The sequence below is a fragment of the Hemibagrus wyckioides genome, linkage group LG14 (assembly GCF_019097595.1).
Source record: "Hemibagrus wyckioides isolate EC202008001 linkage group LG14, SWU_Hwy_1.0, whole genome shotgun sequence".
In the NCBI taxonomy this organism is placed as follows: Eukaryota; Metazoa; Chordata; class Actinopteri; order Siluriformes; family Bagridae; genus Hemibagrus; species Hemibagrus wyckioides.
The window spans coordinates 17,963,873-18,035,961 of record NC_080723.1 but is presented as its reverse complement, the minus strand read 5'-3'; the positions used below and the strand labels follow the sequence as shown (position 1 = coordinate 18,035,961).

General features: G+C 38.0%; 3 protein-coding genes and 1 long non-coding RNA gene across 8 annotated transcripts in view; 3 read left to right on the top strand and 1 right to left on the bottom strand.

Annotated features, from left to right (window-relative positions):
• Window positions 1-14,247: 14,247 nt before the first annotated feature.
• Window positions 14,248-32,073, top strand: cpeb4a (cytoplasmic polyadenylation element binding protein 4a). Of its 5 annotated transcripts, none has more exons than XM_058408230.1 (11): window positions 14,249-14,835; window positions 15,354-16,538; window positions 19,727-19,817; window positions 23,944-23,994; window positions 24,104-24,127; window positions 24,293-24,469; window positions 25,101-25,190; window positions 25,781-25,899; window positions 26,670-26,784; window positions 28,243-28,424; window positions 29,567-32,073. In XM_058408230.1, exons 2-11 carry the CDS (start codon window positions 15,420-15,422, stop codon window positions 29,792-29,794), a joined length of 2,196 nt encoding a protein of 731 aa, XP_058264213.1. In that variant the 5' UTR covers window positions 14,249-14,835; window positions 15,354-15,419; the 3' UTR covers window positions 29,795-32,073. The 5 variants fall into 5 exon arrangements, with proteins under 5 accessions (XP_058264215.1, XP_058264213.1, XP_058264216.1 ...); XM_058408231.1 differs by lacking the exon at window positions 14,249-14,835 and adding an exon at window positions 14,864-15,194; XM_058408232.1 differs by lacking the exon at window positions 24,104-24,127 and having other exon boundaries at window positions 14,248-14,835.
• A 4,700-nt stretch (window positions 32,074-36,773) lies between these two features.
• LOC131364519 (uncharacterized) lies at window positions 36,774-41,127 on the top strand. The gene is made up of 4 exons (XR_009206492.1): window positions 36,774-38,604; window positions 39,841-39,882; window positions 40,641-40,684; window positions 40,851-41,127. It is a non-coding gene; the product is annotated as an uncharacterized LOC131364519 (long non-coding RNA).
• A 13,714-nt stretch (window positions 41,128-54,841) lies between these two features.
• msx2a (muscle segment homeobox 2a) lies at window positions 54,842-61,641 on the top strand. Its single transcript, XM_058407343.1, has 2 exons — window positions 54,842-55,359; window positions 56,305-61,641. Exons 1-2 carry the CDS (start codon window positions 55,086-55,088, stop codon window positions 56,739-56,741), a joined length of 711 nt encoding a protein of 236 aa, XP_058263326.1. The 5' UTR covers window positions 54,842-55,085; the 3' UTR covers window positions 56,742-61,641.
• A 10,433-nt stretch (window positions 61,642-72,074) lies between these two features.
• The window catches only part of drd1a (dopamine receptor D1a), a 5,660-nt gene continuing 5,645 nt past the window's right edge, over window positions 72,075-72,089 (bottom strand). The window contains exon 2 of the mRNA XM_058407504.1: window positions 72,075-72,089. This exon is cut by the window's right edge and continues 4,621 nt beyond it. The gene's annotated coding sequence lies outside the window, so the exon portion shown is untranslated.

Genomic DNA, 72,089 nt, shown 5'->3' with positions numbered 1-72,089 from the left:
CATGTCCGGGTCAACGGAAAACAAGAGTGTGGGGATTATGGTAACTTTTGTAGAAATATAAATGTATTTTTAGCAAGTTTTAATAAACTGGCCAAGGTGAGCTTGCTAATAATATTCTGTTTAGCATTTAGCAGATTGCAAGACTAGTTACTATAATGTTTCGCAAACAACTAGCAGTTCACTGAACCTGTACTTTTTTTTCAGGTTTTGGTGTAACCACAGTTTTAGAGAAGAAAAGCAAATGGGAAAAGAACATGTTTGGTTGGATCACCAACTTCTAAAAACAGCTAATGCAAGATTTGGGGTTTTCAAACAGCTAACTATCCCCAAAATTGACCTGTAGCTAATCTGTTATCTAGTACAGATTTTTTATCCAGCCCTCCAGCTGTCTGTTTTCTTAAAATAACATTTCCATTGCTACTACACTATACCTTTCACTGAATGTCATGCATCTTTCTTGTTACTATTTAATACTATATTTTTGTTTTAAATTTTAATTTTGTTAAAACCGCTAGCAACACTACAGACATACATATAGCAAAATGAGAAGTGTTCTTATCAAGAATGCAGACCTTAAATACATACAATTTTAATGTTTCTTTTAATGTGGTGTATACTTTTTATTACATACTGTACATTTTATCAGCACCAAATAATCTCTTGAAAGTGGGTTGAAAGTGGGTTTTTCCATGCCACTGTTGCCTCTAGCTTCACTCATTTAGGATAAATTGAAATAAATAAATAAAAATCATTTTATTATTATTATTTTTTATATATTTCTGTAAAGCTGACTTTTTAAGCAAATACAAATAAAATTGGGAAAAAATAGAAACTGAAAAAAGAATGTTAGTTTAACACCCAGAAACTGAATTTGAAGAAAATATCATAAATATCAAGTTGCCATTAAAGCAGTTATGCAGTACCACTGTATGTTATAATGTATGTAAGCTTGCATTTATCACACTGAGTGCAAAATCAGTTCATTCAGGGTTTTTTTTTTATTTATGCTTCCTCAACATGTTTACTGAGGAACATCTCCTCTGCTGTTTAAAAAGCTCACCCAGGCCTCAGAATAAGTCTTCTGTAGTGGTGGCTCAAGTGGTTAAAGCTCTGGGTTCTTGATCAAAGAATCAGGGTTCAAGTCCCAGCACCACCAAGCTCCACTGTTGGGCAATTGAGCAAGGCCCTTAACCCTCTCTGCTCCAGGGGCACTCTATCATAGCTGCCCCTGTGCTCTGACCTCAACTTCCTTAGCTGGGATATGCGAAGAAAAGATTCCATTGTGCTGTAATGTATGTATGGCGCTAATAAATGCTCCTTGCCCTCAGCTCTTCTTAAAGAACAAAACTACTATTTTAGAGTCCTCCTCATCTCAGTGAGCACAGAGTTGGTCTGCTAAACCTCAGAGAAAAGCTAAAAGCTGGCAAAACAGGATAAAAAATTAATCAGGAACATAAAGGATTCGTTTTGTTTAACTCAACTGACACATGTTGAGTAAGGCTTCATGTTTATTAATTGGATCCATTGTGAAAAGGCATCAAATGTAATCCATGTTTTGGCAGAAATGCATATCGACCAGACTAGATATTTAGTAATTAGGAGCTGGAATTTGTGTATATACAAAATGGATAAACATGATACACACATTGCACCAAGTTGGTATCTGTATTTTATGCCTTTATTTTAGTTTCATTTTGTAGCTTTGTTGACTTTTAGTGTTTTAAGGTTTGGTCCTCCTAAAGTTAAAAGAACAGGATACAGCACAGGTCAGCATGGAAATAGTGTTTACTTTAAAGGCCAACACTTGCAAAATGTTTTGAGAGTTTTGCATGTGTGTCCTGAGACAAAGACAGAATAATTTTCAACCACTGAGAATCAGATGATATGTTTATTCTGAAACAATGCTGGTCTGACAGATGGATTTTTTTCTTTCTTTCTTTGGAGTTTTTCTTTGGTCAGACTTCATTATGCGTATGTAATACAATACTGTGTTTTTATGTAAAAGTACTTATGCTAAATTTAAAAGCTACCTAAGTTGCCTAATAAAGCTACTTTCTTTACTAGAATATAATATAGAATAATTATAGAATATAATTATTAGTAGAATAATTAAACAAATCATGCGCTCTACTGTCTTCACTCACATCAGAGGTCTCTGCACCAAGTCACTTCGTATTTGCATAAAGTGAAATTTTTCTCAGCTTTGTCATATCTCTGGACACGCCCACATCTAGTCAACAAAGGTTGTTGTCGCTGATGTCACAGGAAACCGCCATCTCTCATTAAAAATAAATGATCTCTGGTTGCTTTGTCACAAGTAGAACACTGAAATTAGTGTGATGAGAATTTTAGTGAAACATGCAGGATAGATGATGTTTATTTTTTTTCAGAAAGCTATAAACACTGTGATACTGGGCCTGTATGTTTAACCAGCCCCTGTCTGTATATAGAGGAACCTAAAATGGACAGACATTGAACCTCATGCCTCTTGCCCAGGTGTAATCTGCAGGCTGGAAAGCAAAGCGGTGTTTCCGCTGAACTATTTCTGTCCCACACATTCCTCCCACCTGATAACACACATGCTACCAGCTGGCTTGAGCTGTCTCTTTTCCACAGACACTTTCTCTGGGTCTCACTTTGTGAGTGTGGTCTTGACCATGATCTGCTATTTTTAAACAATTGCAAACTTATTGTTTATTTAGAATTTTTTATATAGGTTATATTTATATATGCATATTAATATAGTGCAGTTTGGAAGGAATAAATGTGTTTCTATACCTCTAATGATCATATAATAATACCAATTTTAAAGATATACCACAAATATACTGCTCTTATCTTGTTTTAGGTTTATATGTACAGTATTCCAAGTTGGAAAATAGTTCCTTACCCAGCTGCAAAAGAGCTGCTCACCACTGTCCCTATTCTATAAAAGGCAAATTATGAGGCATGCATATAATTTTAATAGAGGCTTGGAGTCAGTTGGGGGAAGGGGAAGGCCTCTCTAGTTTCTATGTGATTGCAAATCACCACACAGGCAGCAGATGGCTCTAAAATTTACAAATTGCTCATTATAAATACATGAAGCTACATCCTACATCACCTAGAAGGCAATATAAGCTTCATTTGATAAGATGAAGTCCAGTGTCTCAAACTGCTTTTTTTTTAGCAAATGTTATATATCTAACCGCCTGGTGTGTTCATACTGAGAATTCACATTCAACTTTTATTGGTCAGATACACAATCATAGACAGTAGGACAGTGAAATGTTTTTTATGACTGTCTGTCTTATAAAAAAACAATGGAATTAAAATAAAAATAAAATGGACTTAGCTGTACACAATAAAACAAAACAAAACAAAACAAAACAAAACAAAACAAAACAAAACAAAACAAAACAAAACAAAACAAAACAAAATTAGCTGGACACAAAATAAAGTAACACAAAAATATCTATATAAAATAAATAAATAAATAAAATAAAATAAAATAAAATAAAATAAAATAAAATAAAATAAAATAAAATAAAATAAAATAAAATCAGCTGTACACAAAATAAAATAAAATAAAATAAAATAAAATAAAACAGAATTAGCTATAAAGAACCAAATATTTTAAAAAATAAATACAGCATATAAAAACAATACAATGACTGATGATACATGGTGATATGAACATACACTAGAACGACTGTTTCTAAATAAAGTGCATATGTGTGTAATATGTGTATATTAACAATAATTCATATGAAATATGAACAATTGTAGTAAACAGTAGTAAGATGATAGGCTTTATTTGCTGAGTAAATGAGGAGGAAAGCAATGGACAGACGCTTCAGCGTTAAGTTGTCTTATAGTGCAACAAAATCCACATTCAAATCCAAAATTAGAGTCAGAACAAAAGCAAAGGTCAAAAAGTAAGTCTTTGAAATTATGCGTATATGTTCTATAGAGTCTGTGATGAAGAAGTTTGTATTTTATGGGATGGAAACCTCTGCTATCACAAACAGTATTTCCAAAAACCAAACCAATATCACAGTCCCTCTTTCTGGTGTTTCCTCCCAAGCCAGGCCCTTAAACATATTTAAGCTAAAGAACCTGAATGTTGGTACCAAAATGGACTGTTTTCTGAATTTACAGACATGCTTGTCCATCTACAAAGACCAGTTTTGTGCAAATTTTATTGATTTCTGTCAGAAATTCAACAGCGTGTAATTTCAACAGCGTGTAAACACTGATGCTGCAGATTTCCATGCTCCTGGGTTCAATGACTTGACTCCTGATTGTGCAATGTTCTCCATTCTTAAAATCATGTTGGTTAGTTATTTGGTGACCCTAAATTAAATCTGGTTGTGAATGAGTGCATCATCATGGGGACTTCCATCTAGGTTCTTCCATTATGCCCAGTGTTATACACTCTGGACCCACCACCATCACCATCCTGACTAGGATAACACATCTTCTCATATCATTAACAGACTTTTCATGAGTTGAATGGCAGGAAAAAAAAACACAAAAATATCCAATGTTACAGGACTGCAGGATCAGGACTGGGAAACATGGCAGCAGCTGCTAGAGCGAAGTGTGAATGTGAAACATTTCATGTCTGATTTTCACCCTATGCATCTTTTTACTTTCCAAGTCATTTCACACAGTATAAACTGTGAAAGTAGGCCATGAGGAAAGCAGCCGTGAAGCAACGAAGATGGCAGTCTCAAGCGTGGGTGTGTAACCCAGAGTATGCACCAATCAATTTTCCTGTTCGACTAGTCACCAAGTACCAGCAGACTGCCATTACTCACTTTCTTTCATATCTTTTGACTCTAAGAAAATATAGCTTCTTGACAATTATTAATCAGGCAAGTAATTTATTTCTTTCATTTCTCTCTGATTCTCTGTGAATGAAAAGAAAGGACATGAACATTCTGAAATTCCAGGACAATTGTTGCTGATTATTTCTAAATTGTGGGCAAAAAAGTACAGGCAGTTATTCTGCAGGGTTGCTGGGCTTACTGGGAGGAATTTGGCAATCACAGAGGGCCTCAGAGTACTGCTCCAAATCACTAGGAGGCAGCTGAGGTGTTTCAAGCACCTGACAAGGATACCTCCTGGTTGGCTCTCAATAGAGCTGTATCCTAGAATGACCCACTCGCTGGAGACCCTGGGGCAGAAACAATTGGCTTAAGAACATCTGGTGAAACCCCAGGAGGAGTCAGAATTTGTGTCTGGGAATAGAGAAGCCTGGGCTGACCTTCTTAGCATGCATACACTGTGACACCACCAGGAAAAGCAGAAGCACTGCTTAGCAGACTTACTAAATGAATGAAGGAAATTGAAGGATGAATGAATATGATAGTTGAATCAATTTATGCAGAAAAGACGACTGTAAAGTTCAGGAAAAAAAGGAAATGTGTGGGAGCCATACAGAAATCTATGCCCCACACTAAAAATCGCTTGTTTGTTAAATATAAGTTTTTTAGGTTAAGAATATTCATTGTGTTATAGCTGACTTAATAAATGGTCAGTATTCTTGTTCTTGCTATTATAATTATTTTAAAATATCTAGGGAACTCACTGAAACACAGTATGATCAAAGAAGTTGAAACGAGTTGAAACATTGTGATCATAGAAAGTGTATCACATGTCTGAGATAAAATCCCCTGAAAAATGGTGGGTTTGTGCTGAACTCCTTGGGTGTGTCTTCATGCCTCCTGTGAGTCTGGATATAAATGTGCCCCAGCTGCTCAGAAATGCCACCATTGCAGAATATGGTGCTCAACAGCCATCATCCTCACTAGATACTGCTCTTGGGTGGGGGGAAAACACATAATGATGCCTAAAGGAATAAAAGAAAAGAAAACATGGAAGCTGCTTTTCCAAGCTGGAGAAACTTACTGATTGTGAAGATGATTAAGTTGACCAGAGTAAGATACTTTTCTCCTAAGCTTGCTTCTGTAGACTGTGGGAGGCTGAGCTTTGTGGACATGGCCATGGAACAAAGGATCAGAGCCCAAATACTAACCAATGCATCTTTAAGGCCATTAATATACACTATAATAGAATCCCTTACAGATTCATCACAGCTCAGATCCAATGATGTGCTGGAATATGATGTTACAAAGAGAGAAAGTATTAAAAGCATGTTAGGGAAATTGAAAGAACCTCTTGAACCTTGTTCAAAGAATGTTAAAAAGAAATTTTCAACTTATTTGAAAATTTATTCCTCCTAATTTTGCCTAACTTGGTCCTGTTGCCTTTCTGGTATATATGCATGTGGGTATATCTGTATTTGTGATTTTGTCTTGTGAGTTGCCATGCAAAGCCATGATCCATAGGTTACATTCGGTCACTCAAAAAACAATCCCTCTGCTGAAATTTGTACAGCAAGGATGGAAAGAAAACAAAAGAGAAAGAGATTGCAGTTATTGCAAATGAAACAGAAAGGAGTTGCGACAAAGTGGGGAGTCTGAAAGAGACAGATAAAAGCACATGCATGGAAGAAAGAGATATTAAATGTGTTTAGAGGTGTGGTTTGAGGCCTGAAATGAGCTTCTCGGTCTTTTGCTTTCCACACCCTCATTTTATCCATCGGTTTTGAAAGTAACAGTGTTGACATCCTGTGCAGAGCCAAACTGGCACTATGTAAGTGGGTCAGCTGAAGCCAGAGGGCACCAGCAAGAGACATGGCTTTGCTGTCTGTGTCTCAGAGCTACTGAGGGAGCATGGCCTCCACTGCATGACTCTTTCACAAGAGCCACACCAACATCTTTCATACCTTTTAGACTAAATGCTCCAAAATACAGAAAGTCAGAACTGGAGTGTTAGTAAATTGAACTCTTCAGCCTTGAAGGGCTCATCACACACCCACAATGCATGCACTGTATTCCACAGCCTACGTGCCTTGCCGGCTACTGTTTCTTTTAAGTTGTTGCCATGGAGAGACAAGATATCAAAGGCTAAATCTGAATTCCATGCAAAGAAGAAGTGCCTTTAGAACAGTTGAGATAAATACCGTAAATACAAGTTTGGGTGCTGGCAGTTTAGATTCTTTTCATCCTTAAAGATACTAAAATTTCTAGAGAAGATTTCATTTTCAAAGCCAGACACCACGTTTTACTCTACAGCAGCAATGTAAATGCTCGTTTCAGCCAACACTGAGTAATCTTGCAAGAACAAGAAAACACATCTGGAGACACTACTGAAAAAGTTTAACTTGAGGCTGTGGTAAAATGTAATGTTGTTAGCAACAAACAAAAATGTTGAATTTGCAAGTAAGTTCATTGCTATGTGAAGGTGGAGCTCAGTGTAAGCCAACGACAATACTGTAGCATAAATGCGCCATTAACTGACATGAATTCTTTTTACCAGAGGCAAAGAAATGGAATTTTCATCTATTTTGGTTGTGTCTATGTTCAGTACTGAATGTCTTTGTCATGTCTCACTCCACATTGGTGCTTAATGTGAAGCTCATATGAAAGTAGACACTCAGAGATTTAGGAATTTGATATTAGTATTTCTGTTTTTACCTAACCTGCTAGAGGCAATATATTTGTGCTATATGATATATTTTGTTTAATTTTTTATTTTCACACAAATATTTCTGTCTTCAAATGCTGATATTAATCCCATTTCTGCTCTCTGAGATGCCCCAAGTGCTTGCTCATAAGCATCTAAAATCTGAAGGCGTTATCTTCAACCACTAAAATCCTGTGTACAGTTTTTCCAACAGAGGAAAAAAAAAACTTCTCATACTGAAAGCCAACAGAGTCCTGACTCATTTTATATCAGACTTGAGGCAATAAAATAATTCACTTGTTTATACTGATTAAAAATGTCCCGATTTCCATTCCACCGGCTAAATGGAACACAGCGTACTGGTAAAAAGGTTGAAAAAGATATGTGGAGACATTAATGCATGAAGACAAAACAAGCATCTTTTGGCAATGCAAGAATGGTTCAGTTAAACATTTACCTATCTTGCTGGAAGGAGTTTATTGCTCCAGACATGAGAAGTGCACAGACTGGAAATTGGGGCAAGTTTTAGAGGTAAAACCTGTACTGCTGTTTGTGTTGCTATGTTTTTGAAAATCTGTCTGTGTTATAGATCATATCTGGCCTTGAAAGACTAATCCTTGAGTATAAGGTGTATCTAAACTCATCAGTGATGTAAGGCAGAACATGTCCTTGGTGTTGATTTATTTAATCTCCCCAATCTCACTATGTGATAAGCAGATTCAGCTCAAGTTTCCTCCATGCAACATTCCTCCCATGATTAATGAACATAACCTACTTTTTGCAGGCTGCATTTTGCTGACAACAATCAGCAACTGACTAAATATTGCAACGTGCCTAAAGTAGATTATTAGGAACATGCCCTGAGGTTCAAACTGACGTTATGCTGAGATCTTTATAATTATTGTAGCAAACAAACTGCATGTGATATCATTGAAATATAATTGGTTCCATTTTTCAAGCAGGATACAAATAGATTTATTCGCAAATAGTTCGTATGAGATCTTTTGAACTTGAAGTTTACGAAACTTTCATATCCTTATTGTGATCCTGAGTATCTGTAAATTTAGCCATAGGAAGACAAACAAATGCAATTGATTGACTTCAAATTCTAATAAGTTAATGCACTTTTATATATGTTTAAGAAGTTTAAAAAGTTTAAACACACTATATGGCCAAAGGTTTGACCTCTGACCATCACGTCCATGTGCATTTTTGAACATGCCACTCAAACAGTCCCTCTTTTCTGTTATAATACACTCCACTTTTCCTGGAAGTCTTTCCTCTAGATGTTGGAGCGTGGCTGTTCATTCAGCTACAAGAGCATTAGTGAGATCAGACACTGCTGTTGTGATGAGAGTGAGGAGGTCTGGGGTGTAGTTGGTGTTCCAGTTCATCCCAAAGGTGCTCAGTGGGGTTGAGTCAGGGCTCTGTGCTAGACACTCGAGTTCTTAAACTTAACACACCATGTCAACATAGAGCTTGCTTTGGGGCATTGTCATGCTGGAACGTGATCAGACATGGCTCCTTAGATTTTTTGTAATGCTACAGGATATTAAGAAATTCTATAAAATTGTGTCCACATACTTTTGGCCATACAGTGTATTTTTTAATGAGATAGCTGTCAGTCAAAATAACGTTTACTTCGACACCTGAGAAAGTATTTTTGCTGTTTAGTGATTTTAGCTGTGTGGGCGTAACCTTTTATGGAGTTTTGCAGGTGTTATCAAATGCAAATGCTTTGTTATGTGCTTTGTAAATGACATTCATCAATATACACACATGAGGATGAAATATGTGTATGAAGAGAAGATTTTCTCTTGAGAGAAATCTTGGAGAAATTAGCTTGGTTTGGTTTGGCATATCTAAACATTTACATACAAGTAAAAGATTGGTAACTGAGGTTCATTGCGCCCATGTTGTCTAAATTTCTATCTGATATATTTGTATCTGACATTTATTTGTATATTAAGTTTCTAGGATTAAATCTGCTTGCAGGCTTTTACCTTAACATAGGTTAAAAAATATATATAATGTGCAATACAATCATTATAGATTATAAATTATTATAATTCCTGCATGTCTACATCAACCTACTAGTAAAGGCAGACAAAGCCTTTACTATATAAAAAATGACAGGTAATATGACTAATGCACTGGTGACTAAGCCTGCACTGACAGTAATTAATGCATCCAAGGTCAGGAATGCGCTAGCTTGAAGCCTTATGCTAATTTGAGACTACAGCAATAGGATGCATTGTTTTTAGGACACAATAGCTACTCTTTGCGGCTATAAGACATGGTGTTGAAACCAGCTAGTTTAAAAAAGAAACACAGATGCTAGCTAGCTTTTTCTCCGTTATCACATCAGAGAAGCAAGCAAATGAAGTAACAAACTCTTGTCTCAGAAAGAAATAAGGATGCTGCAACCTTTCAAATGAGGTCTCAAATGAATGGGGATGGGAGAAGGACCTAGAGCGGTAACTTATTATTTATCAAAGGAAACAAGTAAAGACATAGGAAGCATAGGAATATTTATTTAATTGTTGAGCTGCCTCAGCACATCAGACATCTAATCTCACTGTGAGGCACAGAAAATCTGGAAATTTGTTTTAACACTACGTCTAAGGATGACACAAATCGGCCCTTATTAATCCATGTTGCATAGAAGCCAGTGAACAAAATGACACAAATGAATCGGTGCCTGATTTGTAAAACTCAAAACAAGCTGTGATTTGAGCGCCAATGAGAAATCAGTTACAGCTGTGTGGACGTTTTCTCATCCACTAGTACCTCATTTACATTTCAGAAGCATTCAACGCACCCCGGTTTACCCTCACGTATATCTAATTTACATTAAACACACCCTAGTTTATGAAGGGCTTGTGACTATAAAAGGAAATCATGTAGAAGGCTACAGCTATCCAATATTGAAAGAAATGAAGTGAATGGAGTGGCTTAAAGTGAGCTTGCTGCAAATAATTGCCACAGTAAAGGGCATAAAAAGCTGAATAGCATGAAAACTTGGGATAAAATACCTGTTAACACAAAAACAGAATTAAAATTAACTGTGTTTTGGTACAAGATTCCTGGTGTGTGCAAATGTTATTGGCTTTTATCTAATATTTTCTATTTTTTGTTATTATTTAATATTGAGGGGATTTTACTGTAATTGCAAATCAAGCATGTCACAGGTTGCTAAAATGTAATGCTTAAATACAATCATCGGTTTTTAATGAAACACTTCAGTCACAATCTGTCTCAATTCAATTCATGATTCTGGCTTCATGATTTCGATTCAATCCGATTCTTAAAATATTTTCAACAGAAAATGACTGAAAAGTGTAATTTTTTCTCTGAATCATAAACAATGTACATTTTTATAAGAAATAGAAGTAAAATTTGACTGAATAAGCAAAATATCTGACCCGGGAACCGAAAGAGCTCTGTAGCAGAAATAGAGCCCCAAAGTCGGGCCAAAGTGGATAATTTCTGCTCAATTTAACCGTGAAAAAGCAGGCTGTCCATGAACGAATGTGATTACATGACCAGCCTGCTCTCTATATATTTTAATTCTATGGGTTGGACACACTAGGACATCTGCTGTTCAATAAGTGCAAATGAATTAGATGCGTAAGTAATAGAATGCTGATTTCCAGAATGTGAATCTCACTTTTCCACAATGAGCATTGTCAAGATTTTGCATTGTGATGCATCACTTCAAGATGCATCATTACAGCTTTATTAAAACAGGGTATAAAATTCAAACAGAACTGCTGGCGTAATTGCATGCACTCAGATTCTACTTTGAAGAAAGCTCATGGCCTGTACTGGTACATCATCTGGTGAGCAGGTGAGCTGAGCTGAGCTAAGTGTGTCAGGTAGCTGTGAGCTGTGCATTGAGACTGATTTGTTCCTGTGGCTGCGCACACCTGTCTGTCTCTCGGCGGGGTGACCTTGTGCCTGGGATCTTGTGACACAGCTGCCGAAAGATGGTTATTCAGGGCCGGCCTGGTTTCTGGGAAACAGAGCAACGAACGATGCCAGTCATGCATGCACTTTAATTGGAGAGTGGATCGTATGGTGCCTCTGTGCTGTTTATGGCAGCTTCTGTTTGTCTTGTTGTTGTTAATGATACACTGGTGAGACAGAACCCAAAAAAAAAAAATCCTCCTAGGCCAACATATGTGTGGTATATTTATGCATGATTTGCAGCGCTGTATATAATCAGCATAAATCTGTCAAGAGCAGCAGAAGCCTTTCTGTGTAATCAAACTTCGCTTAATCACAACAACAAATAACAGATGAGCTGGTGTGTAGCGCAGGGTAACATGGGTATCAGCTTCCACCCTGGAAATCGTAATCTTCTGAAAGACAGTCGGCAAATAACTAAACAACACATCTTTTGATTTCACAAGCAGCCAAAAGGCCATGTTCTCTTATTTGAGTTTTCTCTAGGAAACTGTGTACTGTGACAGGACAGACAATTTTGTGCTTCGTCTGAGTCACCTATCGAGTGATACAACCATTTTTAAACTAATGCTGCCGAGAAACAGTGCGATTTTGATCTGGCCCAGACATAGATAATCAAACGCTGACGCTCGATTACAGGCTGGAAATAGCAGCAGCTTACTTTAATGAGATTTCAGCCTGCAGTAAACACTAGAATGGCCCGGCACAACATTCTCAGAGCCTCCTAACCCATCATTAAAAAGACATGCACAGCTCGTATATAGAGCGCACTGAATTCAGGCGGACTGAAATGAAAAAGGACTGCACGATGCATTTACACGGCAATGAATACAGACAGGAAAATGAAAACAGAATAAAAATGTGTGAATCAGAGTATATTCATTACATCATTTTATTTCTCAGAACATTAAAAGTGTCAGGTTCACTCTTCCCTTTCCTTTTATCAAGGAAATATGAAACAATTTGATTTACTCCAGCTGTGTAGCAGACACAGGCTAAGTGTCTGGCCGCTGTTTAGCACATTTGAATTTCTGTGTCCTGTGTAAGCTCAATTTTATTTATTTTTTTACTTATAGCTGGTAATTGTATGTGTATTCATTTAAAGGGACCTTAGGGAAAGAATGTTATACAGAAAGAATAATAGCAAAGAACATGGTTGTATCAAACAATACAGTAGAGTTCACTTCAGAAAGGTTACTGCAACAAAAGGAGAACAGGACGAAGAAGAACTGATTCTATCAGTTTCAGCAACTAAAGTACTTCATTGTCACTAGTAAACAAGAACAAAGCAAAACCTCTTCATAAATTAAAGAGAAAATAAATGGAGCAAATGGAGATAAGCCTTTATCTTAGACAGAAAAGAGGCACTTCAGCTCACTGAAGAGAAACTGGCCTTAAGGGATGTGTCTCTGCCAACAAACCACTTCTTCAAGCAACCAACAAGAAAGAAAATCTCTTCAGTGTGCAAAAGAGCCTAAAGACTGATGAGAGGATAATTGTAAGGGCACACTCTGGACTGATGGAAACATCTTTCCATCAAAATCTTTAAGATATAATATAAGTTGTGGTGCAGTGGGATATCCTGTCTAGCTGTCTATATCAATGTAACAGGGAAGAAAAGAACAAAACTATATGTCACTATGAAACAAAATAAACAATCCAAACATATTTCAAAGTCTATGTCTAATTATTTATCTATATATAGGAAAGTACTGCAAGGAGCACTATTAGTCAGAACTATTCTCAAGCTCTAATGGGATGAACTTGACCACTTAGTCAGAAAATCATGTCACACAGGTCAAATAGGACTTCTATAAATCCATACATTGCCATACCAGCAACATACAATCAGCTTTACAATTATTGGCATGACCTCAAGGGAATATGCTGAATGACAAGATGAAACAATAATGATGCATAATGATTCACATTTTCAATTCTAGTTTCAAAATTGCACTCAGGCCACAGAAACTCTAATACCTTCAACCATGTCCATGTTTAACTGGTGTGTAAAAATGGGGATGTACATATGTATATATCTGTCATCACTATGAAACCTAAGGAGCTTTCAACACAAAGAGATAGGTGACCGACAAGTCAGTCAGTGGATATAAACAATACATAAGCAGCAGAAATGCCGTTACACACAATCAGAGCCACAATAAAAAAATAAATATCCTGGCCAGGAAAAAGTAGTTATTTTCTGCAAGGAAAGATTTTGCCAAATAGATTTTTTATGCATATTAATACAAATGTTTTGCAAAACAAGCAAATTATTTTCGAATTGGGCAACAGGGTGGTGTAATGGGTGGTGCTGCCACCTCATAGCTCCAGGGTTACAGGGTTGATCCTGAGCTCAGGTTACTGTCTTAATGAGAGTTTCATGTTCTCCCTATATCTGTGTAGACTTCCTTCTGGTTCTCTGATTACCTCCTAAAAATGTATATTGATAGGTGGATTACCTATGCCAAGATGTCCCGTATGTGTGAATGAGTGTGTCTGGTGCTCTGCAATGGACTGGTGGTGTCCTATCCAGGGTGTATTTCTGGGTGTTCTCAGGATTCAACCACAGCCTTGGCTAGAATAAAGCACTTCTGTTTTGTTTGTTTGTGTGTGTGTGTGTGTGTGTGTGTGTGTGTGTGTTATAGTTTCGGATTCTGAGCAGAAGCTGCTAGAGCTAAGGTCAATAATATTGCACTAACGTTGGGAGGGGCTTAGAATAAGCGGGGGCGTGGCGAAACCCGGAAGTGCAGCTGTCAGATGTAAGGTTATGAACGTATAGCCTGTGTAGGCAACGCGGGGAAATATTATAATTTAATTGCGTGGTTAAAGTGAAGCAATACTCCGACTCAGAAGGCGTGAGACGTGTAAATTATGATCGGGTGGAGGAGCGGCAGTGACACACGCACGCACGCACACGCGCACACACACATGCATACACATATTGTGTGCGCTCTGAGAGCCTCTATCTCAGTTGTAGCTCACTGAAATGATGCGTTGTGTCGTCAAGCAACCAGAGCACGAACACTGAGAGCTGTTTCACAGGCTGCGCTCTCACACCGACCATATCAGCGAGATTTCAGCGCCGGATATTAGCAAACGTGGCCAGACATTCACCGGTTGCCCTTCAGAGAAGTCTCCGATGGCCGAAAACCCGTCTGTGTGGCTGTGACAGAAGGGAAACTACCTCTCTCTCTCTCTCTCTCTCTCTCTCTCTTTCTCTTTTACACGCGCACACACACACGCGCGCGCGCACACACACGGGAAACGTCATCAGCATTTTCCTGTAGTTAAATGGTCGAGACCGAGGAGGTCACTGGCGAAAAAAGGAGGAATAAAAAAAAAAAAACGGTAGGTCGATTTCCTTTTCTCTGATTTGATATCACGACACCGGGATCGCATCGCAATGCTTTGAACACACCTTTATTATTATTATTATTATTATCATCATCATCATCATCATCAACATCATCATCTTCATTACAATGATCCATTCGCTGTAAGGTGGACCCCGGTTAGCGTTTAACACGATATGTGCATTTCGGTTTAAATGATACGTCCTGGTCTGGACCATAAAACGATGCAGTCGATGAAATTTCCTCCAAACGCGTTACTTCCTGCACATTTGCTGTCGATAAAGGTTTTCTCAAATGCATTGAGCGTTTCTTTCTAATGATTACATCAGGAAGCAGATCAGATGCTTTCTACAGGCAAGTGCTTTTTTAAAAAACCAAAGGTTTTTGTGTTGTGTGGATGATGAAATGGATGGATTGATGGAATGAATGAATGAATGAATGGATGAATATGCTGGATTAATTGATTGTCTCTGGCATGGATTAAAAGCATCTTTTTCCCCCCTTTCTCCCAAGATATTCAAAGAAATAGAAGGATTTTTTAAAATAAGGAACCAACATATACTGGATTAGGCTTCCTAAATGGGGGATTACAGTTTTGGAGTCCTGGTTAAAAACAACGCATCTAACAAAGCAGTTTTCCCGGTCCGAATCCACCCACACCTGCAGCATCCGGTCCACCAGCCTTCAAGCCCACCTGCTTTTATAAACAGTAATACCCCGAGCAGTGGTGGAAATGCAGGCTCGACTTGGCTTTTCCCTGCTGTAACAGCCCATGCTAATACGCAAGATGAGATACTGGAGTCTGACAAATCCAAGGCCCAACAGCAGCAACAAGAAGACCAAGAAGGACAGGAAAAGCGACCTCGGACGCCTCAGGGCCACCAAGAAACAGTGAACATCATGTCTGAACTGGAAAACTCCATGCCAGAAGAAGGTCAGCTGGACAAGGGGGCTGTAGAGAATGGCAATGGAAAAGAAGGTCTGCGGATTGAATCTCCTGTCTTATCCGGGTTTGACTACCAAGAACCAACTGGCATTGGGACGTTGGCGCAGTCCAGCAGCTCCTCTTTGCCTGGCTTCAGCAGCTGGTCCACGGCTATTCCCGCCAACCCTTCTGCCATGATGGAAGAGGTGGGTTTCTTTAGCCAAACTGCCACCACTGCTAATGCTGCCCCTCCATTGCTGTTCCAAAACTTCTCTCATCACGCAAGTCCCGGGTTTGGGGGAAGTTTTTCCCATCAGATTGGACCACTATCCCAGCACCACCCTCCTCCTCCTCCTCCTCACTTCCAGCACCCTCACAATCAGCACCAGCAGAATCGCAGGTCCCCTGCTAGCCCACACCCTCCTCCATTTAACCACCGCAATGCTGCGTTCAGCCAGCTCTCTCATTTGGGGAATAACCTAAATAAACCACCTTCGCCATGGGGAAATTATCAGAGCCAATCCTCCACCCTTTCCTCCAGTTCATGGAGCCCAGGTGGAGGTTATGGAGGATGGGGAGGATCTCAGGGGCGAGAATACAGGCGAGGCCTGAATGGAGGCATGACTGCAATTAACTCCATCTCACCCCTGAAGAAATCCTTCCCAAACAACCAGGCTTCTTCACAGAAGTATGCCCGTAACAACTCAAGCTTCAACCCCAAGCCATGGATGGAGGATAGCATAAACCGCAATGACAGCTTCTTTCCTTTTCAGGTAAGAGGCCTTGAGTATGTGGGTTACTTTACCTTTTGTTTGTTTCTTTTGAGGAAAAAGGCCTGGGCCTGGGCTGTGAGTGACAAATTGAGTGGGATTATAGAGAATCTGTCAGTGAGAAAGCTTATGAAATGAATTTTCCCCAACTAAATTAACTAAAATACCTCTGACACCCAGTCACATGATACATGAAAGCACATTGTGTCAGCGTATGTTCATCGCTGTTTGCCATCCACACCTGCTTTGACTAGTAGGCACTCCTGAGGCCTGGTTTGATGGATGTGTTAGAGTACATCCCAGATGTGCAATGTGCCTCTGCCATTGTACTTCTCCAAGTGGTGTGTGTCGCTGATATAAAAAGACACAGTTGAGTGAGTCAGTGTCAGAGGATGGGTTGTATGACGCGGACCTAGATGGAAATAGGAAGATAAATGGTGTCTGGTGTTGTTAATGGCTCAGGACAGCATGATTATCTGTAATTCTGGACTTGAGGAAGGGGAAAAACACCAGGGACTTCTCTAAGGTCGGTCGTCCTTCTTCCACCACCTGTCATGCTGTAATGACAGGGTGCTACAGTGGAGCTGTGACATAATTTGTACACATGGAGTTTGAGTATTTTGTTTTAGGATACTGCTACAAATATATTTAAATATGTCTTGGTGTAAATTGGAAGTGTGTGTGTGTGTATATATGTGTATATATATATATATATATATATATATATATATATATACTTCCACTAGCTAGTTAATATTTACTGTTGCATGCTCCGTTTATGTTTACTTAGATGGTGTTCTCATTTGAACCCAGTGGTAACAGTGGGGACTTTGAAAACACACACTGTTGTTTCATATGCTTAGTCAGTCCTCCCCTCTGCACAGCTTCTAGCCTAATTCCAAGAACAGAGCTTGTATTGTGCCTGCAAGCTTTTTTGCCCCCCCCCCTTTTAGACCAGGCCTGTTCTACTAGCAGACAGTTCACAACGATGAGGAACTGCATGGCATTAGCTGGTCTTGTGAAAATATACACAGTATTTATTGCTCCACTTTGGACCTACATTAACATTGTTGACATTTTTAAGCTGTGTGTTATTACCTATTATGTATGATGGCTACACCCTTAGATTGAGCACATCATCAGGTAATTAGACGTCTCCTCCAATACTTCCTTCTGTACACTACGGTATAACATGACATGCCATGCTAGCTATGGTTGACTCCAGAATTCTTGGTAGTCTTCATGAAAATGAGCAAATCAATGTAAAATAAGCATTACAGTTCACGTTTTCAGACTTTTCCTTTAACAAAAATAATCTAAATCTAAAAGTCTGTATAGGATATCCAATAACATTTCAAACATTCAGGAATTATTTGATTGCCTTTGACATTTTGCTTCCCTAGAGTATAAATTTGTAAGCGAAAGAATCCAAATATAAAGGTTCAAGAACCACAGCATTTATTTGACTCTTTGGGTTGTCAATTTTTTAAAGCAACAATTTTATGCCACCTCTAGAACACCCAGCTTTTTGGAAGCTTTCTTTCTGAGAAAAAATAAACGAACAAAATGTGGCATATGAACTACATAAAACCTCAAGATTTCAAGATGTCATTGGTATTACAACTGTCCTTATATGTTGTGGTCTGAGGTTTGGGTCTAATCTTTAGATCATCAGCCTGTTTGGAGGAGAAAAAGAAGTTTCCATACAAGGAAAAGTACTTGATGCCCACTCTGAGATATGATGGTGCATCGTATTGATGCATTGGGACTGTTTTGTGGCTGGTGGTTCAAATACTCTGAAGATTGACGGCATTATGAATTACGCTAAGTAGAATATTTCAGCCCTAAACCTGGTTGCCTCTTCCAGTAGATTTAAACTTGGCTGTAGATGAATTTTTCAACAGGATGGTCACCATAAAATGCAATAAAATTGGTGTCCCATCTTATTATCTGGATTTGAATCCTATTGAAAACAACTGGAAAGGAACGTACACATGAACAATTGGAAAATTTATTAAAAAATCTTGACATGTTCTAGATAGAGAAGGGCCCAAGATCCTCTAATAGTGTCTCTAGCTGTGTTAGGAAGTTGCTATCAATGGGAATGTTACACCTAATAGTCGGCAATAGGTTTGAACCAAGCATGTTACCAAAAAAACTGTTTAAGAAAAGTTGTGTTAATCAGTAAACAGCATCTTCAACTTTGTATTGTATTTTACATATGCTCACTTTTCATGAAGGGTGGTAATATTTCTGGGATCGACTATAGAAATGACACTGAAAGCTGATTTTTAAATTGTTTGACGTTTCATTAAACCCACAGCTAACCCTGACATAACATTTTGACTGCTTCTGTCATTTTGGAGCCAATTTTTGTGTGTCATGCCAAATAGGCGTTTACTTCTTCATAGCAGCTTTATTGTACAAAATGATAGTTATCTGTCATGCATTGCCCTGCTTCATAGCTCTGTACAATCCATCACAGCTTGAGGATTATTTCTTTTTTTTTATCGCATCACAACACTTCTCCAAGACAACCTAGCAGTAGGTTCTCGGGCTGACCTGTTTAAGTATTTAAAGATCTTCCATTGCATTGCAGTGCTCAGGGTAGATCAGGTTTATGGGTTACTGCAAGTCAGTGTCGGTGCACGGACAAATATGTGTGGACAGTGACTGGAAACCGTACTGTAATACTCATTGGCATTACTGTTAAAAAATAAAAATAACAAATTATTCACAAACCTACAAAAACTCTGCATCTTCAGTCCGTAGGGCATTTTATAGGTTATCTGAGCTCCAGACTAATATCCTAAACTCCATGTGTATAATCCTCATTTGGCCTGATTTTTCCTTTCATTTTTATCTCCTTTTTTATTTACATAAATTTCAATTTCCTTGTTTCTAATTTCCTTTTAATCACCATCATTTTTTTTTCTTACTGTACTTTATTATTATTTTAATCAATGTTTATTTCATTAATGTATAATGTACTTTGTATTATTTCTTTTCTTTGTGTAGAAAACAAATTTAATTTGTGTTCTTTTCATGGCATCTTTACCACACGACCGAATACAAACAGGTGTCTCAGTGCATATCCCTCAGTGCAGAGGTGCTTGGGTATGAAACTGAACAGATAAAGGGGGATCTCAAGCTCTAAAGATTACTAACAGTTCTTCCTGGGTTCTTTACAGGAGCGCAGTCAGTCCTTTGATGGCTTCAGCATGCACTCTCTGGAGAACTCACTGATTGACATTATGAGAGCTGAGCAGGATTCTTTGAAAGGTATGTAATGTGCTGCCATCTTTAAAAAAAAAAAAAAAAACTTGCCCTGTTACTGGTGCATCGGAAACGGATGCTGTGGATATTTTGTTGGAGGAAAGAAAATTATATAAAAATTACATTGATGCTGAATTTTTGAAGGAAATAATACACACCAATCCTGGAAAGCCAGAGGATGTTCTAGTTAGAAGTTAGTTTTTGTTTCATTTTGACATGCTCGATGTTTGTCGTACTACATTGGTTTCCCCTTGACCTGAGTAGCATTTTGAAGTGGAGTGTCATTGAGTCATGTGATATTTAAATCACACTAATTTATTGTAATATTTGCGTTTTGTAATAGTTGAGTTTGAGTAGTTATATTCAGACAGCGGTTAATAAAATACTTGCTCAGAGCCCAGACTATAAATGGGTGAAAAAACAGAAATGTCTTATTAGAAAAGACAAAAGAGCTGTCTTTATGTATACTGATCAATTTACCTGTCAATTTACACATATTTTTATGCGTTTACTAAATATTTACCTTGCACTAGCACTTTGGGGTGTGTCTTTGGGGGGAGCACTTGTGTTCAGAATGGCAATATCCATCCACAACAATTAATTTAGAAATATAAAGACAACAAGGTACTTTATTCTTTAGATAAGAGCAGATAGATACACAGACAGACAGACAGATAGATCGATAGATCTTATAATAGCAATTCCAAGACTGTTTTTTTGTAAGCTTGTGATTTATATTCAGTAATAAGTCATGGCCATATGTAATTTGCCATTTTAAATCTAAGCTTGCATAAAGTCTGCAGTCTGTAGACAATAAGGACAATAAGGCATAAAGGTTTTTTTTATTCCGATCAGTCAGATTAATAATGAGTTATTAGGCCACATGGGAACATAACTTGTGAGTTAGCCTGCTTCTGTGTATGCTTGAGCTTATGGACTTGTTCGTGTGGTCTTGCTAATAAGTCTTTGAAAGCAGCTTTGAAGCACCGATGTATCCAAGTTCATGTCAAATTATCAATTCAGTTATCTTGGTAGTCATATGTAGAATGAGTATGTTTGTATGTTTTAGAATATATCCAGTAAAGGCAAAAATGTAATAATAGTGCACATGGGGAATGCTGTAAATGTATACTGTGCATATGAAATAACACCAATATATATTTTTGCTTCTTTTGTAAGCACTCAAACAGAATATCTCAAACACTGTGCAATAAAATATACTATACTGCAGTATGCTGTACTATACTTTATTTCGGCCATAACATTAAAACTATTTACAAGTGCTATGAATAACCTTGATTATCCCATTACAATGGCATCTGTCGGAGGGGTTTGGGATACTTTAGGCAGCAAGTGAACATCGTGGTTGATTTGTTGGGTGCAGGAAAAATGGGCAAATGTAAGAATCTGAGTGAATTTTTTTTTTTCCAAGAGCCAAATTGTGATGGTTAGATGACTGGGTCAGAGCATCTCCAAAACAGGAGGTCTTAGGTAGATGTGTTAGCTTAGTATTTAGCATTGGATTACTGATCAGAAGGGTTAGGGTTAGGGTTAGGTAAGTTCAACTCCCACTCCCAGGTCCACGAAGCTGCCAATGCTAAGCTCCTGAGCAAGACCCTTAACCCTCAATGGTTAAGAAACGTAAATGTCTTGTGTGTCAAATGTCAAAAGTGGTCCAAGGAAGGACTGGGTACAGGGTCATGGACACCCAAGGCTCATTAATTCATGTGGGGAGCAAAGGCTAGCCCGTATTGTCCCATCCCACAGAAAAGCTACTGTAGAACAGTTTGCTGAAAAAGGGAATGATGACTATGGAAAGGTGTCAGAACACAGTTGAGTTTGGGGCTTTAGGATATATGACACTGTTTTTATAGGTGATCTTTTGGGCGATTCCAAAATGGCTTTCAGTTTCAACATATAGTGTATAACATTCAGTGGATAAACCATTATTTCATTTTGTATGTGTTGCACTTATATAGGAGCTAAAATTTCATCCTAACGTTATGAATAAATATTTGAGCATTCAAATGATTCCCTTCTGCTCTGGATATATAGTAAGTGTTTAGCATTTCTGCTTTACTGACAGCAGCAGTGAAAATGTGGATGTAATCCAGCTGACTTGATATACTGATTGATTCTGGACATATTATCTGTCACAGTGTTCAGTCATTTGATATAAAAGCAAATATTTAGCAGTGAATCTGCTTCGACTTTGAAACATGACAGGTGGCAGGATTACAAAAATTCCCCCATGACAAGCTTTTCTGACAAGGGTTTTAATCTGAGCAAAGCTCAACCCTACAACAATAACACAGTACATCAAAGTCACACTCTAAATGGAGTATTTATTCACTTCAGTGGTATCAGGACATGATAAGAGTTGTATTTTCCAACAAGGGTATCTGTGGGAGACCTTGAGGCCACAGCTGTGGCAGGTTTTGAGATATGAAATCCTAATGCCTTTCAGCATTAAAACAAGTTTACCTTATTCTTTATGGCCATTCATAACGTCAAGTCAACTTGACAATGAAGGTTTTTTTTTATTAGTTTGGTAAATTAAATGAAATGTATTTAACAAATTTTTTAAATTAATCAGATTTTTCTCTCCAACAAACATTGGACGCTGGACTAAATACATGTTACATCTCATTGATTATACAGATGTGAAATGTTTTAATATTCACACGTTCTGAAAAAGCTACCACTGTAGCTTCCATTAAATCAGAAACTGTTCTTTCCAATCCTCTATTTCCTCAGAAATTGCAACCAATACAGCATTAAAGCAACACTAAAGAATGAAGGACACATTTACCCAAGACCCCAGCATGATGCTTATTACATAGCTACATAGCAAAACATTCTTAATTTGACAGAATTTACTGAATATAAATTTGATATCACTAATATGACATGATGCTGACTTGAAATTCTTTTACCACTGATAATAAACTTATTCCAAGACAATATTCCAACAGAATTACATGACAAATACGTTTGTAACCTAGCCTATTGAATGTAAATATTACACAAGATAGCGGGATTAGACTGTACATCATTACAATATACAGTCAAACAGTACTAAATGTGTTAATGAATGTTTGGTGTGATCATATTGTAAATAGGAGACCTGAGCGTAGGACAATCTTTATTCTTAGGTCTGCATTGTTCAGGTGAAATTATCCACAGCTGTGAGAAGTGATGTCTTGCAGCTATGGAAAGTTCCAGATGCTGAAGGAGTTGAGCATTAAGATGAATCAGGGAGATGAGTCTGTTGAGTGAAAGAAGCCACAGCACAAAACGTCTGCCAAGATCTGGCACTGGCATCACATTTGGACAGAATTTATTGGAAATTAATTCACATAATAAAAAGGAAATTAAAATGACAAATGCTCACAGAAGACACACTTTAAGCGACTTGCCACTCGCTAGTATGAATGTACTGATTTTGACCATCAGCGACATAATATGAAACATAAAGCACTTCCAAATACAGTGGAACCTCAGCAAACAAAGTTAATTTGTTCTGGAGGCGAGTTCTTAAGGCGAACGTTTGTATTGCGAAATGATATAAATGCAGATAATCCATTCCCGCTACCCAAAAACATTTCCTATATCACCAATACAAAGCATATGTAAACTGGATGGCTGACCCAAGCCAAACATCCCATGTCAAGGGTCCTCACAGGAAGTCGGGCCACCAAGCTTGGGTTAAAAAGACCACCCAGGCCACCAATCTGTCAAGAAAAAACTAGTGAATATTCCCATAGCTTTTGAGCACATGCCGAGGGCAGTGTTGGTCTTGTGGGTTGACTCTTTCCGAACAGCTTTTGCTGACTGAAAAAAATTCTGTAAAATTCATAAACTCACTTCAGTTGGCTTCGCTTGGCTCTCCACTGACGCAAACAAGTTTTGAACGACTCTCGGATGTACGCGCAACTTAGCTTTTTTCAATTTCAATTCTTAAGACGAAAATTCATAACGGAGGGCATTCATATGTCGAGGTTCCACTGCACTTTGATTTTCAATTTGTATTAAGTATATAGAACAAATGCAGCTCCTGCAGACCAATATTTAACTAATTTTCTATGTTGGCCCATAGGATGTTTATAGGCTGTGTTCGGTTTTCCTGTAGGTCGCTTTGGCTTTTCCCATCCACCTGAAGAAGGCTCTCTCTCTGGGAATGGTATGTAATATTTCTCAAAGTTTCCCTTTACTGTGCGCTTTCCACGCATTATTAGACTTCCCTGAGTGATCTCTATTCTGAAACCTATTTTGTCCTACTTTGCATGCAGCAAGGAATTATGGAAGACGACGAGGTAAATGTTGCATGGAGTATTTGTGATTGGTTTGGCTTCAGGTCTTTGACCATATGTGTATGCTCAGCTTGAAATGTCTGTTACCCATCCGAACTGCTTTTATGCTTTTGTCTTTTACCATTGAACCACTGAATGACGATAATAGCATGTACATGTGTGTGCTAGGTCCTTCGTCCCTGTTCCCCATGGAGGACGAGCGCAGTTTTGGGGATGATGAGAGATCTGAGCAGAGTCTTGGTGGTCTGGGTTCCACACACTGCTTTCCTCATCAGAACGGCGAGCGTATCGAGCGATACTCTCGCAAAGTGTTTGTTGGTGGACTACCTCCTGATATAGATGAAGGTAATCTAAAATTACAACCAGTAACTTAAACTCTTGGTCATTGTGCATCAGCATCTGCACTCAGGCATGTTGCCACTTTAAACAGTGATATGGATGGTGTATTTGCTGCTTTTTATTCTGTTACTATGCATTTAATATGCATGTTTCCGCCAAGGTTCCAAATACTCTCCTGAATAAGAACTACAGTTCATGGAGGAGTTCCTGTTTTGTGTTTCCGCTGCACTGCAGTAACCCAGATTGTTACTGTTACTGAATTTTGCAATAATTATGCAAGCTGTGAACACCAGAATTACAGCAGCAGAGTGAACATGGAAGTAGATGAGATTGAACTTGTGTTTACTGCTTTACTTTGTGACTCTTCACTAAAAGAATGACAAAAGCACTGCAGGGTCCTTCTGCATTGCTGTGCTGTGCTGTGTTTGATATAAAACTAGCTTTCGTATTTTTTTTCCCTTAGAAAAGTATGCAATTTGTGCAGAAACTAAACGTTTTCTTTAACATACAGCAGTGGAATTAAAATCATCCCTAGTACCTCCAGTGGAAATGCTTCTAAAGCTCCTGATAAACAGAAATGTGATGCAAATATGCAAACAATAGTATTGTTGGTAATGATGTTAATGTCTTGTTTTAGATGAAATCACTGCTAGTTTCCGTCGGTTTGGACACTTGTTTGTGGATTGGCCTCACAAAGCAGAGAGCAAGTCCTACTTTCCACCCAAAGGTAAAACTTGTACATGTTCTGTCTGACCCTGCCCATATTGGTGAATACATCATCAAATCCTCATAAGATGAGCACCTTTTAGAGTAAATGTTAATGTAAACCACGCAGTCGCATGCATTCATTATCTTGTCTATAGCAACATAGATCCCAATTCCCATTCCAAACTAAGCCCCGTTCATTAATATACAGTATTCACATGATAGTGATATGCATTCATAGAGTTTCTCATAATTTATAAATGCTAAATCTTGCTTTTCTATCCCTGGACAAAGTTTGTATAAGACACAAGCTATTATAGTCAGACGTTGGTTGTAATTTAAACAGGTCAGTGATCTATCGTAGTTCTTAAGTCTGTCATTTTCCTTATAGAGCAGAAGCTCATTAAGGTGAATGCTCTAATTAAAAAGGCCTACTGACCTGGGTTATTAGGTCCAAGCACTGTAAGTAATCCACACTGGGGATACGTGTTTAGCCTGTTATGCAGACCGTATCACTACGGAAAGGTTAATACTAAAATATCAACATATTTTTATCATAAACTATAGAAGCCGCTAGTCCTCTATTTTGAATACCATGTCCTCTTTTCCCAGGTTATGCATTTCTACTATTTCAAGAGGAGAGCTCAGTCCAGGCACTAATCGATGCCTGCATGGAGGAGGAAGGGAAACTCTACCTGTGTGTGTCGAGCCCTACCATCAAAGATAAGCCTGTAAGAGCCAACAGCCTGCATATCCACTCCATCTCAGAGAGTATTTTTAACCTTCTACACGATTCATGAAAAGAGGCAGTGGCCACTTTGCAACACTGCTCTCAAAGTAGGTGCAGTTAAATATAAACCTGCAGAGCAACTCTGGACTTCTGTATACACAGTGCTCCATTTGCACAGCATATGGGTCAGTGGAGCCGTGTTGCAATGCCAAAATTCACAATGACGGGCTCCTTACAGGTTTTTAAAAAGCCTTATGAGCTATAAAATTCAGGGGTTTTTATATGAAATGGGTTATGTAACCTTTTGTCATGTTTTAGTATTTGCTAGTTTTCTAGCATTTAAGAATTCTGGTCCGGACTTAGAATTCAGTCCTTCATTTGTCTATAATCTAAAATTCACACCACCTCTGTGATGGTGTCAGAATGCATTATAATTAGGTATGAATCAATACCCTTGTTTCAGACAAATGTATGTTATTGGTTGATACAGTAACCTGCTTAGCATTGACCTTCTCAGTCAGGGCATCAGGAGCATCAAGGTATATTTTTCAGCTCTTTTTATGTTTCCTCAGTTTATTAAGTGGCCATGAAGAGTGCATACGTGCACATTTATGCACATATGATACTAGGTTCATGCTTTATAATGTTAGCTAAGTGCATTTTCTAAGCACATTAGTCACCTGAGATTAGCTATCAGTGCATCTCTATTTATATCAAAACAAAAATAGGTCATTTACAGCCGAGGCCAAGAATATTGCTGTGTATTATTAGGTTCAAATCCGTCCATGGAATCTGAACGACAGTGATTTTGTGATGGATGGCTCTCAGCCTCTGGACCCCAGGAAAACCATCTTTGTTGGAGGAGTGCCTCGACCTCTTCGAGCAGGTATGGAGCTCGGGGTATGAAGACATAATCGTTAGATATGGTGTGAAAGCCAGACTTGTATTCAGATTTACTGAAATGTGTTTCTCTTCTGTTCATTTTTTAAAACCTGGAACTGACTGTACACTGCTGAATGCTTTAAATAAGGATGTGTTTAATTTAATTTAGATGCACTCTATATGTTTGTGAACATCTGACCATCACACATATATCGGAGCCTTCCCGAAACTGTTGCCATTAAGATGGACACATACAAATCATCTAGAATGCCTTTGTATGCTGAAACATTACATTTTCTTTTCACTGGAACTTAGAGGCTCACACCTGTTCCAGCATGACATTGCCTCAGTGTACAAAATGAGCTCCATGAAGACATGGTTTGTCAAGGTTGGAGTGGAAGAACTCGAGTGTCCTGCACAGATCCCTGTCTCTGACTCAACCCCACTGAAAATCTTTGGGATAAATGGGAAAGTCACTTGCGGTCAAAGTCTCCTCACCCAACATCAGTGCCTGACTTTACTAATGCAGCAAAGGAGGACCAAATCTGTATGTTCTAAACCAAATGTGGGTGTGATGGTCAACTGTTCACATCTCCTTCGTTCCTGTTCTCTATTTTTGAGAGTAAACCTGGGTGTCCCATATGCAGATGATATAAATAAGGGACTAGTGGGCTAGCTGATTTATTAACTGTGCTCAATTCATCGCTTGTTTTGATGTCATAGGACAGATTCATGAATCGGACAGAAATTTAATTGTACATCATTCTGTATAATATGGACTTGTTTCTATGCGACTTTGATGAGTGTGTGTTTGGTAAGTCGGCCATATGGTGTATGTTTACTCCATACACAGGCAGCTGAATAATTATCACCATAATTAAAAGAATATGCCTTAAAGGAATATTCAAGGTGAAAATGGCTGATGTGGAAAAAAGCATGGTCTTGTTTATAGAATGTTAGAGCTACCAGATGGCATTAATGTAGGCTTTGCTATCTTGTTGACTTTATTAACATTTGGGGTTAATTAGTCTAATGTGTCCAAGTAGCATGCTTTTCGATCATGTAGTTGATTTCAACACAAGGCTGACTTGTCGAGTAATTATACGACACAGTAAGGCTTTGAGCTGTGGTTTTCTCTCCTCAGATCGTCCTCCTTGTTTTCAGGTTGTCTGTTTAATATGTCAAGAAAGACTAGTTGAATGTTGGAAATTATCTGTGTATCTAGGAGGTGAACTGATAAGATTTTGGAATTTTATCCAAACTGGGTCAAAGTCACAGGATTTTTTTTGGTTTGTTTCTTTGTTTATGTAGGATTCATTTTCCACTGTTTTTCGTATGCTAAGACATGCAGTGTTAAGACGCAAGGTTTTTATACTGCAGTGCTGCAGTCGCTGCAATGCTGACACTACACTGTGTGTGTGTGTGTGTGTGTGTGTGTGTTTTTCTCTGTGGTCTGTGGCAGTGGAGCTGGCGATGATTATGGACAGGCTCTATGGAGGGGTGTGTTATGCTGGCATTGACACTGACCCTGAGCTGAAATATCCTAAGGGAGCCGGACGCGTGGCCTTCTCCAACCAGCAGAGCTACATCGCTGCTATCAGCGCTCGATTTGTGCAGCTGCAGCATGGCGAAATTGATAAACGGGTTCGTAAGGGCACACAATGGGGTGGGGGAGGTGGGCGGCAGCAGCTGAGAAGCAAACGACTAGATCAGAGGTTCCAGCTCAGCATTTTAAAGCTCATGGCCCACACGACCAATCACAAAGCTTCATGGCCCACACCAGGCTGGAAAGATGCAATTACAGTTCCAGCACCATAATCAACATTGGAAATTGGAGAAAACCGGACTAGACCAGCTACAGCGTGGCGTTACAATGACCTCATGTTGATTAAAGAAGAAGCTGCCCAGTCAGGCCTTCACAAACTGGGAGCTATAATTGATTGCGAAGATTGTTTGTAAATACATGAATATCACACACTATTTAACCTAACCAGTGGTAGTGCAAGAAATAATTTATAGCGGATATAAATTAGGTCAGTAGTAGTAGTATTAAATGACATTAATATGATCAGCTATTAGTTCTTAAACCAGACAGAAACTTATAATACCTAATGCCATTTGTGTTACTCATGTGGAAGGCAAACATTGCACAATATTCTTAAATCCTAAAAACACCTGATAGACCACAAATTGTAGGTATATTATTTCACAGCAGCATACCAAATGTACAACCTTAAAAATGACCACTAAACTACATGTATAGATAAACAGTAGTGTCAGTGTTTTGGCTATATTTCAGTAGGCCATGCTGTTTTACGAAACGTGAATGCAAAGACACTAACAGGTGGAATGTTGTTTTGTGAAAAAGTCAGTGGTGTGTCAGATTATACAATACATGAGCCAACTGACATTAAAATACCTGTTTGTCTTCCTGGCATTTAAATATGAATATGCCTATTGTGGCTCATATCAGAATGATCAGTGGCCGCTGTTTCAGTTTTGAATAATACAGTCACAGAGCATAATTGACAACCGAACAATTTTAACTTTAATTAAACGTTTTAAAGATGATGCTTTTTCAGTAGAATTTCAAGCAGTATGCTATTTTTATCTCATTCTCGGGTGAGGTATTTGGGGTGTTGAGTATAGTTTAATGCTAGCAGACATGGCCCTCTTGGTGGCACCGGTGCCTGTAAGCTAAATCGTATATATTGTTCAGAATCAATCATGATTCGCCATCCTTTATTCCTTTTTTTTTTGTGCTTATGATCTTTCTCGCTCTCCAGGTGGAAGTGAAGCCATATGTCCTGGATGACCAGCTGTGTGATGAGTGCCAGGGCACACGCTGTGGGGGCAAGTTTGCACCCTTCTTCTGTGCCAATGTCACCTGTCTGCAGTACTACTGTGAATACTGCTGGGCAGCCATACATTCGCGTGCAGGGCGAGAGTTCCACAAGCCCTTGGTGAAGGAGGGAGGAGACCGGCCTCGCCATATCTCCTTCCGCTGGAACTGACCCAGCACACAGGATGACTGACCTAGCATACATGCACTTTTCCTTTTTTTGTTACATTCTTTTTATTTAGATTTCTTATAATAAATTTAATTTATTATAAGTTTTTAATTTTTGGAAATAATGACGATAAAAAAGAAGTGTAATTTTTTTTTTCTTTTCTTTTTTTTTGTTTGCGCCGGACCGCCAAATAGGTGGGCCAAGAATAGTAAATATCCCTAACTGACTGAATGACTGACCAATTGATTCCTTATTGTTGAATCAAGCATGCAAAAGATCTTAAATGATTCTCATGCAGTGTAGATGCCGATTTTTGAGGTCACAATATTAACATGTATAAAAACAGAAAACACTGCATGCAGCAATAAATGGCTGCTATACATTGGTACTCTGCTAATCACTGGCAGATATTTATACAGACACCTAAACTGATGAATCGCATCCAAGAACGATGATTTTCTTTGGTGTGTGTTGACTTTATGACCAACAGGGCCAAAGTTTAAACTAAGGAATGAACATATCATATATCTATCAGTCAGACTAGTTATTATGAAACAGAGTCAAGCTTACATTTTCCCTGATCAAATTTTATCCTTTCACCACCATATAGCCATGGTGATACGCTTAGCATAATGATTTCCGTACAACTGAGAGAACGTAGCTAATAAATGCTATCTAGTTAGAGAGAAATACACTAGAAACCTGGAATGCGATATACCAGGAATATAGGATCTATATTCCTATAGTTCCATTATCTACATTTTATGTCACCATACATTTTAAGATATTCAGCAATTATTTCTTTATGTGTCGTTGACGTTCAACATGGAGGAAGCGAGAGGTCACCTGGAACCTGCATACACAAGTTGACCTGGAAATCACCCGATATTGGCTGCATTTGCGGTCCGGCTAACCTAGATTAATGAAGTTTTAATTTAATGAACGTCTTAATTTGGTGTGCATGAAAAACTTGAATGCTTTAGAAGTAGTCGATATAGGTGTTTAGAGTGATGCCTCTAAACTGCTGTTTTACTTTTTATCATACTACTGTTGAGACCTTGCCTTTTTGTTGTGATGGGTCGCATTAGGAACGTGGGCAGGACTACACTTTAAAACGTAGTTGACTGGGTAGAGGGGAAAAAAGGCAGGATCATAAAAGGTGCACATTTCACTGTAAAAAAGAAAAAAAAGAAAAAATTAAATATGGTGTTGACTAGTTTTGAGACCGCAAGCTCAAATAGTTGCACAAATAAACACGTAGTAACTATTCTAGCAAGAAACACTCGGACCTTACTAGCAAGAGACCAAACCTACTGTAAAACTAACAAGATGCAGGTTTTTAAAAGGCTGTTTGAGCATCACTGGCATGTTTAAGTGGAATTGCGTTGGCCACTGAGGCAGGCATACTGCTAATAGTCTACATAAATATGCATATTAATTTTCGCTCACTGCAGGCACTTGCAATCACTTTAACATCATCTTGGATTATACTCACATGATGGGCTCAGTATACGTCTAAAGATCTCAAGGAGTAAGCGCACTCTCGTGTGCGCCTGTTCCGCAGGTCAGACTGACCAAAGATAAGCCTTAGAGATAACAAATGTCTTCACCTCCCTGAAATTACTGTTGTGCAAAGCAAGTAGGGCAGACTAGTATTCATGTCATGTGACTTAAAAAGAAAACCACACATCTAATAAGATTACTTTAGAATAATAATGCTTGTGATGGTAACAGCGGTAACATTGCTCACTTGTCAGGGAATTTGTGCAAATATTGTAGTGCTAATGAGAATTACCATGTGGTGTGTTGATAGTGCTTTATTGCATGTTTTATTTCCCCCAAGACTTTTTGCCGTTCTAATTGAGCAGTGTAGTAGCTGAACGCGTTTTGAAGACTTTTCTGTCACAGAGAAACCGATATTGTTTTATACATGGTTTGCTAATTTTTGTACTGTGTTTTCTAGATGGTTATTTTCTCATTAACATAAACATATGCACTACTTTTTCTATATATTGTTTCGTTTTTGTTTTTCCAAGTCATTTAGGCACTTTCTCTTCTTTTTTTTCTTTTTTTTCCACAAACAAAATGTCTTTTTGCAATACCTCATTTCTTTTTATTTTCCTCAATTGTTGGGTATAGATTTCGTACCTTTTGTTATGGAGACACCTGGAAATAAGGCAAGAATTAAGAAAAATAAATAAATAAGGCATTAATCATTTTCAATTAAGCTTTTTCTAAATATAATCACAGGAGTAAATGTTGACATATTAAAAAAAAAAAAAGGAGGAAATCTTTTAGAACTATATAAATCACCAACCTGCTATCGATAATGGAAATCTTACATTCCTCCTTAGTGATCGTGGAAATAAAATTATGAGCAATGTAAATAAGGTTTATGATAGACTGTACTTTGTACCACAATTAGGAATGTTCCATAGTGAAATATCAATGCTTATCACTATAGAAGTATATATATATATATATAAGTGTACTTGTACACTACCTGTCAAAAGTGGAGACATACTTACTACTATTGTATACTATTTTGGACTATTTTCAAATAATAAGAAGAACATTATTATTATTATTATTATTATTATTATTATTATTATTATTATTATTATTAACATTATGAAATAACTTTTAAAACAAATCAAAACCATTTTATATTTTAAATTCCTACACGCTGTTCCTGATCTTACACACCCTTGGCATTTTTTTAACCAACTTTTTACGAGCCAAGGTCCTCACTTCTTCTCCGAAGCTGGGAAATACTTTTTGGTGTTAGAATTTTAAAAGGTTAGAACTTTATCACTTACACTTGTCTCAAAAACTATTTTCAACTGTGATTTATTTATTTATTTATTTATTTATTTTTAATCAAAATGTTTTCAAGACGAATGGGAAAAATTGTGTGCAGACTTTTGACTGGTAGTGTATATACATTATAATAAGTATAAACCCGAATGCAAGAGAGGCTAAATATATGTATATTAATATGCATGAGCTAAATTTAAGCTAATATGGTATGATATGGCTTCAGTAAAATTACAATTATGTTTTATGTAACTTCTTCCAACCTCACCTGAATTATAGCTTTCTTGTTCTCAAGATGGGTGAACTACAGTATAAGCTTTCTCCAATATACTCCAACATTCAGAATCCCAGACCTCAAGAAAAATAATTATTTTTTTTTTTCCTTCTTATTTCATAAAGCCCACGGTGATTCGGGCCTCTGAGACTTGAATGTGATATATCTTGCAAAATAACCTCAAATTATGTGCAATATGGTTGACTTTCCAAAACCAATCTCTGCAGTGTATTTCTTCAGTTGCTCACAGACCCACCTCTTCTCATGATAACATTTTCTTCATTCTCTGATTTGTACTAAAATGCCACTAATATGTGTAAAAAAAAAACAAACAAACAAAACAAAAAAAAGTTATTTTTTACTTTTTTGTGTATTCACATATTTTCCTACTTAATTTTATGCTACTGTGATTTAAAATAATTGTAAATATTCAGTGAAGAACGTACGAAACGTTATATTTTCAATTGGAATGTTGAACTTTTGTCATTCGAACGTAACTAGCGATTGGTAAAAAAAAAAAAAAAAAAACCTGTACACTTATTAGAATTTCAAGTTTTATTAATCACAATATTGTGCATCATGTCTACAGAAAAAAAAAAGATAAGAAAAGTATCAGAATATTCTTGGTGTAACTGCTAATTTAAATTGACATAGTTTATAACTATCAGAAGGTTGTATTTATCAATAGATTTTTATAAGAGGTCTAATTTTTTGCTATGCCATTTATAAGTTTAGATTTTCTTTCTCTTTTTTTTTTTTTTTTTTATATATTTTATCACCATATGGAATTGTGGGAAAGAAATCATTGTTTTATAGTCAGGTTAGTCAGTGTGCTGTTGTAGTTGAGTCCAACGTCTTAATTATTTGCAGCCAGCTATTTATAACAGTATGCCTAATTTTTAAGTATTTGTATTGTGAAATGTTGAATGAATAAACTTAATAGCAAGAACTTCCGTAGTAGTCATTTCTAATCTGAAAATGCTTCATTACGAATTAAAATGGCCTGTGATTTGTGTGTGTGTGTGTGTGTGTGTGTGTGTGTGTGTGTGTGTGTGTGTGTGTGTGTGTGTGTGTGTGTGTGTGTGTGTGTGTGTGTTTGCATGCAGGAATGTAACCTAAATCCTAGGTAGGCAGGTAGCTTGTGGTTTTCTGGCACGAGGTCAGGTGTATTTTTAGATTCTGTCTTAAAGTGTGTGCTGCTGCAGAAGTGGAGCAGTATAGACATAAATACAGCACCCAGCCTAAGGCATTTTTAAGCACACATGCAGAATAGATGTGTGTGTATCTTGGGAAGTCAGATTGTGTTTAAAAGCAAAAGACAATTATATATATTATATACTTATATACTACTGCTCAAAAGTTTGGGATCACTCAAAAATGTTATTGTTTTCCAAGGAAACACACATGAAATTAGTCTGAATAGAAAATCTAGCAAAAGAACAGGACATAATGAGTTTGTGAAATAATATTTTTGATGGAAATGATGAATGTTTTCTTCAAACTTTACCTTCATCAAAAAACCACCTTTTGCAGCAATTACAACCTGGGCATTCTAGCTGTCAATTCAAGATAATCTGATGAGATTTCACCCCATGCTTCCTGGAGCATCTCCCACAAGATGGGCTGGCTGATGGAGTCTTCCTCCGTAGCTGAAATCAAGCTGAAATATGCAAGTGATCCCAATATATATACACACACACCCATTAATTTAAGTAATTTTCATTTAAATTGCATAATGTAGATTGCACATCATTTAAGGGATTTTTTTTACTTTTTTGTGTATTCACATATTTTCCTACTTAATTTTATGCTACTGTGATTAAAATAATTGTAAATATTCAGTGAAGAACGTACGAAACGTTATATTTTCAATTGGAATGTTGAACTTTTGTCATTTGAACATAACTAGTGACGTAAAAATGTATTATTAACTGCATTAGAACTTTGAAAAGCCTGTGATAGAAATTGCGTTCGAAATCGTCTGTGGCATAATAGCAGCAACCCCAGCACAATCAGTACAGGACTTTGTGTTTTTTGGCATATGGACTCACCATAAGGCTTACGTTTACTACGTATGAGTCTATATGACATAATGCACTGAAGCTCAACACAAGAAACAGTAAAGAACGTTAATTATGATTAGCACTCTCATCATCTCTAAATCTTATATTTTTATTTTTTAAACAGTGGCCCCAAAACATTGTCATAATACACTATCTGGCCAAATGTTTGTGGATATTTCACCATCCTATTCCAGATTTAGTCCCGTTTTGCGGTTATAATAAGCTCCAATCTTCAGAGGAGGATTTCCACTAGATGATCAGGGCTCTGCGAAGGCCATTTGAGTTCTTCCACTCCAAACTTAACACAAAATGTCTTCATGGAGGTAGTTTTGTTTGTAGGGGCATTGTCGTACAGGAAGCGGTTGGAGCCTCCCATGAAGAGAAATTGTAATGCTACAGCATACAAAAACATTTGTGTGTTTCCAGCTTTGTAGCAACAGTTTAGGGAGGAACTACACACGGGTGTGATGTCAAGATGTCCAAAAACTTAAGGTCAAATAGAGTGAATGCAGACTCTTAAAATTACAGCTAATGCAGTAACTGTAAACAAACAACAGCACAGCCTGGTGGTGTCATTTGGCATTAGGCAAAAAATAAACAACATATATACTGTATTTGTCATTCACATAAATTCTTTAACTGAACTTTTCTTATATTTCATTTTAGGTAGCACTTTTTTAATCATCTTTAGACATTTGTAACTGCAGCTGCAATGAAAACATTTGCCATTTTTGCCCTGGTGTTTCCACCCCATCCTATAAAACCTATGTGCACACCATTTAGAGTATTTGATTGTTAGATTTTTCTCTTATATATAATTAACTGATGTTAACTATATAACTTCGGTTATACATGCATTTCACATTAATGAACTCGGAGCACTACACGTGTTTAGGAATTACTAATGTTAAATAGGAGGAAGGGGTGCTGACTTACAGGATGTCAGAAACTCAGTGTCATACCGAACTCACATGTTGATTGACTCATCTGCCTTCTTTGGAGGAAAACCTTTGCCCCTTTTACATATTTTTAGTAATAACTAATAGCAGCATACTCTAATGTGAGTTCCTTCACACAATTCTGTACTGATTTGCAGACTTCCATCTAATACAGCTAAACCACACCAGGAAAATACCTCCACAGCATAAGAGAGCCTTTGTTTTTTTCCCCTTCACGCATTTATTTTTTTTACATGTATTTTCTAGCATCACCCACTATGCTATCTAAATATCTTCATATGATATATTTTACATTTCACTGGTTCCTTCTTTATAGAGTGACTTGATTTGTAAAATGTTTTGTGCATACTGTAAAAATTATACAAAGTTGTATTTATTTTCTATTGTTTATAAAATCAGAAAGGAGAATGAAAATATTCTGAGTATTGTATCTAATGTCAGTAAAATGGAAAATGTTGTAGAGCCTTTCTGTGCTTAAGAAAGAAGATGTTTAGGGCCCCTAAAAGGAAATAGCTGATCCTGTTTGATGATATTCTCACTTTCTGGAAGTATCATATAGATTTCTAGATCATATTTAAACAAAAAACTCAATCAGCATTCCAAGGAAACAAAAAGGAACAATCTTCAGTCAGCCCTATGGAATTTGCCCTATAAACAGTGCAAGTGGATTAACTTCTATGCCTTTTTAGTTGTCTTTTATGGGGGAAACAAGACAAAAGTGTTGCCAGATAATGAACAAATTCACCAGATATTGCAATATGCAGAAGGTTACAGTTCCTTGTCTTTGTGTTTTCGCTAAATTAAGCCTCTAGTTAGCGTAGCTGACTTTTTAGGGAGTTGGAAAAAGTGACAAATCTAGCAAACATTTGAGCACACCTAAGTGACTGTCCTGAACTCGACATGGCTCTCTAGCTCATATCACAGCTGCTGACTGATGAGTTAAGAGAGCAGGTTCGCGGGAATCACTATAATTTCGTAATGCTGGACTGTTGCACTTTTGACTAATCACTAATCATCACTGCTCTTCCATGACCAATCACTGATCATTACTGTCTGTCCTAACCTTGCACTTCTTCTTTTTAATACTCAGTAGACAGTAGCTAATAAAGGCATCTCAGGCATCATTGGGCATCAAGGCAGGATACACCCTGGACGGAGTGCCAACCCATCGCAGGGCACACACACACTTATTCACACACTACGGGCAATTTAGAGACTCCAATCAGCCTAGAAGCATGTCTTTGGACTGTGAGAGGAAACTGGCGCACCCAGAGGAAACCCACCAAGCACAGGGAGAACATGCAAACTCCACACACACAGTGGGCGGGAGAGAGAGACTCGAACCCAGGACGCGTGAGGTGAGCATGCTAACCACTAAGCCACCGTGCCGCCTTCACAGTATTATATAACACAATTTTCGGCAGATGGTCATAATGTTATGCCTGATCAGTGCATCCTTCGATTATATCCTTCTTCAGATACCCTAGTTGGTCATTTGATGTGTTTTATGTGCTAATGATAACTAAATTAATATGCAAATGAATTTATGACATCATATATGCTCTGAAAAGAATTGTGTGTGTGTGTGTGTGTGTGTGTGTGTTGCCCTGAGATGGACTGGTATCCCATGCAGGTTGTATTCCCAAATCTCACCCAGTGATCCCGGGACAGGCTCGGATCCACATGGGTACTTTTGAGGTTATGGTTTCAGATGTACTCAATATTTTTCTTGGGACATTCATTAATAATTAAGGAATGCACAAGCTTCATCCAATCACAGAGCTCCAAATCTCTGCCTTGCTTACAGCTGACAGACCTTTCTTAAAATATAAACATGTCAGTACATTGCTTTCCAACGCGTTTCTATAATAACTGAATAATAAGAACAGAAATCCTGATCTCCATTCCCTTCATTCCCTTTATTAAGACTCCACACAGTTTGTGAAGCTTATTCTCTGATTTTTTTTCCCTCTGGTTAAATACTCAGTGTGAACCATCAGCAGCACGCGCGCGCCGGAGACGTTACTTATATTGACTTGGCCGCGTCCCAAACCGCATACCGTCTTAATTAGTGTGTCAAATTTGCACATTATTACTTATATCGTCACTATTTTTGACACACTGTTTAGTAAGTAACGTGCGGTTTTGGCCCTAGTTTTCCGTATGCTTTGAAGTGACAGGTGGATTGTTGCTCTGTGGTTGGATGAGTCGCGCGAGACTTGTGTTTTTGCGATTGGACGAACACGCACGCGCCTGTACAACACGCACGAGCTTTCTGCTAGGGTGTTGGTGACGTAAACCGAGAAATAGCTCGAGGCGCAACGTTTGTATTTCGATGTACAGAAAAGCCAATTAGCTAAACTGTTCACTCATTTTTACCAGAGAAATATCATTTATACGGAAACTATTGCGTTATGGTTTCTAAAGAAAAATCTTGTTTGCAACGACAAAAGGGAACGAACGAGAAATGTAAAAGGAATTCCGGACGGAAATTAAAAACAAAGATGGCGGCTTGTAAATATTTTCCGTCGTTGTCAATTAGTCCAGAAATTTCTGTGACTGGACAAAGAGACGCAAAACAAAGCTTCGGGTTTAGTTCTTCATTAAAAATGAAAGAAAAGACTTCTCAGAGGAATGATACACTGGTCTCAACTCACAAGAAAATACAACAGAGTAAAGATACCTCTGTCTATACACAAGGTAGAATAGCTAACTGAATAAATAAACTGTGTGGCGTTTTATACTTTTAACACATCCTGTATTCAATTTTTTTTGTATATTTATGATAATAATTCTAGTTCTAGTCACTCAATCTCTAACCGCTTATTTGTCTCTTAAACATTCTTGCTTTTTTTTCATATACTTCAATTTATCTGTTATTAATTTCCTCCATAAACCTGTGTTTCTTTAGCAAACACACCCACAACAGTAAAATGTGTTATAAAAGCATGTCAGGATGTAGTTTCTATTTATCTATCTCTCTACACTATATTGCCAAAGGTTTTTGGACACCCCTCCAAATCATTGAATTGTTTTTCAGGTGTTTGTCTCGGCCCCTTAGTTCCAGTGAAAGGAACTCTTAATGCTTCAGCTTCATACCAAGACATTTGGACAATTTCATGCTCCCAACTTTGTGGGAACAGTTTGGGGATGACCCCTTCCTGTTCCAACATGACTGCACACCAGTGCACAAAGCAAGGTCCATAAAGACATGGATGAGTGAGTTTGGTGTGGAGGAACTTCACAGAGTCCTGACCTCAACCTGATAGAACATCTTTGGGATGAATTAGAGCAGAGACTGCGAGTCAGGTCAAAACTGGGACGTCTGCCTTCACATGCACATGAATGTAATATGGAGTTGTCCCGTCCTTTGCAGCTACAACAGCTTCAACTCTTCTGGGAAGGATTTCCACAAGGTTTAGGAGTGTGTTTATGGGAATTTTTGACCATTCCTCTAGAAGCGCATTGTGAGGTCAGGCACTGATGCTGAATGAGAAAGCCTGGCTCTCAGTCTCCACTCTAATTCATCCCAAAGGTGTTCTATCAGGTTGAGGTCAGGACTTTGTGAAGTTCCTCCACACCAAACTCACTCATCCATGTCTTTCTGGACCTTGCTTTGTGCACTGGTGTGCAGTCATGTTGGAACAGGAAGGGGTCATACCTGTAACTGTTCCCACAAAGTTGGGAGCATGAAATTGTCCAAAATGTCTTGGTATGAATCTGAAGCATTAAGAGTTCCTTTCACTGGAACTAAGGGGCCGAGCCCAACCCCTGAAAAACAACACCTGAATTCAATAATTTGGAGCAGTGTCCCAAAACTTTTGGCAATATTATCTATCTATCTATCTATCTATCTATCTATCTATCTATCTATCTATCTATCTATCTATCTATCTATCTATCTATCTATCTATCTATCTATCTATCACTCCAAAGATGCTGGGCCCTGTCATTTCCAGGATGAAGAAAATGCATAAGGTAGTATTTCAAACATACTGCATAGGTTATAATAAATTTCTACTGCTGTATCACTATATTTGCATGGAAAATATTGAATATTATTGGTAGGGTTCAAATGTTTTCCTCCCTTGATGAACCATGAGCTACAGTTGCCGTCTATATACTACAGATAGCAAGAGCCGTAGTTCTGCGTACAAAGGGTCATGTCAGAACCTCCTGAGAACATTCACCAACCTAAGATAAATAACTTAGGGTGTCATAACATTGGCAGGACACACCTCACAGCTCCAGGGTCACTTGTGCAATCTTGATCTCAGATTACTTTGTGTGTGAAGTTTTGCATGTTCACCTATTCTCCCAGTGTCTATACATTGCGGTTTCCTTCCTCCACTCCAAAACGTGCTGAAATAAACAGCAATAATGTTTATAATATTCTTATTAGGGTGTAATGTACCTTTTATAATTAATGAATTTATTAAAATAAAAAATAAAAATTTCTTTGGGAGTAAAATTACGGTTTTCAAATTGTGAAAGTAAGATAATCCTGTGATATTTTTTAACGAATACCAGAATTAACATAAATGCTTAGCAAATAATGACCTTCCTCCCTAAATAATAACACATTTCTTTTCTTTTCTTTTCTTTAAATACAGTTATTTTTCAAGGTTAATTGAAACCAAACGCACCTATAAATGTTTATCTCTGCACTAAAAATGTCAGAAGGGAATGTATCTTGTGTCCTGTTTATAAAACATACCAACATTATATATTGACAGGACCACTGAAGAATGCCCCAGCAGGTAGAAAAGAGAAACAAACTGTAAGTTTTTCTGTTTAATATCCAGGCAACCTAACCAATACAGTGTAATTAGTTGAAGGCTACATTCAGAAGGACAAGCCTGGATCTGTCAAAAACACCTTCTGCCATTTTTTGACAGATGCTTAATATTATTGCCAGCGGTTTATAGGCCTAAATGTTTCTCCAGCAGTGTGAAGTGAAACAGAGTGTGCTGAAGACAATATCCAGGATGCTGGAGGAGAACAGGATCATCAGAGAGCAGTGGAGCAGTTTATGAGGTGAACCTTACATATTAAATGACACAAATCCAAATCTTTATATAACCAACTATACAAGTGGAAGCATTGCAGTATGCCGGAATTGCAAACAATTGCAAAAGAAAATGTAAGCCCACACTCTGCATGATATAAAAAGCAGAACGCTTTGGACCTTTCCATGCAACTGCGTTGGGAAATTGGTGTCAAAGAGAGGCCTCTAGTGGTTAAAATAATATAAGCCTGGGTATCATGAGAAACCTTTTAAATGACGGCATTGAATTTGTGAACCAGCCAAAAAGAAAGAAATTCTTGAAAAATGTATGACTTTTTTGTCATATCATGTGAGCAGAGATATCTTTATAGAGCCTATATAGTGATGGCTCAGCTTTTAGGCCTCTGGGCTTCTGATGAGAAGGCTGAAAGATGGTACTGGTACTGCCTCTGTTGGGTTTTTGAGCATGACTGTTAACTCAGTCTCAGTTCTGAAAGTCACTTTGGATAAAAGCAACTGTCAAGCTGTGTTTTCTGTGGTTCAAACTTACAAAGCTGGAAGCACACAATTATAAAGGGTGTTTTAGTGTGTTCACATTACAATTCCCCTTTAGTGGAACTAAGAGGCTCTCTGTGCACAAAGTGAGCTCCATGGAGACTAACCGTAACCCAAGTGGTTAAGGCTCTGGGTCGTTGACCAGAAGATCGGGGTTCAAGCCTCAGCACCTCCAAGCTACCTCCACCCACCCTGCTCCAGGGGTGCTGCATCATGACTCTGACCCTGCACTCTGACCCCAACCCCCAAGGATGGGATATGCGAAGAAAGAATTTCACTGTGCAGTAATGTATTTGTGATAAATAAAGACAACTTTAATTTGGAGTGCACAGAGCTTCAACCCCACTGAACATCTTCAGCACACTGAACCCCAGATCTCCTCACCTGAAATCAGTGCACAGAAAAGTGGAAAAGGCAGCAAAAGGGGAACAGTTTTTAAATGTAATGTTCAACAAGCATATAGGGGGGTGATGGTCATATGCATACAAATTTTTGACAAACGGACTGTGACAGTGTTTAGCTGCAACAATTTAGCACTGGAACTGTGCCATATAGCTAGATTGCATTTTGGAACTTGGTCTGGAAAATGGCGAGTGAGGGGGAAAAAAGCTCTCTTCTTCATTGTTTTTGGCGCTAACTACAAAAACTGCCTGTCATCAATTAAGTTTAAGATTTATGACAGTCAGTCCATTAAATGCGTCAGCTCGGTGTCACTGTTCATTGGTGCACATGTTAGTTTAGACTGTTCGTGTTAAAATATACAGTATATGCAATACAATATAGACTTGGGTGGTTTTCAAGAAATGTTGTGGATGAACAGCAAATCTTCAATATACTGTATATTGAGGAAATATTTTCTGAAATTTGTTTTCTTCCACGGATTCAGACAGGTAGAAGATGGATTGAATGAAGAGATGGAATGTTATTCATTACTGAACTTATTAAATTAGACACTTTGCAATATAGGATATTTGTTATTCTTATAACTTAGAGACTTATCAGAAGTAAAGCCATGTTGCAAATGTTGAAGGACAACTTTCAAGACTTTTATTTTGTCGTTAGGCCTGTACAAAAATATTACACTACATGTTTGACCCTAGGGGGTGCTGTATTCAAAGCTTTGAATAGCTCCACAGGGTGGCATGATTTATTTTAAGGTTAACGTTTAGGAATTTGTTTATTAACAGTTTATTAACAATAAGCTTTGTGATGAGGGCATGTTGTATGCTTTTGTGGTTAATTTGAGGTTATTGATGTTTACAATCTGGTTGAACTTGAACTTGAGTTAAAAAAAAATTATTTCTTAGTTATTAACAATTATTTAAGGCGTTCAATGTTGTGCTTATCAGGTTTGAAAATGTTCTGTATCATTTCCGTTCTGTTGCTCATACACACACTGTGAGCATATATATATATATATATATATATATATATATATATATATATATATATATATATATATATATATATATATATATATATATATATTTCATATCCAGAAAATATAGAAACATGTTCTCAGACCTTTTTTCTCTTTTTACATTTTAATACAGTGTTGTCACAGTTACAACCACAGAGATACAGACCATTGAGTGTGACTGTATTGAATAGAGAAGCATTATGATGCCTTTTGACTGCTATCCCTATTGTGTGATTTCTATTCTTTCTTTTCTTTCTTTTCAATACTTTATTATTGAAATTATTCACTTCTTGGAGTAATTGTATTATTGGGTACTCCAAGTATTGTTGTCTCCCTAATGAACCTTAATTTTAACTGTCACCATTTATTAGATTCTGTCACATGCACAATGTCAGTCTTTCAACCATTAAGTTCATTAACATAACATATAATTACTGACAGTTAAAGTTAATTGTGGAAAAACAACAGAATTAGTATGATTATATTATGTGAGCAGTTTCATTAGAAAGGTGTAGAGACAGTAGCACAGTTTTGGGACATCCCAAGAAAAAGCACATGGAGATAAAATATAGATATTCTATACAAACACACACCAATCGGGCCCTAACATTAAAGCAGCCTGCCTAATATTATGTAGATCCCCCTTGTGCTACCCGAACAACTTTGATCCATCATACATGGACTCCATAAGACCTCTGAAGACATGCTGTGATATCTGGCACCAAGAAGTTAGCAGCAGATCCTTTAAATCCTGTAAGTTGTTAGGTGGGCCTCCATGGATCAGATTTGTTTGTCCAGCACATCCCACAGATGCTAGATCAGTTTGAGGTCTGGGGAATTTGAAGCTCATGAACTCTTGAACCTGAGCACTTTTTCATGTTTCTTAAACCACTCCTAAACAATTTTTTCACCAAGGTTTTCCAACAGAACATTGCCCAGAGGATCACACTGCCTCTGTCAGCTTGCTGCCTTCTCATAGTGCATTCTGGTGTCATGTCTTTTCCAGATAAGTCACCCTCCGTCCACATGATGTGAAAGAAAACGTGATTCATTAGACCAGGCACATTCTTCCATTGCTCCATGGTCCAGTTCTCACATGGGCACTCTGACTGGTCTGCTGCTACACAGCCCACATGCATCAGAAAGCCTTGGGCACCCATGGCACTGTCAGTACTTTACTGAATGTCCTTCCTTAGACCACTTTTGGTAGGTACGAACCACTGAAAACCCCACAAGACCTGCCCTTTTACAGTCATCTAATCATCACAATTTTGCCCTTGTAAATGTCTCTCTTTAGATATTTACGCTTGCCCATTTCCAACATATCAACTTCAACAACAATGCATTGGCTTTCATCACAGGTTTTATTGGCTGATTGGTATGTGTGGTGTGTGTGTACATGATTTTTTGTTTTACCTCACACAAAAAAAACGTTAAAAATTCATTAAAAATAAAATAATTTTTTGGTCATGAGGGAATGGTGGCCTTATAATCCATAACATGAAGTGGAAACAGATGGTAGATTTAATGCTACTGCGACTAAAAACATCTGACAACAACGTTCTGGCAGTATGAGCAAAATCTTAGTGTGCTACTAATAAGAGGGTGTTATAGCATTACACAACACTCACAGCAGGGGCAACAGCAGAAAGTAAACAAAATATGCTAATGGATAGATAAACATATCCTGATTGCCTCTAGTTCACTTTGAAGAATGTTTCTGTTTATGAAACCCTATTTTCTGCATAAGAACGGATTGTTCTTTATCTTCACAGGTCCATCATTAGATTATCTTTATCATGTTATTTGACATTAACAACAGGATTTGTCCAAGACTGTGTTGGTGATCATCTCCTAACATGTAGCAAGTAATAATCTTAAAAGATGTAGTATCTAAAACCAACTTAAGATATTAAAATATTGTGATTCAAAGCATTGTAATGTAGTTGTACCATATGTACAAAACTTCTACACACGTCATAGCGTTGGCCAGAAAGGGACATTAAATAGTCTGTTTGATGATTGGGGTGTTTCCTACTGTTTTATGGTTCCGTGTGGTTTACAGGATGAAGTCTTTAGATGTAGCTGTGCTTATATAAATAAAGTGTGGTTTTGGAGGCTTTGGAAGTTCAACATGAAATGTTGAGATCACTTATTAAAGGATAAGTGTGGTTATTTTTTAAAAGTTTCTTTCTCGCGAAGCAAAGAAGTGTTTATTTCTTTACTGTGATTGTGCTTGTTCAATCAAACCTGACTATAATTGTTGACCAAAGTTGTTATCTTGGTTGCCTGGTGTTTCAAAACATAGTAATTTATACTATAATTATCTTTAACGACTGTCACAACTCTAATGAACAGTATGCAAATGTGGTCATAATTATTGCAGCTCAACAATGCCTGAGTACATTACAAAACGTGATCATGTCAATGCAGAAGGAACCTCAAGCTGACATTTACATCATGTTTTTTCCCCCCCTGTGTTTGGATTGTTAAAAAAGAAAAGAAAATCTGCCTACCGAAGACAAGCAGCAAATTATTCAGAAGCAGACAGGCATTGAGTCATGCACAAAATAAATGTTTTCAGAGAATGACATGCCTTTGAATCGAAACAGGTCTTATCATGGTTAAAAGTATTAAACAGGGGCTTTTCAACAGCTTTATGATTGAGCAATAATTCTCTGGGTGGTTTGTGATTAACAATGTTTATGTTTTTTGCAGCTTCTTTTGATTGCACCGGTATTTATTAGTTGTGCCCTTCTTCCATTCTTTCTGTCATTCCTCCTTCCTTAACTGTCTGTGTGCAGTTTCACGTTTCCCCATGTCAAACTATAGGTTTTATCCAGGTTCTCCAGTTTTCACACAAAAACCTGTCAGTAGGTGGACTGGCTTCTAAATATCTCCTAGGTGTGAGTGTGTGTGTGTGTGTGGCCTTAAACCCAGATTTCATGGAATAGGTTCTGCAAACACCACCACCCTGACCAGGATAAAGTGGTCACTGAATTTGAACAAGTGAATGCAAATGCTTATGTTTTTTTTTTTGTTTTTCCCCCGTGATGTTTCTGCCAATGATCATGTCATAGTTTTAAAATGTGAATTTTGTCCTTGAACCCAAGAGCAAATTTCATCATTTGCTGTGGAATTTTAAAAAGCTTCTTTTGGATGAATTGGATGCTTCACCACAGGTTAATGAAAATTGTTGAAGCAAAATTCTATAAAATGAGATTGATTATGATAGATGTGATGGTTATAAATCCTATGATGTGAATTATTGCCACTACTGAGATGCCAACAGAACGGATACGTCACACTAAATCATTACAGCAGGATATGTGAAGTTGAGTGCTTCTCACCGGAGTGCTTGCTCGCCTCAGTTTTATGGGGTCTCTTTTAGTAATTTAGTAATTGAAGAACCTTGGAAAGCCCTTGAATTGAATTTAAATGTTCCTGGCATTGGAGATTAGCATTAGACCTTAACGTTGACCTGGTTTAAAAGTACAAACAAAACTGTGATCCTGACAGTAGAGGGCTAAAATCTGCAGATAGGAAAACCTGCACCATATTGTCGCTGTTAACGTTGACTTTCTTCTGTTGTGAGAAGTCACTGACTTGGTAAGGCTGAACCAATCTACCCCCCCACTGGAGCTGGATAGAATTATAAAAAGAAAACACAGTGGTGAGTAGTTTTCTTGTGACCATGCCTCATTATTAAGGCCATGTACATTTTGCTTCAGACACCAGCGACGAATTAAGCTGTAATTATTTTTACCACTATGCTCATTTAATGTCATATGTTGAAACGGGTAAAGCAAATAAAGCCCCACCCAGCCTTTAATTGCTGTAATATGCCACCTCTGCTCAATATAATCTCCATAATGGTGGGTAGAGAAACAGGAAAAACACAAACGGCAATTATCCTTCATGGGATAAGCGGGTCAAATTGGGCCACACTGACTCAGTGTACACAGTTTCCATGCACCAGCTTCCAGCTAACTTCTTCCAACACAGCAAGTTAATTCCTTTTTGATAGTTTATTTCTTCTGGGTAGAAAATAAATGATGCAGAATAATTGATACTCAGACAGTTTGATCTCAGCTCTTATACAACAGCTCAGCGTGCTTGCTTTTTTCCTAACCCTGCCGTGTTGTAGGGTGTGTGCTTGAAATGCCAATTATCAAATTTAATTTATTAGAATCATTTTATTGAAATCAAACATGTGAGTAGATTGGGCACTGTTTGTTTTCGTAGCAATATTTTTAGTTTTAACCTTTTCTTTGGGAATGTTTTCTGCAATTTAGTGGTACTGGATTAGTACATATAAATTGATGGCTTTGATAATCGTGACATCATTTACAATGGACATCTCAATTGGGAAACCTGGATATTCTTTCTCATTCTGGTTTCAAAAAGGCACGTGGTGAAAATTCTCATTCACAATTCATCCATCTTACATTCTGTTGCTATTTACCTCATTTGATTAACCAGAAAATTGACAGCTATAAGCTGATGTTCTATTATTTGCTTACCTTTCTAGGTGTATTACAATTGAAGAGACGGCGCTTTCTAGCAGTTATTAGTCAAAAATGATACACCACACTTAATTGGGTTGCCAGATTGGGTTAAAATACTCAGTGTCATATAATATCTTGTTTTATAGCATCACAAAGCTAAAGTAAGTCTATGAAATGAGTCTATGACAAAACATACAGGGCAGAATCTTTTAAGATTCTTTTGAGAGGTTGAGAGAGGGAAAGGTAGGATTATGGAGTGGATACGTATCTGATGTCTGTGCATCACTGTGAAGTTATTTTCCATCCAATGGCTATGGAAATTGTGTCTGCTTTTTTCGTTGCTGAATTCTTTGATTAGATTCAGGTCTTTCGTGTAGACTCAGAGATGTGGTTGGGCTGGAAAGTTTAAACCCTGGCAACCCTGGATTGGTAATATTAGCTCTCATTGCAAATGTATTTGAGGCTCTGTTTTTACCATTGTCATCGTACACTACTGAAACCTATGATCATTAGCCAGTGCTGTGCGGAGTAATATGCTTTAATGACTTTTTCTGCAGGAATTTTGTTGTGCACTTTTTTAGATCTTGGTCTTTACTCCTCTGTTCTTTTGCTGTTCCAGACTCCAGGAAAATTACTTACTCTTAGGGTTTCTGTGGGCCACACACCGTTGAGTTTAGTGTTATAACTGATTCAACTCATTACTAAGCCCTTCATTACTTGAATTGGGTGTGTTGGAGACTAAACAGTAAACTCAGTCCTGTGATTCCACTGCTTTTAACTTAAACGTGTGTTATATGGAGCCATAATACAGACCTTGCACTCATCATGTGCAGTGGTGTGGCTGCATGGGTGGTATAAGGTGTAAGATGTTGCCTTTAAAATACTCTGTGCCACCACAGCTTACCACAGATCAGATCTCTGAGAGGTCACTACTCCTGTCCATTTATTCATTTTCTTAATTCATGGTTTTTTTTTTATCAATATTGTATTATATTGTGATTGTAATATTGTATTATATTATGTTTGTAATAATTGTTTTTGACCAAATTCCTTCAGTGTTCAGACCTATAGAGACACTATGATATCAGTACACTAATATCATTATGCAGATACCAATGAGAATAAATCAGATATTCTGCTTGTCCTGTATATAATTAGGTAACGCTTGTCTCCTTAGAGGGAAGGGACTACAAAATCACTGCAAATTAAATTATTCTGACTGTTCTCCATTAATCTAAACATTTCTGTCCTGTTGGGAAAGCTCTCTTTCAGGATGTCACGATGACCGCATATCCACACATGTAATGATGTAAATGAATGATATATGGCTTTTACACTGAACAGATATTAACCTTTTTGAGCACATCTTAGGTAGACGTTTTTGCTATACACTGTATTTCCAATATTCATGCACATGTGTGTTATCTTGAGCACAAAAAGAAATGTTAAATAAACAAGATGGAAACCATAGTGAGACACTACAAATTACCGGCATTAGTACTTTGCTGCAAGCTGTAAAAGTTGATTATTACAGCTTTAAGATGTCTACACTAAGTAGTAATTATTGTACTGACCTTATTGAAATGGAAGCTTTGCTGACCTCTAGCCAAGTGATCCTACTAATAAAAATGTATAGCACAGACAGACACAAAATATTCTTGTCACAAGACTTCAGGAAAGTGATTTGTCCACCCCTAGCTGCTTATGTTGGACATGTTTATGGGGTTAGCACAAAAGTTTGCAAACCATGCTGTATAGATCTAAGTAGTTGTTCTAATTATTCTACAATGTTAGGCACTTGCCAGCACATGAAAGTGTTATATCATGCACCATACGGAATTTCTACAGATATCCAATATAAACTTAGTTAGGCTGATCTGCAAGAACAAATATGCTAGCACACTTGAGGTTCATAGAATATGACGTTGGACCTGTCTGACAGCATAGTCCTTAATCACTGCTTGATGGCCTGTAAATTAAGTTGATGACATGTAACTGATCATTAGCCTGTCGTTCAGCTCGTTCTAAAAATGCCTCTCTGTTTAACCCTAGAGCACAGGTATAATTGCACATCGCCTAGAGGAACATGAGGTGAATAGTATGGAGGGCAGGAGTGAGCTTCGGCGCCATGTGTTATGTAAGCACTGATGAGAACATGATAAGACCTGGAGCTGCATCCACACAGCCGAAGGGCAGGCAGGCCATCTGTGTGACGAACGTTTGTGCTGATTCGACATATGGGAGTTTTAGTGCTTCTGACACCTATGCATAGTCAACTGCATAGTTCTCTGTGCAAACTGAGTTGTCAGTGGAGTTTGAACTAGCTGGGTCTGTTGTTCTGTCGGCTTTTGTTTTTCTGCTGTGATAAGAATACGGCCAAAGGCAGCACTGTTTGGAGTAAAATGTTCCTGTGGTGCAATCCAGCCCTAAAAGTGGAGCTGTCTGCTGCTCTGTCTCCTGGGGCTTGAACTGTTCGTAATGGTCTGCTTACATTTCACTGTAGCCTGACGAACAGAAATTGGCTGTTTTAGGGCATCAAGCAGCGTGACTGCTAAGAGCAGTGCCTTTGTCTTTCACATTTTGACTAGTACTTTACAAATAAGTTCAGATAAACCTTTCGATGGTGTGCCTTACTTTAAAACCCACTTGAAACCCACCCGTTGTTTTGACTTGACTTGTTTTTAAGTTGTTAACGTTTTATGATGTTAGTGCCCATGAGAAATCCTCAGACACGTTACACATGGTTCCCACACTAATTTAGAGTGGTAAGGGTGTGGAACTGATTGATTCTTAAATGCTTTCATCAATCAAAGCTGTTTAGGTCACATTTGTGGCTATACACATTCAGGCCAGATTTCATAACACTGGTTTTTAAACAAACTACACAATGCAAAAAAAAAAAAAAAAAAGGAAGGAAGGACGAGAAGTAAAATCCTGAACATGAAGATAATTCGTAAGAGTTAGCTTTGCATATGTGTTACTAAAACCGGTTGTGAAGTGATTGTCAGAACATAAAGCATGTTTAAGTAAACACCAAGGGCCAAATGGTTTATGCTCTGCTCCATTTCCTCAGAGCATTTTGTAAACACAGTAATCGCTTTGATATACTTAGCGATGTGCTTTCATTGTCACATCTTTGAACTGAAATAGGAGTTTGATTTTGTTTACTGATTCAGGCGTCCTTTTGGTTTTTGCCTCTTTTTAGCAGACCCTCCCAAGACATGACATTTATAGCAAGAGGAACAACTCCTATGTTTAGAAAAAATCATCATAACATTACAGCAAAGGGCCTGCAGAAGGGACTATCATTACGGGATCATAAAGCAGAAGATATGAGTATTATTTTACGGTCATTAAATTTTACTGTTCTCTCTACTGGTGAAGAAAAGTGTAACCCTAGGTTCATACTAAACATTGACCGTTTCTGTTACACTATACTGCCAAAAGTTTTGGGACACTTGAATTCAGGTGTTGTTTTTCAGGGGTTGGGCTCGGCCCCTTACTTCCAGTGAAAGGAACTCTTAATGCTTCAGCTTCATACCAAGACATTTTGGACAATTTCATGCTCCCAACTTTGTGGGACCAGTTTGGGTATAACCCCTTCCTGTTCCAACATGATCCTTTGGGAAGAATTTGAAGATTTGGAGGGGTGTCCCAAAACTTTTGGAAATATAGTGTGCAACACAGATCCACAATTTCAGCAACATTTCACCTGATGTTTTTGTAATTCCCGGCAATTAGGAATAATGCAGTACAGACACAAATCCACATATTTGACCAAAACAATGGTGCTTAAGGTCCAATGTGTCATTAAAACATTATCTCCTACCTTCAGTTAGTTCCATATGAAATATTAAAATGAAAGCAAAGTCTATAACTGTGATTTCATCTTACACTGACAGATATGGCCCATCATTAAATGTGTTTGTTTGTTGTTTATTGTCACTGTTTAGGCATCTATATACACGAAAATTCTTGTTCTGCAGTTGTACAGTCCTACTCCAAAATGGTGAATGAACTCATACCTAGTAAAAAGGTTGCTAACTGTAAACATTGCACAAGAATATTATTGCTCCCTCTGCATGTACAAAAATAATAGTAAACTTGCTTGTAAGTAATTAGTACAGATTGTAGCTACCTGCGGTGAGTGTGTGCACTTCATAATGTTAGCTTGCAACAATGCTAGTACAAAGCCGATGGTGGAACATATAAATCAAACGCCCAATTTATTTTGTGTAGAGCTGTATGTGCTACATATAGCTGTAGGCCATTACCAGTAATGATATGAACTTTAAAAAAAAAAAAAAAACAACTAAAGTGCACATCCTTAAACATTTGCAGTTGGGACACGCCCACAAGACCTTTCAGAGAGATTGTGGTGTGTGTGTGTGTGTGTGTGTGCATGCTGTTACTATACTGCAGTCAGGCTTATAAAATCTATCAGGTTTTTCTTGCAACACATTAAGAAAGTTCATGCCTTTTATTTTTTTTACTCTGTGGTCTAATTAGTGACATGACAGTGAAGTGTTGACTGACGGTCCATTTCAAGTTCAAAACAGATCTTGTTTTATCTATTCAGAGTAAAACAGATTAGTGTTACACGAGTCAAAAGTGGTATTGGGAAAGCGCTAATACAAAATAACCATTTCATATTATTTTATTTATAGCTATAAAATCACTAATGGTGAAGTATTAAGCATTCAGTCAGGTTAGTTGCTTATTCAGACCTTTGTAAGTGGGGAATTATATGTTGCTGGACCTTTGGAGAAATTTTGTTGATACCTCTCAAAGCCTTACACATACAGTTTTAGGGTAATGGAAAGCTTCTTCTCTGATGATAAAAGACAGATTAGATTATATATGTTTTCTCTACTCTTTTCCTACATCTGGATTTTTTTTTTTTTTATCATTGAGACAAAGTAAGCAAAGATGTCCTATTATTATTTGCCAAGAACAGTACCTGGTCATGTATCAAAATAGAGACAGAAGATGTTTTCAGAAAATGTTAAGGTGTAGAACTACTGATTTGTGCCCATAAGCATTTTCACACACATTTTTCACAGTAGTTTGTTTATCATGCTCTGTGAAAAGCTGTTAAAAACGAACCGCCCTCTTCTTTCGTTTCATAATGCTCTTTCATCATTTCATAATGTTCTTTGTTCTTTCAACTTTGCATTTGTGGTTAGTACGCCATGAGGTGTGTTAATGTTGTAAGTAATTACCTGGCAGAACTAAATACAAAGAGTTCTCCCTTCAGCCGCTAATGATTGTTATGCTCCTGGATATGCTCTTCCACTGTGATAGAATTTCCTGCTAATTATGTCTTCTTTTTCTTCTCATTAAGTAACCTTAATGACTCCAAATTAGCCACAGAGGAACAAGTTCGCTCTGATTTTTAACCCGGGAGTGCTCCTTAATCACCACTTTTGTGACGGGGACTTGTGAAAAAGATGAAAAGGCAGGTTCTTAATTGATTTACAGGCATTTACACCAACAAGTCAAGCTGTGAACACAGCGATTCATAAACCTTAATGAACCCATAAGCCCATGAGGCCTTCGCCACAGCATTAAACCTGTCACAATTACAGAGCAGCGTTCCCCTCGAGGGCTGTAATAAGAATGCAGGAGCCCAGACTCAGTGGAGGCACTTAACTATTACTCTTGACTTGTACTGTTGCATTCCCAGAGTGAATCAAATAATTACCGCACTGCACTTTATAGAGGAAAGGCTCTCTTTACAGTTTGTCACTGACGCGTTGTAAATCTTGTTATCGGACCCAGCTGGCGGTGGGCATCCATGAAAAGCTGGATGCACTTTAAGTTAAAATTCTATTTGTAATAAACCGCAATCGATTTTAGTTCCATTTGTCAAAGATATGCTCCACACCTGGACTGTAAAATGAATCTAATTTCAGGAGGAAACACATACTTAGTTTGGGTGTCTTGTAGTCCCGCATTGTTGCAAATACAGCCCTGTGTACAGTTTGAAGGTCAAATGACAGCAGAGCAAAATTCATAGCTTTTAAAATGACAGTCTCCGACTAATCAGCGTGGGCGCCATACACCTCAGGAAGGTAGCAATTTTGTGTCATTACCGTTAAATCCCGGTTAAAAGAACCGGATTCCAAAGGCCTAATTACAAGGTGTTAATAATAACAATGTAATGACAGTCATTTTCAGGCTAGCCCAATCCCAGTGCCTTTCACAGCCTGCTAAGAGAAGTGCACAAGGGGAATTACCTTTATCAATCATCTTTCCTGTGCCGGAATTATTAGTCAGGCTGTGATACAAAAGTTCAAAGAGGATTAGATTTCACTTTTGGACATGTTTATCCTTATCAAGCAAGTGTGTAGGGTTTTTTTTTTTTTTTTTTGGTTCGTTTGGTTGGTTGTTGTTTTTTTTAATGAGTTTTCACATATAGATCAGAGACAATGAATAATGACACAGCACGAAATGTGTCTTCATGCTGTGAACACAGTGGTGACAGATCGGTATAGAAACATTTTGAGTGATTATACAAATATTGGATCATTGTGTTCATCACTGATTTTTTCATTAATCGTCATTTGTTAGCCTGCTAGTAATGTTCATAATTCTTCTTAAAGGAACTGGTTGCGCAACATAATAACTTAACATAATGCTTTATTTCAAAAGGTCCAATTATATACCTTACATTTTCTATAAAGGTACAAAATGATTAAAAGGTAAAAGATTACCTTCTTGAAAGATAAAGTTCTGGCATGCTCTCTGTCAGCATAGCCTACTGAATGTCTAAATACAACAGTAATATACATAAGCTGTACTATTAAAGGAACAATTTATGCACCTTCTGAGCTGAAATACATACAGCTATAACCTTGATGATGCGTCCTCGATGAAAGTGACAGTATGAGATCTGAGATGAGATTTTGCACTGTCACTGGTGATGGTCCACTAAAAGGGTGTACAGCTTGTACTTTTAGTGTTTCTTTTTTTATTTGTAATGTTGATGTTTACATGTTTAACTGGACCCCAAGGAGCACTTTGGCACCAGATTTTAGAATAATACTTATAAATTACACACACCTTCCCAGGTAAAAGATGCACACTAAATTTTAAAAAGGGAGTACACTTGAGGGTTCCACCTCCTTGAAAAGGACAGGTCTAGATTAGTTTTTAGTTACATTTTTTCCTGACTGTGTAGTGTGATGGCGTGTATATATATATATATATATATATATATATATATATATATTTATATATATATATTTATATATATATATTTATATATATATATTTATATATTTATATATATATATATATATATATATATTTATATATATATATATATATATTTATATGCTATGAGACTAATTTAATGGGAACCCGTTATTAATCGCCAAGCCCAGCGCGTGCCCTATCTCCTCGCGTTAATCAGGTATAATGGGCTAAATAAATGCGTTTTTAAAAAACGAGCCAATGGCACGCACACACTTCCCATAATAAGTTTTTTTCTTGACTGGGCGGTGACGGTGACTGCCTCCAACTTTGCTCCGGGATGCTCTTCAAACGCTGGCAACTTTGACGCTGAACGGAGTGGAGGAGAACCTAGCGCTCGCGCACGGACCGACGTTTATTATAATATATACATATATATATATATATTTTATTATTATTATTATTTATTTGTTTTGTTTTCCGATACCGACGCATGAGGCAAGGTATGAGCACGGAGCTCCGCGAAGACGCCGCGTGCTCTGCTCAGCGCGCCGCGAGTTTGCCGTTCAGCGTGGACGCGCTCATGGCTCGCGCAGGAAGCAGGGCTCCCGCGGAAGCGCCTCGCTACGGCACCGGGCGCTCGAGCTCGACGCTCATGTACGGGCCGCCTGCACCAGAGGACTGTGTCCCGTCGTCTCCCGTCAAGTCGGAAGCGTCGGATCGAGACGAGGCAACCTGGCCCAAGTCTTCGTGCTCACCGCAACCACGTAGGTTTACGCACAACATATTCACAACTGAGCTTGAAATGTGCAATATATCTAACAGATATATTGTTTGTTATAACAACAGCCAAAAAACTATATTTCCTTTTCCCTTTTCAACTTTTCAACACTCTGTCCATTTAAAATAGTCTAAATAAATAGTTTTTAAGAGAAAGAGGTACCAAGGTAAAGGTGTACTCTTGAAGACAGGGTAGGGTAAAGCACCCTATTTTCTCAGTGTGTAGTGTTGAGGTTACTCCTTCTGCGATGAAGATGCAGTGTTGACACCTTAAATGGGTGTCCAGCTGAGCCACAATACAAACTGAACACTTTCTATTGTATAATACATTACTTAAAAACAACATTTTTTTTATTTCCAGGAACCAGACTAGTAGCTAGATGCTCACATAATCTCTTGCATACATGCGGAAAGTTACCACAGGGGTTCTCAAACTATCTTCAGCCAGGCGTTATGAACACAGTTTATCAAATATTGGATAAACAAATATGTACCATCATATACATTTGTGGGACTCACTAGAGTTTTGTTCACTGACCTTCTATCCACAGAACCATCACCATGTTAACATACTGTGGGAATAAAGTATCAGGTTCATATAGTTTTTAAGTCATTGAGTAATTTTTAATAAAAAATTGACATTTTAGGAAACACATTCCTGTTATGAAAAGTTTAATAGCAGTTTATTAAAACTCCAAGAACATAATTATGAACCCCTAGGCACAATATCATGGACCACTGGTTTGAGAACCCCTGGATTAAAAAAAAGAAAGCTTGGCATATAAAGTATAAAGGAGTACATAAATGAGAATCTGTTGTGGAATTTATCTGTTGCCATGAGGCATAACGAAATGAAAAAAAATGCAGTTGTTTTCTAAAAAATGTTTTGAGAACATATTGTAGATTCTATTGCGATTTCTCCCATGCTACAGGACACTTGGTTCCGAACACATGTTCTCTCAGAAAGCACAAGACGAACCGTAAGCCTCGCACTCCGTTCACGACAGCTCAGCTCCTGGCGTTGGAGCGCAAGTTCCGTCAGAAGCAGTACCTCTCCATCGCTGAGCGTGCAGAGTTCTCCAGCTCCCTCTGCCTGACTGAAACTCAGGTAAAGATCTGGTTCCAGAACAGACGGGCCAAAGCCAAGCGACTGCAGGAGGCCGAGATCGAGAAGCTCAAAATGGCGGCCAAACCCTCGACGCATTCAGGCCTCTCTTTCCCATTTCCTCTCAACAGTCAGCCACAGGGAGCAGCAGCGCTCCTTTATGGACAATCAGGACACTTTCCTTTCCGCAGATACATGCTCCCTATGCCTCCACTTGGGATTTACTCTACACCTTTGGCCTATAGCATGTACCATTTGTCCTGAGAGGCAAAAAGGATCTTTTTCATCCAAACTGAAGACTATTTGTTGGTGCCTAAACATCTTTGCCCAGTGGGCTGATATGTAATCTAAATAGTGGCCAAAACAACAAAAATGGCTAAAAGGCCTGAGTGTTTTGTTTTGTTTGTTTGTTTGTTTCGGCATAGTAGTAGCCTTATAAAAGTTTTGAAAAAGATCCCAAGAGCCCCTCAAAACAAAGCAAAAATTCCTTACAGATACAGTTTGGGAGAGTCTACATGTCTACATGCACCTTATCATAAAGACTATGCAGGTTCAGATGCTGGATATACTGAACGAATTAACTGATCTAGGTAGGTTAAAGACTAAAATTAACAAAAAAAAAAACCCTTTTTGTTTTGGGGGCGATGATTCAAGGAGTGTAAAGGAAACCTGGACTCTTATATCAGACATACAGTACTGTAGGAAATCAGTATTTTACATTTTATAGAGAACAAATTCTAAAATCAAAACAAGGATCAAGTGCTTATTTTGTACAATTTTTTTTCTCAGTCAAAGGAAAAGCAAACTTACCAAACCAAATATGTTGATTACACGAGCTCTATATATCCTCTATGAGTTCGTGTAGTGGTCAAATGATTATATTTATATGAGGAACAAATGTACCATATTATGTTTTTTATAATAACGTTGTTGCTTTTCATTAAATGAAACTTTCGGATGGAACTTTCGGTGCAATTATATGGAGCAGAAGCCTGAGGTCACAGGCTGTTACAGGCGAATATAAAAGAAAAGAAAGGAATAATTAAAAAGAAAACACACACACACACACACCTTTATAGAAAACTGTATTTTAATTATGAATTATTTCATTAGGGTTGATGATGCAGTATTTGAGAATGTGAGATAAGCTCAACCCCAAAGGCTGCAGGGTTGCTAATGCTTTTTAAATTGAGCTGCTGAAAAGGGGCTTTTAGGCATTCATGCTCATAATCTTTTGAAATGTTGAGGTCGATCTGTATGGCTCTCTTTTTTCGTCCTGGTGGTCTTGAGAAAAGTTAATTAAACGGTGTCATTACATGACGCACTGAAACACTAGGTCTCTCCCAAGCTGGTTAAACTCCTTCTGTGTATCAGCACAGGAATGTGGCTCCCTATTGAGTCTGACATGTTGAACCTTTCCATCTATTGTCAACACTATAGCACCTAATTTACTGCCTACACCCTGCCCTACACCCTGGCTGTTATTAAGTATGAATTAAAACTAATAGTTTAATGACAGTTTTGTATTCAAATTAATCAAAACTGTTCCAGGGCTTGTAGGCAAATTTCAGGAGGTATTTAAGTTCAGAAGATTTTGCATGTATTTTGGGAGTGCCCTCTTAGTTCCTGGCAGCATGGGTGTGATAATATGTTTCTAAGGAACCTGTAATTGTTGTGGATTTTTAAAGGTGCTTTGAATGTTTTAAACAAATAATTTGATAGATTACTGAAAGGTAAAAGTGTAGCTTTTCCAAAGTGAAACAGAAATCATGAGGCATTTTCCTTCATATTATTTATAGAATATTATTCCTTTCTGTGCTAGCGAGTAAATGTTGAAGTAGTGAAAAGTCCAAACATGTTTAACAGCACGAAAAAGTTTTTAATGGAGGACTATGGAAGAAGTAGAAACTAAGTGACTGACACTGATTAAACCTGCACATCATGATGTGTTTTTTTTTTTTTGTGCGATTTTGCGCTTAGTTTCTTATAATATGAATGCCTTACTTAAATCATTCAGTATTTTTATATGATAAGTGTTTAAATTTGGTCTCTATTCACTAAGAATAACCTAAAATCCGAAAATCACTAAAGTAAACGGAGAAATGTTTGTGACTTTTTATATTTACATCACTCTAATTTGTATCATACAACAATTATAGTCCTACAGTAATTTGCAGTCTTACAGTAACTGCTGGACCAAACAACTACAATAAAGTACCAATTTAGACTCTCACTACAATCAAGGAAATGGACAATGACCAATTCCTTAAATACAAAGATTAGGTACTTGAAGGAATGCTTGTTTTATTGTCTGTTTTCCTGTGCAAAGTGTAATTATGTGTATAAAAAAAGAACCGAAAGAATCCGATGCAGATTTGTACAAATTATGCTGTACATTTTCTGTGGATGTCTAGCGCCTTCACCCTTCAGCAAACTTCCTTGCCTTGTTCAGTCTCTTAACACTTGTTTTCATTGTCACTTATTTATGTTCTAAGCAAGCTTGTACATGGTGCACGACTATTCCTTTAGTAAATGTCTTTGGTCCTACATGTACAGTTACAATTGTTTGTGCAAGTGCCATAAAAACAAAATGTTTAACACATAGCATTTCTAATAATCAAGCTTGCTCTCCACAGGTTTCAACATTCTGGACTGGTCAGAATGGGAAAATATGTCTTATATCTTCCCCGTCATGCAGACATGTATTCATGTTCTAAAGAAAAACCTTCAGTAACTGCTTTATCCTGGTTATAGATGTGGTGGATCCAGAGCCAGGAACAATGAGCATGAGGCTGGAATAAACCCTGGATGGGACATTAGTCATATACTCATTAACACATAGTCATAGCATTCCTGTTAGCAGCATGAGAAGTGCAAGGAAAACAGTGAGCCTATTGGAAACCCTCATGGATAGTGGGATAGCGTGCTGAGAAACTCCACACAGAGAGCTCAGGATCAAACCCTGAGTGGCCCTGGAGCTGTGAGGCAGCAACAGTATTCACTGAGCAACAGCTTCCCAAACCCTCTTCCTGGAGTACTTCCTGTCTTGCACATTGCAGTGTTTTAGCTGCTCCCAGCACATCTTATTCAGCTGATCAGCTAATTATCAGTTGAAGTGGATGTGTTAAAGCAGGGGAAATACTAAAATGTGTAGCCTGTGCCTTAAGGAATTACTCTAGTCTCGAACGTGAACACCAGTGCTTGTTCTTCACAGCTTCTTGGCTCTCAACTCGTATATCTTCTCTCTGCCAAAGCTTTCCAGATCTGGGATTTGACTTATCAGCCTTATATGATCTTAAATGCTGTGCTCCATGTCAACCAGACCCTTACTTAATTGTGCTTGACCTCCAATTTTAGTTTAACCACTGTGAAATCATGTGTATGTACTGTGCTCAGTGATAAGGACCAGAACACATTTTGAGATTGGCCTTTACTCTCTCACTTAACTGTAGGATTTACTGGCTCTCTCTGACTGCCTCTCTGTCCTGTGGAGCCATGTTACAATTACAAGCGATTTCACAGTCCATTTCCTTCCCTTTGTTTTGAAAACAAGCTCTGGCATTAGTTTGATAGCAGAATGTTTTCGAGGTGCAAAATTGCCTTTCGGCTCCAGAGATTAGCTTTACTCCTTTTGGGTCGAAAATCCACGATCTCTGTGCCAACTTTGCTCGGCTGCTCACTCTGCTTTGCGTTAAGCTTTGTAATGCTTCAAACCTGGGAGGTCCACAAAGGTGGCAAGACACTTTATGCTAATCCAGATATAGGCCTTTAATGCACACAAATTACAGATGATTTCAGGCTTGCAAGCCTATTTATGGTTAAACTAGTCTGAGTTACTGTTCAAAAGGCAAAGTTTCCAAGCATCAAAAGAGTAAAAACCAGCTATTAGCAAATAGGCATGCTTCCTGTGATGCTAAAATAAATTCTCCCCAAATACCTAAGTCCAGTTTGGTATAGCAACAGCACTTTCCTGATTTTTTTATCTTCAGAATTTCCTAGATATACAAATAAATGACAATTTTGAGAAGCATAAAAGTGTGTTAAAAAGGGTGTTGGGCCACCAGAATAGCTTCAGTGCACCTTGGTATTGATTCTGCAAGTCTCTGGAGCTCTACTCTATCAGTGTACACACTTCTTCCAACATTTATTTCCTCATTAAGTGTTTTGATGATAGTTGTAATGAGCACTGACTAAAATCTCCTATATGTTTCTGGTTCAGCTGAGCTGGGCTGGTGACTCTGAAGTTTCCTTACAGGACAAACGTGATCAGTCAGAAGAACTTTGTATTGATTTGCAGTCTTTCATCTAAAGGGAAAACTGAATGCAAATCATGCCAGCAAAATAAATTGTGCCCACAGCACAATGGAGACACCGCTTTCATTTGTCATGTGAATATCTTTGGCCATATAGGCAAGAGCGCCATCTACAGCCACCTGCTTTTACAAATCGCAGCCCAGAATAGGTGCCGTTTGTAGTGCAGTTTTCATCATAGCCTATGTATACACACATTCGTCTAAATGTTCAGGTATTTAAAAAATAATTTACTGTATAGGATATTCATACATATTTTCCTAGGAACAACAGTAAGAGGAATCTTTCAATTAGGTGGTTGATAAAGGCATGCTGCTGTAGGTGGTGCTCTTGGTTAAATCTTGTTCCTGTTGTGTGTGTGTGTGTGTGTGTGTGTCTCAAGGGATTTAGGTGAGTCTGTAAAACCCCATAACAAACATAGCATGCCTGTAGGTGATACAGTGACGTTTGGTTAATTCCGTACATACAGAATCTATTTTTTCCTTCATGTTCATGTTCAGCACAACGGTTACAGTAATGTTCCTGTTTTGTACATGTTTACATTTCCACTTGTCCATGCTGAATGTGTTTTGAAGACGTTGTGCACTGACACTAGAGATTCCCTCCACATAACCAAATAAACCTTTGATTTTGTTGGTTATTGAGGTAGTAACCTGAATGCAAACTGACTCAGACGTGTTTTCAGTTAACGTTAATTCTGTTTTAATCCGTGTGTTATTTAATCAATTCGGTACTATTAACGATGCCCAACTAACAGAAACTGTGTGCCACGTGTAATAATACAGTGTGTATTTATACGCTCTCTAAATGATTTGTTTTTAAATGACTTGAGGTGCCACTTAAACTATAATTTCTGTTGTAGGTAGTCCGCATTATCTAAGCATGCCAAGCTGCCCACACACTATTCTCGGTGTGTTTTTTACTCAGAATAAATGAGGGGAGGACAAGGCTGCATAATTGTTCAGAGGAGTGCACAGCTGATTGACAAAGAGCACAATGGCTCTGATAGGGTGGGGGAGCAGGAGAGCGATGTTGCTGCGCCACTCTCCATACATACCTGCCAACATCACCGGTGGCTCAGTCGTTTCTGAGCTCAGCCGAGCAGAAAGCCAAACCTTTGTGCGGATGAAAGAATGCACACACAAATGCAAACACAATCGCACATAGATTTTTCTCTTCACTAAGCTTTGAAGAAATGTGTTTACGCATAATGGAAATTTGCTGATTAAATTTTTGCACATCTGTTGATGGGAATTTGTCACACTCGGTTAAAGGAAAGCCTCTTTGTGGTGACTCATGTTGATAATATCTCGCTCTACTCTATTTATAGACTGTAAAGAAAAGATTGTGTTAGATGAAAAAAACCTAATGCTTTTGAGTCTTTAAGTCACAAGTCATCTAAAGAGATTAAAGACCATAGCTATCCTTTGGGAAAAGATATGAGCTATACTCTCATAGTGTTGCTCAATCTCAATGCTGGCTAAATGAAATGCCCTGGGTGGTGCTGGGCTTTATAGGTCCAAATATATACTGTTATTTTTGTATCCATCAGGAAGGATGGCTTGAGGTACTATGCAGAAGATTCTCTAACCTATAATGGTACAAAGGCAAATTTAAGCAGTTTTCTTCAAGTCACAGATGCAAAGTCACTGTAGCGCTGTGGTAGTTATAAATCGCTTTGGATTACAGGGTCAGCCAAATCCAGTAAATGTAAACACCACGGTTTTAAACTAAACTACATAAAGATAGAAGTGAATTCAAGCTCCTCCTACTGATGGCACTCAGATATTCCCCCATGTATGTGATCTCATCGTTATCTTCCGTAGTCATCTGACATTTCGTACACATATCAAGGTCAGCCTCAACTTTTGAGGCTCATTATTTTAGAAATGAAATACTTTCAGGGGAATTTGTTGGAGTGTAGACAAGACAAAGTAAGAATGCGGAGAATATAGTCATGTCAAGCGACGTAGGCGTTACCATCAATAACTGGTTTTTGATGTTCCATTAAGAAAAAGAAGCTGACGATCTCATTGAAAAAATATGAATTAGTAATAAAACATAGATGTTACTGCGTCAGAACCAAGTTCCAATACTGAAATCTTGACTGTGCAACATTGGTCAACCAGAGCAAGTGGGGGATTTCCAATTTGTATGCTAGTAGAATTTGAATTGAAAAACTATCTAAAGTATCTAATTTAAAATTGGCTCTTAATTTAGGAGAACCATTTAGGAGAACCTCTTAAATAAAAAGGCTATGTTAATTTGATTGTCACACCAGCTCTGTGCAAAAGCCCTCCCAGCCACCAGATGTCTCAGTCTAACTGAAATATTGAGCAGCACTTCCTTAGTGGTAGGCTTTCTGATTTAACTCTTTTATACTTCCAGGAACGTATAACCTCTATTTGTGTTTGTGAAACCTTGCCAATCGTATGCGTAATGGGGTATGCATGCCCCTTTAGATGTAACGTTCACTGACTGATCACTGCCTTTTTAATGTGATGAAACATTTCCACCCCAATGGCATTAAAGTCAGATAAGAAATCACGTAGCACAAGATTTCGCTAAATGGTGTGTTATAAATTATATGCTATGATCTTCAAAGTCACCAATTCACAACCGAACTGAACACTTGTGGGGAATTTTGGCACGACATGACAGGCAACAATTCATACCACCGTCAGCAAACGACAAACTGATGACTGATGATCTTTTGGAGGTACAGGTTTCATCTTTTCAGTAAAGCTTCAGAGACTTACACAGTCACTTCCAGTTTAGTAGTAAACACTACCAAGAAATGTTGTGCTTTTTCGCTCTCTATGTACATAGACTATGTTGACAACTGAGCGTTTAGATCATTTTTCATCTTTAAAAATCAGCAACACCATCAGTTTCATTATATTGTTTATGACCTTGTGCATTGAGATTTTTTGCTTTTTTTGTGTGTGTGAATACAGCAGGCTGCTTCCACATTAACTACTCACTGTCAACATTCATTTGTTAGACATTCCATTATCTGTAGCAATGAGGTCAATTCCACTATTGCTCTCGGTTGAGAAATTTCTTAGTAAAAGTTTCACACAACAATTCTTTAAAAGTTTAAGGTTTTCACAAGAAACAATTAGTTTGGAATTTTTAGTCTTGGAGAATTGAGGCAATTCTGTGCTTTTGTAATTGTGGAATGAAGAAGATTCTAAGTTTTGTTAATAATATTTTGATAGCATGAAATGAATGGACTTTTATTTTTACTGGGTAGATTCTAAGGGGCTTTTATTTTTGCTGAAAATTGAGCGGAACTGGTGGGAGCACCAGTGAATATGATCTCATCATCCTTATAATTTAACCAGGTTAAGTCCTTTTATTTTATTGCCTAATGCTGAAATGACAAATTTATCTACATTAATGGCAGTTGGCAGAAGCTCTTATCCAGAGCAACTTACATTTATCTCATTTATACAACTGAGGGTTATGGGCCTTGCTCAGGGACCCAGCAGTGGTAGCTTGGGGGTTCTGGGATTTGCACTCACAACCTTCTGAGCATCAGTCTATCACCTTAATCACTAAGCTACCACTTCCCCACTTTATAAGCTTCCTTTTTATGGCTTCTTCCACTTTATGGCTTCCTATTTGTACATATATTGCTATAAGCATTCTCATGTTTGCCTCTAAAGCAGTTGATGTCCAAGTCCATGTCTGCCCTTGTGACCTATTCAAGTCTTTGTATTACAGCCAGCATGTCTGAGAAAAACGTCTCAGTATATGGAATGATCCGCCAAAAATGTTTGAAGTCTTGACAATTTTGCCCAAGTTGGTAATGATTTTTTCAACTCATTAATGATCCTGTGTGGCTGCGTTGTACTTACATATTTTGTTCAGTGTAACTCACTTACATGTAAATGTATGGCATTTGGCAGGCACCCTTCTATAGAGACTTCTAGAAGAGTGTAGAAGTCTTTATTTATGAATACATCAATACTGGTCCACTTGGTCACAGACTAAGAATACCATCAGTTTAAAACTCTGATGGGAGGTAATATAGCCCGAAAAGTACACGAGTATATATATAGTTTTTAGTTTTTAAATATTTCAGGAAACGCCAGACAGCCAGTGACTCAGCTGCTGGAATGTTTAAGGGAAGTTAATTCGCCCACCCAGGTGCCAAAACAGAAGAGTGTTGATGATATTGAGAGATATTACTAGGACCAAAAGTTTTATTATTATTATTATCATTATTATTATTATTATTACACCCGGATGACAGCACCCATGCAGCAGGTAGCATTTATGCCTCACAGCTCTCCTGAGCTCAGGTGACTTGGAGTTGGAGTTTCATATATTCTTCTCATCTTCACATGGGTTTCATCCAGGTTCTCCAGTTTCCTCCCACCTATTTGGGTGAATACCTACCCTAAGTAGTTTTTCTAGAACCGAATGTGTGTGTAAATATGTTGCCCTGCAATGGACAGTGGACAATGGACAATCCCATCCCTGGGTATATTCCTTTTCCCACTGACCCCAGGATGGGCTCCATGATCCCGACTAGGATAAAACTACTGATAGTGATAAAATAAACACATGAATTATTATATTTTTAAAAACTGTACCCACAGTTGACAATAAAGCATTCAAATATTCTTACATTATATAATCCTTGCAAATTTTGGTCATGAATATAATTTAATATGTTAATAATGCTAAATTCTGCACAGTGTGTTTGGGTGAAAGTAAACTCCACAGGAACAGTGTAGATTTGTGTGTTGTTTTTGTTTTGCTTTCTTTTTGCCCCAGTGTATTTCAAACTTGACCTAGAACAGTGCCAGCAAAAGGCTGAGCTAGCGTCTCGGTTTCTCACACTGCACTCTCGACCGAAGCACTGTGGAAAAGAACAGAAACAACAGCAGGGGAAACAGCAAGCTTTCCCTCAGCACAGCATACAACATTACAGCCTTTTGTTCCTGAGTGTATCATTCTGGTAAATCCCATCATCTTCTCTTCAAAGCACTTGAGCAGGTGTGTGTTTTTTATGACACAGATCCTGCTTTATGCGCTCTCCCATGAGCTGGGAATTGAGGTTCACAAGAAGAAATTGTCCTGTAAGATCTTCCCACATCAGCTGTTTTTAGATGTGTGCTAGCAGCATGTGATGTGTATTCACCATTCTGTGTATTGTACAGAGGATTGAAACCACTGTTCTTATCCACAGCAATGAGAGAAACTGTGATAAGGCATAATATTTGATAAGGCAGTCTGTAATAATATTCACCAGATTAGTATGGCAAGTTATATATGGATTTTACAGTTTTGCCCAGTTAGAAATCATTATGTTACCAAGCTCATCCACATGATACTGTTTTGCCAGGATAGTGTGATGTACTAGCAGCTTGAATTAATTTTCACCACTCTATGTATCATACAGATGATGCAATAGCTTTCCTTTACCCCTAACCAGCCCCCCCCACTCCTTAAAACTGTCATTAATGAGTTTAGGGGAAAGTGGGTGGAGCCAAGCCGCTCTTCAATCTGTCTGGGAAAGGGGGAGTCAAAATCCTGGCCGCAAAAAAGCTAACACGGAAACACAGCACAACCATTTTTAGTGTATGACAATATAGGGAATAATGTTTCTATGAAACAGTTTTATTATTGTAGCTCTATCAAAACATTAAAAATACAAACTGCACATAGGTATGCCTGTGAAAGAAAAGGCATCCATCTTCTAACCCTTTATAGATCTGCCTCCCCCCTCCCTTCGGCCATTACTGTCGGAGAATGTTATATTGTGTTCTCTGCATCTCTCCATCACGGACTCCGTAGTCCATCCGTGTAGCTATAGAAGTGCATGTTGTTTTGCCAAACCAGGCCTTACACTCCAGTGACTTTATTCCCCAGGCTGTGAATGTTCTCATATGTAGCAGTCTAAAAATAAAGCCACATTAGATGCCTTCACCCATGAATTGCGCTTCACCTTAACTTCCCCAATCCTGCTGGGAGCGAGCCATCTATAGAATTGGGTCGCGCAGTTGCCGCACTGAAAAGAGAGAAGTGCTCTTGTATGGGGCTATTTTTAGAGAGACATAAAGTATACAAAACCTTGCCCTCTTAGGATGTGTCCTTGTTTGCATGCTTTAAGGGTTGTTCTAACAAAAACTGTGCCCTCTGTGCTCAGACAGTGTGATTGCAAAGCTGTGATAAATGCAGTGTCTGGGAATTCTCTGGGAGATTCACTAGGTCACAGGTTGAAGCACTAGAGGGAGGAATGTGGGTCTCAGGGGGGTTTATGATGTTTGCTGAACTCTCAGTTCCTTTGATAGGAATTGTTCAACTGATCAGACAGATAAAGGAATAGCAACAGTAAGAATGTGCAGCGGATTGCCCCGGACTTTGCAAACACACTGAGGTCGGTTGTTACATAAGTATACACTGCAGTGCTTTAAAAAACAGACATATTTGCTTTCTCTCGAATGGCCTCCTGGGAATGCTCATCGCTGTGGCCTACATTGTGCCATTGTGCGTCCTCGCCTCAAATCTGTTATAGTGGCTTTTTCGTCTTAACTGAATCATCAGTCTATGCTGGATTCATCAGGGCACATGACATCCTGTTTCATGCCTTTTCTGAAAGTAATGCAGGGTTTCCTCAGGACAGTTTAAAAAAAATAATAAATGCATTTGACACAAAGAATTAAAATTATAAGGCTCTATTTCTGGGGATACCAAGCAATCCTTATGAGGTTTGTTTAATCAGTCTTGCGCTATAAAACAGCAATATAAAACAGATGGCACTGTTTCCATGACCACTGAGACATTTTGTATTAAAATTTTGCCATTCTCTGGGATTTATTTATTCTGTATTTATTCTATATCTTGAGGCAACACTTGAGAGTGGATTTACAGCTTTACCAGAATAGTTTACAAGAGTAAAATTTATGTCATTTTCCCATAATGCAGTCAGTCAGTCTAGACATGATTGATGACTTCTGGTCAAAAGTCCTAAAGCATCTCAAACAGTGTTGTTTCGGACACTATATCACAAAGTGTCATTATAAAACATGGACAAATTAAGTTTCTGTAGAAACATTAGATTCTATACATAGTTTACATTTTAAAATTCATTTATTTCTTTATTTATTCATTCTTCTCCAGTAGCCATTACTGGTCAGGGTCAAGCTGGATCCAGAGCCCATTCTGGAAACGCTGAATTCTTAACAATTTCTTTGGTGTCAAGTTTCTAAGTTAGTGTAGAAAATTATTATTATTATTTTTTTTTTTATTATTATTTTTTATTATTATTATTATTATTACAAAGACATGGTCTAGTATTGGTTTATATTTAAAACGTGCTATCTCCTTTTTGCCGTAAATGATTATCATTAGCATCAGAGTTGTTTACGCAAATTGCTTTCTAAAAATAGATTTTCGTATGGGAAACAATAATCTCTGTCCAGTCTTGGCTGGTGTATCAGTATTTGGGGAGATTGTTTTAGATGTGTGCACAGCATGTAGGGCGCAAGCCAGTTCTCTGAACATTCACAGCTGTGGTTTGGGAACAGACTTATGATAATGGTTATTATTGTTGTTGTTATTATTATCGCTACCTGCCTGTTGTACGACGGGGGGTCGGCTATTGTGGTGTCAGGTTTAGCCTGCTGTTTACTGCTTTCTCCTGTAGTTATGGATTTTTTGGAGTCCTCCTTACCGAGGGTCGGTGTAACATAATTCGGAGATGTTCAAACAATGAAATGTTTGCACAGCTTGGTTCTGCAGTGGATGCGTGTTGCTAAATAATCGGGCCCTCAGCCGTAATATGTCTCATGCACATTTAAGTAAAAAAAAATTGTAAGTAAACTCAAGTTGTAGCTTTGACCACTTGACCCATAATGTTTTAATACTGTTTTGTGTTTTTATTTGTAACTTAGAAATAACACTTCAAGGGGTGATTCTGAAAATTGTTCATAGCTTAGATTCTTGGAGTTAGAGGACAACCTGGAGTCTTGTACATCCAGTATCCTGGATATTTTTATGGTAATTAATTCTTAGGGTATTTCCTCCAAATGTTTTCCTCCATTTTGTGCTGTAGATGATTGTGTAGCAGTATTTTGGTGCTCAGGTGCTCTCTAAAGTAAGCCCTTCATTACTTGAGAGCTGCACATCCTTCTTGGAGCCCTGAATGTCAGCGGCAGCAGGGGTTCGGGACACACTCAGACACATTTCACACTTTTTGAAACGTGTCCAACTGGCACCTGAGGTAACAGTTGCCTTTCTGGTTAAGGGAATTGGCACAGTCTGCCGTAGAACCATTAGAGTTTGTCCTAATTCATGTCCTAGAAAAGTGTCCGGATTCAAAGTTTCTAGGACCCATTTTTACTCTTGCTGGCTGTTAATTCAATTAATAATAATTGCAGGAACGTTCACAGCAACAGTAGGAACAAAAGTATCGACTATAAGAGCGGTAGGAATACAGAGGTGGGGTGTGAGGTTGTAGTTAGGCGGAGGGAAATCGGGGTGTTTGAGTCTCTTCCTCTGTCTGTCTTGCTGTCTTTCTCTCTCGTTCTCCTGCTCTGGTGTCTGGCTCTCTCCCTCGACGCTGCTTGCTTGTTCTGATGATAGAGGGCATCTGTCTGCAAATGGCACTGATGTGATGAGATGAGTCAGATTGGACAGGCAGCACTTCAGGAGCATGCCCAAAGGGTGCTGCATTAGCATTTCATCCATTCAAACATGACACGGCTTCCCTTCGCACCATCCTTCAAATGCCAATCCATCCACGTCTAATCAGCATTATGATGATTATTCATCAGCTAAATTCTACAGTTATCGCCCTGCTCATGCAAGCGCCAATAACAGGAAAGGCAATAAAGGGTTCAGTTGGGCCTCTTTAATAAGGGGAATTGCAAAGCTATTAGACCACCAAAATGCTAATATCAGATCTCATTTTTATATTTAATCCTAAGCGTGATTGACAAGCACGGCGTTAGATTAATGAAGGCAAGATTTGCGACATTGTGTTCATTATCTTCACACGAAACTTTTGTTAAGGTCCCAATATGAACCACGGTTGCAACTACTTATACAACAGTTGTGTCCTCACTCAATTGATTTTGTGTAAACGCAGTAAGCTAACTCATGCATGTTTTTATTTTTCAAAAGAAACATGTTCATCCCTATTAAGTATCACCATGGGGCCTCTTTGGGATAGCAGAAGATGTGAGGCAGATGTAGCATTTGGGACTGACATGTGAATGGGACGTGTGGATCAGAGAGGATTAATGGGGAAGTTTGCCTGATGGCTGCTTTGATTTATCCTTGCAGGGAGTTGTGTTATTAGAACCCGCATGGTGCACTCTGCTCATTTCCGTGCATAATGAGGTTGGGTAATGACAGGCACTGGCACCAGTTCTTGGGGGGGGGGGGGGGCAGGGATACCTAAGATACCTTTATTTGACGTGCTAAACAGGTTTTAGATGTAAAAGTCATTTCAACTGTGAAGGCTAATAGAGTGTGTTATATAAACTAGAGATTTGATGCTTTGGGGTAATTTGGTACAAGCGATTTGATCTGACGATTAGATTAGGGGTATACCAGTGAAGAGAGGTACATCTCTCGCTGTAAGGATCTAGCAGCAATTCTAGGTGCATCGGGTGGTTCAGGGTTATTTAGGCTGGGAGTGATAAGTGCTGGGGGAATTGTAGTTATTTGTTCTGGGAGTATTGGAAAGGCCAGAAGCATTCATTTGTTTAATGGTTCTGAAAAATGCAGGGTGTTCGCCGCTAGTCCTGAGTTTATCTGAAAATGGAGTTTTTAACTTGTGAAGACATTTAAATGTGTGCAGTTTTTATCACTATACAATGTATACAGGGTATCCAAACGAGTTATTTCTGCTGTGATCCATCTGTTCTAGGAAATTTAAAGGACCTAAAAAAAAAGGATGGACTTGAGGCTAGGCAAGCTGCTTTTAGCGTTAAAGCTGAAAAAACTGTAGTATTGATCTGGGTTTCTGACTCATGAAGATGTGAATTTATTTGATTACTTTGGCTATAAGGGTTGCTCTTATCCTAGAGGCTGAAAAGGTAAAGAATAAATGAGTTCATAGTTTGATCGTCTACATAATTTTTTTTTACCGGATACAGTATCATTAACCTTGAGCTATGTAAAGTGTTCCTGAACTGAAGGTCTATACTGTGGATTATGATTAAACTGGTGACTTGAAGGCTATCGTATGATGGCTAGAAAATGTACTAAGTGATTTGAATGGCTGAATCACAAGAAAGTGAAAAGAAAGACTGATAATACTGATAGACTGTCTATGTATCAGAATATAAAGGGCAAAGTGGAAGACATGAAGCAGAATGGTGTTTCTTCTTTGTATTGGTTTTTAGTTGGTAGATCGTAAAGCATTATATATGTTCATTGTCACACTCCAACATCAGTATTATTATTTGCACTGTTCAGTTTTACCACATATGCTTTTTTTTTTAGCTGGATTCAACTCCTGCTGCATCATAAGCACAGGTTCTCAAGGCCTTTTGATCATAATGCCCAATATGTTTGGAAATATTGAGTTATACAGTACATACATATATAAAAACCAACAGATTTTTTTTTTCCATGGCCAAGAAAAGATTATAAGTCTTGGCTGACTTCTTTCTAATACAGGATGAATGGATTTATGGGAAATTCGCTAGTGCTTAAGGTTAGGTGGAAAGGTTAAGTTTGTAGCCAGGAATTCTCTTATGACTTCAATTTAGTAAAGCCTAGTGAAATAACTTGATCTTGTCAGCTCACAGAATAAAATGATGACTAAGCAGAATATTAAGGCATCTTATTAAGACAGATTACACATAGAGGACACCGAAAGCAGCAACAACAGCTGAATGATGCTTATTCGAGCAGGTTTAACAATCCCATCGATGCTGGTGAGGTTCAAATCAGCCCACTGTGGAAAAACAAAGACTCTGATCATTGGCTACATTGAGACACCCAGACACACTCAGCCACAGGGATGTGGAACATGCATCAGTGTCACTCAACGTATGTATGAGCTGACACATTTCCCTTCGTGTCTGCTGCAGCTCCCTGTGCTCTTCTCATTACTTTGTCACAGCTATGTCATATGAGCCATTACAAATGCATTAGTTCTGGGAGCATTACAATATCAATTTATTAATTTTTAACCAAGAGTGAATATGATTTATCTAAGCACTTGATTGCACTTCCCAGGCTCCACTCTGACTTTGCATTAACCCTGGGAACCAGTAGAGAAACACCCTGACTTCTCCATATTAATGCATCAGTGCTGCTGGACTTCCC

Bases quoted from the DNA above. Each gene is read 5' to 3' on its own strand.
- cpeb4a (XM_058408230.1), top strand. From the start codon at position 15,420: ATGGGGGATTACAGTTTTGGAGTCCTGGTTAAAAACAACGCATCTAAC. The intron at 19,818-23,943 runs GTATGTAATGTG...GTTTTCCTGTAG, and splicing joins TGAGCAGGATTCTTTGAAAG to GTCGCTTTGGCTTTTCCCAT. The intron at 23,995-24,103 runs GTATGTAATATT...CTTTGCATGCAG, and splicing joins AGGCTCTCTCTCTGGGAATG to CAAGGAATTATGGAAGACGA.
- msx2a (XM_058407343.1), top strand. From the start codon at position 55,086: ATGAGGCAAGGTATGAGCACGGAGCTCCGCGAAGACGCCGCGTGCTCT. The intron at 55,360-56,304 runs GTAGGTTTACGC...CCCATGCTACAG, and splicing joins TTCGTGCTCACCGCAACCAC to GACACTTGGTTCCGAACACA.